At 46.3% G+C, this 72089-nt stretch overlaps 2 protein-coding genes, 1 long non-coding RNA gene and 1 pseudogene across 3 annotated transcripts in view; 2 read left to right on the forward strand and 2 right to left on the reverse strand.

Annotated features, from left to right (window-relative positions):
* Nucleotides 1-332: 332 nt before the first annotated feature.
* LOC119384982 (uncharacterized) lies at nt 333-12977 on the forward strand (annotated as a pseudogene).
* An 8364-nt stretch (nt 12978-21341) lies between these two features.
* LOC119384983 (uncharacterized) lies at nt 21342-47252 on the reverse strand. The gene is made up of 5 exons (XM_037652577.2): nt 47112-47252; nt 36413-36579; nt 32176-32258; nt 26990-27073; nt 21342-21469 (listed from the first exon to the last, which is right to left on the reverse strand). The coding sequence occupies exons 1-5, from the start codon at nt 47244-47246 to the stop codon at nt 21342-21344; spliced, it is 597 nt and encodes a 198-aa protein (XP_037508505.2). The 5' UTR covers nt 47247-47252.
* LOC125757616 (uncharacterized) lies at nt 24466-25614 on the reverse strand. Its single transcript, XR_007415352.1, has 3 exons — nt 25432-25614; nt 24720-24837; nt 24466-24625 (listed from the first exon to the last, which is right to left on the reverse strand). It is a non-coding gene; the product is annotated as an uncharacterized LOC125757616 (long non-coding RNA).
* Nucleotides 47253-57436: 10184 nt separating the features above from the next.
* The window catches only part of LOC119385589 (tetraspanin-33), an 18914-nt gene continuing 4261 nt past the window's right edge, over nt 57437-72089 (forward strand). The window contains exons 1-2 of the mRNA XM_049414027.1: nt 57437-57796; nt 63299-63623. Of these exons, the coding sequence (XP_049269984.1) occupies nt 57437-57796; nt 63299-63623 (685 nt within the window). The remainder of the gene's footprint in view (nt 57797-63298; nt 63624-72089) is intronic.

Consider the following 72089-nt stretch of genomic DNA (forward strand, 5'->3'; position numbering starts at 1 on the left):
AGAAATATGTCTCGAGTTTTCATGGCATCCGAGAGGGCCGGCGCGCGGCGTATATCTTGGAGGCCATGCGACTCTTGCTTTAGATCGAAAGCCTGTAAAATTCGCACGCGTGCGTGCGTGTGTGTGTGTAACAATACACATTAATAAGTATGCACTTAGTGGTTGAAGTGCGCACTAGGGGCCGGATTTCGCTATCGCGTTCAACTCTTAAAGGCGAAGCTTAAGGGTCCCCCAATTTTTTGTTGCCGATTTGGGCATTGAACAAAGTCGTTTAACAAACGGCGTGACGGAGTTAGTGCCTTTTGTGAACTCCGTCGTTTTGCACATTGCACAGCCCGTGTTTTTCACTTGGGAGACAGGATTAGGTAAGAAATATTGAGACTTTACGCCCCAAAACCAGGTAGTTTTGATTAAGGGTGTTCTATATGTTTTCTAGCTGTGTACTCGTGTCTTCGCGCAGTTTAATAACGTTTAGAAGCTGTGAACCAACCAGCCCGCTAGAACATCTTACTAAAGCATGATTAAAGCAGTACTGACACGATTCTGAGGTATTGCAAAAGGGAAATCATTTCCTCGGTAAGCCGCGTTAACATTCTCCACACATCGGAGTCAGACAACGCGTATAAAATATTTTACATTGATTTTAAAGTTTTTGTCACTCAAAATCGGCAAGGCAATTCTTCCCCCCCCCCCCCCCCCCCGAGATATGGACATTGTCACGCCGAGTCAATTCACAGTTCGCTGGGTTTGCATTAGGGGTGGTTGAACCCTCGCCACCCTCCCGTACAAAATTTCTGCCGACGCTACTGACGTCCACCACGTGCAGCTGCTGCTAGTACGCGACTAGTTGCTGTCTCCCCGCCACGTGAGACTGCTTTGGAACGTCACTGTGCAACTAAGCACCCGATATCGAAACCAAAAGTGGTTTTTCAAGGTGGCGGTAATAAGCATATAGTTGATCATTTTCGAACCACCGATATACTCTTCTTTAGGGTTCTCGGCGCCAGTGTTTGCATTTATAGCAACGATACGAAAATATTTAACATTCGTGTCAGTAAGGCTGGTTGAACCAGCCTTTAAGGCTGGTTCAACAAGACTACAATCTTATGAGTGACCCTCTCTCCTTTAAGGGAGAAACGGCGATGTCCCCGATGTTTGTCTTTAAATAGAGGAACCTTCCTCTCTTTTGCAATGAAGAAAAGTTCCTCCCCCGTCAAAATCAAGATGGCTGACACCAGGCTAGTGGAGCGAGCAATACAGTTAGGCCTAGCGAATGCATGGCTTCTCGACTGATAAAGAGTATGCGGCACTGGTAATCAGAAACAATGGTCCCACTGAGCATAATATCGAAACATATCACAATAAAAACAAGCAGACAAACCTGTGGTGATGAAAACCTCGCGAAACGGAACGACGGAACTCGTACTTCTCACTCGGCCAGCGACACCGGCGTTCACTTTAAAACCGACGGATACTGCTAAGGAGCTCTCACCCGGAGACTATACGCTAGGCTTGCTGTCTTTATTTCTTGAAGCATCACACGGTGTAGCGACGTTATTCACGCGTTTACGGGGCAATGGGCCCCAACATGTGCCTCCAAAATGTACAGACAGGTCCTCTGTTAAAACACTTGCGTGCAGGGCCTGTTTGGATTACGCTCTCATGCAAGAACATAGTGGCTTATATTTGCATATAACTACTGGTGGTTGACAGTTCTGCCTCTTTTTGACAGACTCGTGCAGTGCATGAACAGTGTTTCCCTGTCCACTTGCTGTTAAACGGCCAGGGAAATGAAGGGTGCTCATCAGAGTGTTCCCTTTAAAGGGACTGTTTACCGTCCTTCATCGCTTTTCTGTTTTGTACCGCAATAGAAAGCGTATCGTCTGAAGTGTCCAACCTTGTAGCGGTTTCTCTGGAAAGTGGGTAGAAGTTTTTAAAACAGAATTTTTCGTTCTGCGTTCGGTCTTCTTCCATTGGCGTGAAACATGCCCGCAACACTGGTTGGTGGACGCGATGACGATTATAGTGCCGGTAAAAATTAAAACCGAAAGCACATGTGATTTCTGTAGGATTACTTTATTTTCGCTGAACACTATTGTAATGAATGTAACTGTCGTTTTCAGTGCGCTAGCGGTTAAATGAAGCCTTATTATAAGATTACAGAACACTTGTTTTGCTGTAATCGTAGTCTATGCGTTTATTTTAGCACTGCTGCCGCAATCCAAGCTAAGTCGAGTCATCAAAAAGAGACAATAAATGCGCGCCTTCACAGTGCAGCACATGTGAGACATCCTAACAACAATACAGCGACACAGTACGACCAGCGCGGAGAGCCGCATGGCACAGCGCATGAGTTGAAGCAGACGAAATCGAAGACGGCGCCGCAAGCAGCACCACCGGGCGCTTTTTGTATGTGTGAGAAAAAAGAAAGCAAAAGATTACTCTCTGACGCAACCGAAAGGTGCCTCAAGTGCCTAAAATACAATTCCAAGTTATACATGTTTGTTTTTAAGCAAAATGAGTCTACCTGCGAGGATTTCTTGTCATACCTGTAGATTGAGCCACATAACCTTTGGGTGACGCTAGCGGTCATTCTTTCACGATTTTCAACATCAAATTAAAAATATAATTCCTTTTTTATGGGGCAAACGCATGCTCGTTGCCGCCGATGTGACGAACGATCTTCTCATTTTAACCACAATCAGAAAAATTTTTCCGAGCGGTAGACAGTCTTTTTAACAATGGATCGTACTGTACAATCTGTAGCAGCAAAACAATAGCAGAGCGTAGATATATGCTCAACAACATATAAGTAGGTGGAGCTGTGAGAGCGCCACAGCCGTGCAGTAGGTGGTAGCTAGTAGAGGTGTGCACGGGCTCCGGGTAGCCCGAAAGCCCGAGCCCGACCCGGCCCGCGGGCCGGGCTCGGGCGGGGCGACGTATTTTCACCTCGGGCCCGGGGCGGGCTCGGGCTACTTGGAGTTTTATCGGGCCGGGCTCGGACCCGGCGCAAAGCCCGACGCAAGCCCGAAATATAGAGAATGAGCGGGAATTGTTTTCCAACACGCACACAGCGCTTTTTCCGCGACCACCCTTTACCGCTTTTCCTTTTCATTCGCTACTTTAAACAAAAGGGGAGCAGGTAAAGCACTGCCTCTCTTGCACTCCGACAGACAGAGAAGTAACACCACCTGAGCTAGTGACGGCGCCACGCGACTGTTCGCGTTAGATTTAAGGCCAAATCCCATATTAGTGAAAATGCACGCGACAGCGACGAGCGGCCCGACGTAGATCGCCTTCGTGCAAGCTGACGCTTGCATGGGCATACCCCATACACGTGACGGCTTTGGCGAGCGAACTACATTGTTGCCGGGATGCTGCCGTCTACTTGTAATTTGTAATCTGTGTAATAGAGACTGTTCGTCGTGTGTCGTTTGATCATATTTGATATGCTCAATAAAATGCCAAATTACCGGAAAACGATGTTTGGTTTTCGCAGCGAACCTTCAAAAAGCCGGGCCGGGCCCGCGATTGTGTTTTCGTAGGTCGGGCCGGGCCGGACGGGCTCGCAGCCCTTTGCCGTCGGGTTCGGGCGGGCCTTCGACAAAGTCAACGGGCCCGGGCCGGGCTCGGGCTCGGAAATACGGCCCGTGCACAGCTCTAGTACACACACTCACTGAATTCACTACACAGTTCATTCATATGTATACAACCTATAAAATGAACAATTCACTACCGACGCGTACGTACAGACGTGTTTACTCTATGAAGCGCAGGCCCTTATATAGTCACTGAATTACGGCGGACCGTGGTGGCACAAGCGATGCGTCATTCTTCTTTAACTCTTTACCATTTCATGGCTGCATCACAATATACGCAGATATTATTAAATTGTAGCTATGGCTTAGCCAAGCGCACCAGTTAATCGAAAGCCGCATAATAACGAACAATATAGTTACAGAGTTGATTAAGTTAATGTGGAAACGACCACATCGAGAACCGTTCATACCATTCGAACGACAATTTGAAGTAGCGCTATCTTTCGACAGCGGCCACAGATAAAATTTCCCTCTGATTTCTTTATTTTTATAGTTACTGTGGGAGGGCGCAGCATGAAGGTCAGATTCTGTCGTCTTCATCGCGTCGACTTGTTTGCGTGGTTTGGCGTGAACATCTGTTCACATTCTATTTAAGCGTTGACCACAAGTATGACGATGAGCCATCCATTGGTTCAACTGCTAGCCCTTCAATGACAATGCTTCTGATACGGTAACGGCTGTCTCAGTTGTGTATACGCACATTACAACGCGGGTCGTGTGTAGAAACAAGACAAGATGGCCGCGCACTGGACGGTGGTCTTTCGAGAGCGATGTCCGTGCCTCTTGGTGTCGCGGCAGCTCGATTACTTGAGTAGAGAAACTAGCGCTACACCGGGCGAATTATGGAAAATAACGCTACCCACACTACGTATTCTGCAATATTTTAGTACTCCGTACCTACATACTACTCTGCTACAGTTACGTCACGGTATTCGCCTGGCGTGTGAAATTGCGGTCATTGTGCGACAACTGTGTAGTTGTCGTTGTGGCGGTGGTTAGTCTTGCGTTGGATTTGTAATACTCTTTTCACAAAGGTGAGTGAGAGTGTTAGTGATTACCTAATGTGCACAGCTGTCATTAGAAGCGCATTTTGTGTTGAGTTTCGCACGCCAAAGCAAAATCCTGAGAACGAGAGATACATACTGCACGCGTGCCCTTCCTAATTCTCAGTGATGGCATGCGTAGTCCCAAACGCATGTGATTGAGAATTTTGGCTCAATTGACAGTAGTAATTCAGTTATTTTTCAGATATGTGCAATTATCATGAAGTTTAACGTTAAAATGCGGCCACGGTGGTCGCATTTCGATGGAGGCGAAATGCAAAGAACACCCATGTGCTTATGTTCAAGCGCACGTTAAAGAACCCCTAGTTGATCGAAATTAATCCGTAGTCCTGTACTACGGCGTGCCTCATAATCATATGGTGGTTTCGACGCGTAAAATTCCAGCAATTATACATTATCATACTTTCACGCATGCACTGTGCAGTGGTATCACCTTTGCTAAAATTTTGAAAAAATTAACTTGCATGCGTCTTTATATGCTTGTTCTATTCATATGTGTAATAAGTGCTGTGCAAAACTAAAAACGCGTGCGCTTGCCCAGTATGTTAACGCCGAAAAAAATCAGAATATTGGTGTATAGTCTAAGATGTTCATTAAAACAAGACTTTTTTGTGAAGCGGGACTTACTGTATTTATGACAAAAGCAGACCGTGCGAAAACGTATACAAGCAACATGAGACACACGAAATATAAGTTTGCGGAGCAGCGCGCACATGCCGAGCGATAAAAAAAAACAGGGACAGAAAACAGGCGCCACAGACGTTGCTCAACACATGGAACAAAAACGATGAACGTAACTCGTGTATTACTCGCAATCAATCCTAGGTGCAAGTAATCGCACGCGACTGGCCGAGGTTGGGTAGTGCTGGATAGTCTGAGGCTGCAGAGTGAGCGCGAAAGGGCAGCCGCTCTCCGCAGCATGCTCTGCAGCACGGAATCACGACGAAACTCGGCGGGCGCATGCGCGCGCGCGCAAGGCCACGTGGTTGAGGAGAAGTTTCTCCGATGGGCGCTTGTGGCAAGAGGGCGCGACGAGTAAAGCGTCGGCAAAGGAGAAAGTCGCTGCTCCGTAGTAGGAACGCAGCCAGTTGCTCCTTTCTCACACCCCCTTTCCTTAGAGAGTAGCTTCGTTATTTATAACATAGACTTCTCTTTGTTGAAGGTTCAAAGTATAGTCGCACACAAAAAAGGTAAAAACACCAAATCAGCGATAGGCGGGAGAGAAGAGGTTCTTGATGCAAAAAGGAAAATAGAAAGGTGGGGGAGTGACACAGTAACTGTCTCTCAGTCGAGGACACCACAACCGCGTCCCTTTAGGGGAAGGGGGGTAAAAGGGAAGGAGGAGAAGATGGTGGGAGGAAAGGGAAGGTCACAACAGGTAGAGGGCTGGGGGCAGAGGAAGCGGGGACATCCGTCGTCGTCGTTGCTGGTCAGGCGCTAAGCACGGCCTAGAGGCAGTCTGCGAGTTGCGCGGCATCAATGTACTCGAGCACCGCGCGTAAGGCACCGCGAACACGGTCCATGGCTCCGGCCGGGTGCAGCACATCGTTCATGGTCGCGCAGGGTAACCCTTGCCTCCTGAAGGCGCGCGCGAGGTGCTCCCGTTGCGGAGCCAGAGCGGTACAGGAGATGAGGAGATGCTGGAGTGTTTCTTCCTCACCGCAGTCGCCGCATAGGGGTGAGGGAGCACCGCGAAGGCGGTGCCGGCGCTCGACAGGCCAGACAGAGCCGGTCCGCAGTGCGAGCAGAAGGGAGCGCTCCTTTCGGTTTAGCATTCCCTCCGGTAGATAACGCGGGGGGCAGCCGGAGGCTACGCGCGCATCAGGGTGGTTGCGAGCGAGCTCTCGCCGGATGTTCTGGCGTGCTGAATCTGCGGAGTCCGCGTACGTTGTAGACTCACGTCCGCTTGGTTGGTCTGTGGAAGGAAACATGCAAAGGCGAGAAGGAAAAGGGAGTAAACACACACGGTTTCACTTCATCTGGAGGCGGACGCCCAACGTACGTTTGGTCACGGAGGCTCATCAGATTAAATTGTCCATGTCGCACCTGGACTATGCAGCCGAGAAGCAAGTGCTATCCGACGTGCAGCAAGCTTTTTCTTAATTATTACTCAGCGCTGTTGTCAATTACGTCATTCTGGAGCTTTGGCCTCGATGTGCTGTCTTGTCTACAGTGCAGATTCGTAGCCATCTTGGCAAATAACGGAATGTTGAACAGGGAAGAAAAAACAAACACCAGGCCTGCGCTGAAACCGCAGCACAGTCACAGCGAAAGCTGGAAGAGCGGCGTTTCTACAGCCCGTCAACCTCTCTTGGGGCTACAAAACAAGTACACTAGAAAGGTACCCACTACGCCATAAATCACAATTTTTATGAAGTTGGGAATCACCTACTAAGCCATTATTCGTGATTGTTCGGAGAAGCGAGGCACCAGCTACACGTCTGTAAGGCATTATGTGCACTTTGTTGACGCGACGACTGATGACGATGAAGAATTATGGCTCAGCCCTCTGTAATGGGTTGGAATCTCTAAATGGCCCACCAGTTATGTTTTTGCATTGGGTGATGCCCGGTCGCCATTTCCCTCTCCCGTCATGCTGTATAACATACGTTGACGTGGGAGAGATACGGGGGGGGGGAGGGGAAGAACTTTACTGAGACCCCGAGGAAATGGATCATGCGCTTATGGGCACTTCCTTAGCAACCAATACAAGTGCACTTGCAAGGAACCCACTACGCTATAAATCATTGTAATTTTATTGAGACCCCGAGGAAGTGGATCATGCGCTTATGGCTTATTGGTTGCCAAGGATAAGGAAGCCCTCCTTATCCTTGGCAACCAATACAAGTGCACTTGCGAAGAACCCACTACGCTATAAATCATTGTAATTTTTGAGAAGTAGGGCAGCAAGCACTGTGCCATTTTTCGTCATTCTACGGAGAGCGTTGGTACCTGCTAAACGCATATAAGGCATTATGCGCACTTTGTTGATGCTGTTCTTGATGACGATGAAGAATTATGGCAGAGCCCTTTGTAATGGGTTGGAAGCATTCAACAACCTATTCGTTGCGCAATTCGCATTGTGTGACACCTGGTTACAGAATTCGCGTTGTGCGACGCTTGGTGGTTATTTTGCTCTCCTACAACGCTATATTGCATATGCTAATGTGGTTCCTTCCCGACATGAAGCCTGTATAGTACCTTTTTGCAAAGCAGTTTCAAGCACCGGCATGGCTCAGAGGTTGAATACTGGGCTCCCACGCAGAGGACCCAGGTTCGAACCTCGTTCCATCGTGGAATTTTTTTCTTATTTCGTTTTTTTCTTATTTCGAGCGATACTGGTTACGGACACCGGCGGCGGCGGCGGCGGACAACTACGGCACCAAAAACCGCTGGTGAAATGATGTCATAACAGCTTTCGCTGTAAAAAAGAAAGCTACAAGTGCCTGCGCTCGATGAGAAAAATCAAGCTCCGCTATCGGATATCAGCCAGCATCTTGGCCTTAAAACCTATTGTTATCAATGCAGAATTAAATATAGCTTTTTTGGAATAGCAGAAGACCACAGACAATTCTTAGCTGGGGCTTACATGCATTGCAGGGTACCATGGTACCGTTTACCTTGAAGTGTGAAGGAACAGAAAGTTCTAATTTATTTTGACATCTTTCCACAAGCGCATTCCAAACATGGAAGCCTTGTGCGTGGAGCAATATAGCAGGTAACATTCTTGGCCCATGGATTTGATTTCTGTCTTCCCGTGTTTTGTCTATGTGCATTCACTTTTACACAACTGCAAGTGAATTGTATAGCCTTACTATGTACTTATTTCTGAATTGTGAAAAATGACTATTGCGGAGAGAGTATCAGCGCTCTGAGCCACTATTCTCTGAACTGCGTTTATTTTATGGGTTTTATTACCACCTTTTGTGTTGACCCAATCGCAGCCTAAAGAATATCGGAAGTTGAAGAAGATAATGATGTTTTTTGTCGGTTTACGGTTCTAAAAACATATTTGGTGTAATTGAGGCTACGAAGAAAGATTGACTGAATTGCGTTCGCTGAAAAAAGGTGAAATATTTTAAGAATTCTACTAGTGAGCTTGTTTTATCTTTTGTATACTGCGCGTGAAGCTTTCGCATCTCGCGGTTAGTAAAAAAAAAAAAAACTGAACGCAAAAAATCTGCCCAAGGCGTGTACGGACGCACGCACGTGAAAGATAAGCTTCACTTTATATGTCCCTTAGCGTGTACGCCTTTTATGTAACTTTTTTTCAGATATTCTTTCTAGGCTGGCGTCTGCCTAATATGACATCTTTACCAAGAACCGTGATAGACTTTGCACTACAGGCTCTGTGCACAGTGGCCGTATTTTCCCTGTGCGGAACGGAGCTAGTCGAGCGCAAACGATATTTATCGCCCTATCAAGATGCCTGGAAGGTAAGCAAAATACTTTTGAAGGATGCAAATTTTATAAGAGTAGGAAGTCCGCAAATGAAATTTTGAGGCTTATTGAAGGCGTATATGTGACATTGACTTTTTTTGTGTGCTGAATTGAAAGTCGAGAATTAATAACTTCCACTTACAAAACTGGGGAACCAAATATGGCGTGGAGCCGCCGCAAGGAAAAAAAAATGACTGGCTCTCGCGTAATCGAGAACAGATGTAAGCATTATCGAGAGCAGATGTAAGCATTAATGGCTACTGGCAAAGCACATTGGTTGGATATTGTGCTGGCAACCATCTCAATATGCTGCCACGACGCGGCACAGGTCTGAGAGCCTAGTCTGAGAGCGGCACAGGTCTGAGAGCTTTCCTAGGCTTCGATACCTAGTGGCTTCATATGGTTCCTTGAAGAGAAAGGGGCCTTCCGATCCGTTTCAGTGCTTTTGTGCTAAACTTTAGGTGTACGGCGCCGGAGAGACACACTCGCCCAGCACTTTGAAATGCTGTGTTCAATTATTCACGTTGGAGGAATTCTAAATTTTGTTTACGTGAGCGCGTCTTGGCAAAATTGTTCGCGTTGGCCAAGATAGTCGGCAAAACGAAAGGGAGTACGATGTAGCCAAAGATGTGCCACGCATTTAAAACATTTCGGCAAAGTTCCACCGTCCATCCAACGCCTTTCGAAAGTGTGAAAGAAGCTTTCGCTATTTCAAATACAGCAAATATTGCATTCATGCAGACTGAAGCAACGTAGATCGCTCCGACACACGCTACCATATAGTCACGTAAGTAAACGTTCTTCTTATCAGTTCCGGCTCCAGACCTCTGCTTCTCCCTGAGGAATCGCTGGTTGCTGTACTGTGCGCGACCACCGACTATAACATTATGCAGTATTGAACTCTCGTCAGTTTGTTTAGAAAGCCCTAATTCTTTTTTCTTGAAAAGCGTCATTTTATCTGCATCATTACCTGTTCACGCGGCGTTTCTTATATTTTATTCGTTGTTTTTACTGATGAATTATATAGGGCTATTCTTCTGGACATGCTCATCCTATTCGCTTACCTTGTGTAACTTCATTCGTGCAGAGTTTCTGTCGCATGTCCTGATTTTGTTGTAGAATCAGCAAAATTTAACTGACATACTTTTTTGCCAGGTATGCAGTTCCAACTGTGTGTTTCTATAATCAGACCAATGTTGTGTAGCGCCGCTACAGGTGCACTTCTCGCCGCGTTCGACAGGGCGTCTTCATGGCATTATTACTCTTTGCAGGCACTAACAGCGCCAGGAAGGTACTACCTTTATATGAGATCCTATGCGGAAGAGCCATTTTACGGAAAGGGAAGCAAGTGCATTTTTAATGATCTCATTTCTGTAAACAATAAGGAAAACTACACAACAAACATATTTGGATACACGAATCCAAGGGATGGCTCTGTGTGAGTACAGCATTTCTTACCGTAAAGTTCCTCCCTTGTCGCAAGTGTCTATCGGGACTTGGTATATTAACCGTGGTATTGGGAGCAGCCATGTGCCACCCATATAATGTGGATATGTAGACTAAGGCCACTGGAAATTCGGAACAACCCATTTGAGAGGCAGTGGGAGGTCTGGCTTCCGGAATCGGGAGAGCCAAGTTGCTCTGCTCGACCAAGCGTAGCGTCCACACAGGCCAGTGGAGTCCTGGACTATGGAACCAGCCCACACTGGCCCTAATAGCCCAAAGTAAAATGAAGTTTCTACTACTACAACTACTACTGCCGTCTTCGCATCCCGTATAACAAATGACCTACGATCGCAAAAAATACACCAATGAACTTCTGAAACACTAACTTATGAGCCTAGGATGAGCTATGCTTTTCAAGTGAATCTTCTTTCTAGATGTATGAGAAGCGTGCAACACGACCGTTCATGCATTGCACTCTCAACCAAATATTGTCTTCGCGGCCGCAGTCTAGCCCACAACGTCATGTTGAGCGACGCAGCCCTATGACTAATGAGCACATCCGATGTGTCATACTGTGATCAATAAGTATTGAATACTCAGATGGGTCATGGCTAAGAAATGCCGCTAAATATTTAAAGCAGCCCAATGATCGAATGTTCGTAATAATCCGGCCCGAGACTAAGCCGCTACGCGGTTGCGCTTCTGAGCTACTACAGACAAGGCACTGAATACAAGTAAAAAAAAGCACTCTACATTTGTTTGTGTTCTTTCTCGTGATCCCTACAGTAAGTACTAAGTTCCGTTAAATCACCAATATTTACAGCACGATCCATCGCACTTATTTTGATGATATGTTATACGTTGAACAATGTCAGTAAAAAGAAGGTTTACAATGACCATTTTTACAACCATCCTGCATTTCATTGCCGTTCGCATTATAGCGGCTTCATTTTGAAGGAAGAAATAATACAAGCCTCACCAAGTGTTGCCTGATACTGTTCTTAACTTTTTTTTTCAGAAAAAACCGAACTGTGTACGCATGGGCACTTGCTTCGGAAGGCTATGCCACTGCAAACGTGATCGAATCTTCATCGTCATTAGGTTAGTCGCACTCACATGTAAGCCGCTGTTTGCATTCCCGGTGACAATAATTATTGTTGGGTTCTCGCGTGCTAAAACCGCGACATACATATGAGACATGCCATAGTCGAGAACCCCGGATTAATTTCGATAACCGGGGGTTCTTAAACGTATCAAATATAGGTACCCGAGTGTTCCTGATTTCGACTCCGTAGAAATGCCGCCGCCGATAGCCGCGAATCGAACCCGCGTCCTCGCGCTTAGCAGCCCGATAACACATCTGCTAAGATAGTACTCCAAAAATATATATGCAGGGATAAGTTTGGGGCATGTGCTTTTTCCTACCTTTTTTGCAAGCTTCTGCAGAATAGCGGAAAGAAAGGGCTTATGACACACATACAAAAAGGATTATGGCCTAATTTTTATAGCCTTCAATCGACTTATCTAACGGGCAAATGTTTCGACAGCAAAATGGTACATGGTAAAAGCCCCCAACAGGCGAGCGTAGAGTTTAAGCGTGCGTCAGCAGAGGAGCCACCATCTGCGCACTCTACAAAATAAAAAAAGAACAAAGAATGTTATTTTGGCACATTGACATAGCAATTTAATACAGAAAGCAGTAAATATTGTTGCAAGCTTCGCTTGTGCTTGATGAGCAGATCTTTGCTATATGTATCCGCCATGTTACACTGGGTACGCGAGCCGTAGATGATTTCTTCATTTTCATATGCATAATGACTACATGCATTGCGATGGCCGGATTAAGTAACATTGGGTTCTAAGTGTATTTATTAGCTTGTGCATTGTTAAAGAATCTCTTTGTCAGCCTGCGACGCTACAGCATTCCGAGTTTTTTTTCATATTGTTCCGTGGTTCCTGAGGAAAGTTGCCTCAAGAACGACTAATAACGAGCGAATTACCTTAGCCTGGGTTAAAAAGCAAGGTGACATTTTTCGTACCGAGCTACTGGTGGGCGCCTCTAATCACCTTCTGCCTTCGCTCTTTTCTTCCAGAAAAAGATTTTGTCCTGGAGTACGTGGTGGCTTTTTCCGAATACGATAACTGCGACATCCTGAGGCTACCGCACCGTGGAGACGGTAGGTATTGACGCAGCTGGAGTATAAGCAAACCAAAGTGCACAATAGCTGACTGCTAAGACTGAATAGAGTTTTGCAAAGCGCTTGATACTCGTTTTACAGCTCCTTTCCATTTCTTTTTCAGCCTGCGAACTCTGGGCGAAAGCAGGTGAAGTCGAGAAAGTCAGGTCGCTCTGTTTCTTCGTGTTCACTTGTTATGTGGACCAGAAAAGCATACCGTGTACGAGAAAGATTTGTGTGAAAATAAATAGACGCTTACTACTTATTTGCTGCTGCCTACACGCCGAGCTGTGCTTCAGCCGCTGAAATGCCGCATGTCCTGCACCAACATAAAGTTATGCGGAATAATATTTGTCGTGTGGAATATTCCAGCTTTATTTTTCATCACAGCACACAGACGGATAAGTTGCTCGGGAAAAATGAGGCATGTGATGAGCTCGAAAACATGGGCAGGGCCATGGTACGCTACATTGCCTCAAACCATTCGATTCTTCTTTTTTGTTCTTGATTTATTAGTTCTTGTTTATTAAATGTTTGCGAGGCTACTGCAAACTAGCTTCTCCATGAATCGACTAGCCTACTAAAAATAAGCTTCGATGACTAACAGAGGGCAGAAAATGGAGACACATAGAAGATCAGAACGAGAAAAGAAATGAAGAAAAATACATATTGCTGCTATAATTTATGCACGCTCTTTCGTCAACCTCATGACATCTAAGCACAATCCAAAATTGGAAGCGACATCTACCACCCCTGCCGCCACCATCACCGCCCCAAGCATTACAGTCGGAGAGCCGAAAATATGCAGAGGCTTTGAAAGCGGCGGCGGATGCCGCGTGGCCATCAGTACCACCACTGCGCCCTCATAAAGAGCCGATGCAGAATGTCCCGTAATGTACATCATCGGCCACGGATGATTTCCACGACGAAAAGCGACAAGTCCTCGCTGTGTTGAGGTCTCTCATGACCACGATGCGCACTCTCCTCAACGAGATGACAACTCCATCAGCTCAATGCGCACTGCAAGTTCTGGATTGCTTGGAACCAGCCCTTGCAAGCCTTTTTTAACATCACGGATTCCAGTCTACTTTAAGACAACCGCAGAGGAACGGCTCTCCAACATTTCTCGGCTGTCACTGTCTAAGTGTGCGCGGTGAACACTGATACGTGTGTGCGCGTATTACTTGTTCTCTCTTTCCTCCTATATTCTTTTCTCCCCTGCCCCCGTGTAGGGTAGCAAATCGGGTACAACCTCCCTGCCTTGCCTTCACCCCTCTCGCTCTATCTCTCATATCCTGTCCACAAGGCACAAATACTAAATATTGTACACAGAAAAGCCGAAATCACGAAATCTGAAAACAGGATAATGTACGACCGTCTGCCAACACCACTGGCGTCGCTCTGAACATTCCTGCGGAACTCATATGTGCTACAACGTGCGTGCTTGTATTTCACATATATATTGCATTCGACAGCAGCTACCGTGATAATTTGATCACACTCACTGCCGTTCCCTTTCTACGATCTCGCTGCCGTCGAACGTAACCCCTTCACAACGCAAACTAGCAGTCTAGAAGCCTGTGAACCCGGCCGATCTCTCCACGGTTTTGTCACTAACGTTACCCCTTCACCTTATGTATAGTACATATTCAACCAATTAAAGAGGAGCCTAGTTAGGAAGCTAAGGACACTCATAGGCAATACAGAAACCAGGACTCTCGAAGACAGCGTTCTTTTCGCGGACATTCCGAGCGTTTTATTTTCAACTTAGACGGCGGCGGCAACCACAGCGCGGAACACCAAGAGGAACGAGATAAATAAAGAGTGCTATCGGCCCGCACAACGCTCAGAGCGCAGCCTCTACCGGTAAGGCAACTGGGATACATCCTATGGGCAATCCGCTTCCTCACTGCAATTCCGTCGGATGTCGTAGTTTTTTATAATAACGTAAGGTGTCATAAAAAATGAAAAAAAAAACCCGCCGTGTTGTGTCGAAGTGACGTTGGGGAGTCTGCAAACCTTCGCCGTATCGTACTCATCGAATTGTGTCGACTTTTTTTTATTGGCGATAAGCTTGGTGTCTCGAAAATAAACAATATCATCATCATCAGCCTGTCTACGCCCACTGCAGGGCAAAGGCCTCTCCCATGTTCCGCCAGTCAACCCGGTCCTGTGCTTTCTGTTGCCACGTTATACCTACAAACTTCTTAATCTCATCTACCCACCTAATTTTCTGTCTTCCCCTCACGCGTTTGCCCTCTCTTGGAATCCAGTCAGTTACCCTTAATGACCACCGGTTATCCTGCCGACGTGCTACGTGGCCGGCCCATATACATTTCTTCTTCTTAATTTCAACTATGATATCCTTAACCCCCGTTTGTTCCCTGACCCACTCTGCTCTCTTCCTGTCTCTTAAGGTTACACCTATCATTTTCCTTTCCATCGCTCGCTGCGTCGTCCTCAATTTAAGTTGAACCCTCTTTGTAAGTCTCTAGGTTTCTGCTCCGTAGGTAAGTACCGGTAAGATGCAGCTGTTATATACCTTCCTCTTGAGGGATAGTGGCAGATTACCATTCATGATTTGATAATGCTTGCCGAATGAGCCCAATCCCATCCTTATTCTTCTAGTTATTTCACTGTCATGGCTCGGCTCCGCGGTTACTACCTGTCCTAAGTAGACGTACTCCTTTACAACTTCCAGCGTCTCGCCACCTATCGCGAAGCGCTGTTCTCTGCCAAGATTGTTCCACATTACTTTAGTTTTATGCATATTAATTTTTAGACCTACTCTTCTACTTTCCGTATCCAGTTCAGTAATCATGAGCTGTAATTCGTCTCCCTCGTTACTCATCAATGCAATGTCATCAGCGAATCGCAGGTTACTGAGATACTCTCCATTAACTCTTATCCCTAATTCTTCCCAATCTAGGGCCCTGAAAACCTCCTGTAAACACGCGGTGAATAGCATTGGAGAGATCGTGTCTCCCTGTCGTACGCCCTTCTTTATTGGGATTCTGTCGCTTTCTTTATGAAGGACTTAGTGGCTGTGGATGCGCTGTAGATTTCTTCCATTATGTTTATATAGGCTTCGTCGATGCCCTGATTCCGCAGTGCTTGCATGACTGCTGATGTCTCCACCAAATCAAATGCCTTCTCGTAATCTATGAAGGCTATGTATAGGGGTTGGTTGTATTCCGCGCATTTCTCTATCACCTGATTGATAGTATGAATATGGTCTGTTGTTGAGAAGCCTGTACGAAATCCTAGCCTGGTCCCTTGGTTGATTAAACTCTAATGTCGTATTAATTATGTTAGCAATTACTTTTGTGAATAGCTTGTAGACAACAGACAGTAAGCTGATGGGCCTGTAATTTTTCAGGTCCTTGACGTCCCCTTTCTTATGGATCAAGATGATGTTGGCATTCTTCCAAGATTCTGGTATCCTCCCTGTCGAGAGACACTTCGTATACAGGGTGTCCAGTTTCTCTAACATAATGTCTCCAACGCCTTTCAACAGGTCTGATGTTACCTGATCCTAAATAAACAATAAAAGGAAAATAATTGCTGATGAAACCTTAGTTGTTCCGTTAACTCCAAACTCATTCACCGTGACAGCCGTATTCTTCCGGAAATGTGACTATAATAATGGCTATGGTTGCAGTGGTTTAGACTATAGCTACATCCAATGGCATGCAACTACATGGGAGAATATACTATGAACCAAGAGGTATTACTGAAGTGACCACAATTCTAACAAACGAAACAGACATATTGAAATTAAAATATGAAATCAGTTTAGGTAAATCGTATGGAGTACCACGACCAGCATTTACTCGCATCATTTAGGAAAACTGGCGGGTTACTGGGAACGTAGAGCCAATTGTACCTTAGAAGACACCATTAATTCGATTAATTCAGCTGCAACATTAAAATAATTCAGAGGTCTTTGATGATAAAAAAATACTAGTTTTCCACCCTTTCATTGAACATTTTTGCTTTTTTATTTGTACTGCGAGCTGTTTGGTTTCGCATTTTTAGACGTTGTTGTGGCTATGTTTGCTGTCATGTAGTATGCGCAACAACAGCATGACTTGGGCAACTTGGTTCTTTCTAAGTCTGGTGCGTACAGCGCTGGAATATTTAGGAAGGAAACAATACGCACGGAAGAGCGCTGATGTTATTTTTAACTTATCCATGTGGGAGCGGCCCGCGGTGTCACCCTAAGGGGTGGCACTTCTCCGGATCCTCAAATAAAGTTCTTCGTACCGTACCGTATCCGTGAAAAGTCCATGTCTTATACAACAGGATAACGCTGTTTGATTATTAGTTTAGTGTCATCATGCCCTTGTGTGAAAACCTCCAGCAAAACAAAGTGAAAAGGTACAAAAAAACACACCCAGAAAATGAAAGCGACAAAAGACACGCTGCGCGTTGTTAATAACTGTTGGAGTTTTACGTCCCAAAGCCACGGTATGATTATGAGAGACGCCGTAGTGGAGGACTCCGGAAATGTCGCCACCTGGGGTTCTCGAACGTGCGCTCAAATATATGCATGCTGGCATCTAGTCATTGCGCGTGCGCGTTATTTCATACGTCTACTACCTTTCACACAGTATTGATATGATCGCAAGAAGAGACGATGTTATTCTGTTGTTCAGCGCCCCTCCAAAATTTCCAAGGAGTGTGCCCTAAACAAAATGAAAATGACTGGAAAGTTCAAAAGAAATCACGGAAACTAATTTAATAACTGCATGTCACCTATCAGCTGCGGAAAAATTCACATTCTACAGAGAGGCCCATGTTATAATAACTGACCATGCAGCGTGCTTACAATGTGACAAATAAATGCGGACATGTCGCCCAGTTATTGTCACAACTACTCCTGCGCATGTGTCGCATTCTTCTTCTGTCTGGATTATGACAGCTCGCCTTTTCACGGACAAATTCACATAGAAGTCAAGGTTATCCCGTGCATTTTGTTTTCTTCCAGATTATATTCGTGCATTCCACTTATCACATGTACTTTTTGATTGTTGTAATAAATATCGTAAATAAAGGAAGAGTTCAACGGTAAATCATCGGTACAAATCGCGGTGGTGGGGGTTGTGAGGACAAATTTTATTACAGCGAAAGCTGTTATGACATCTCAAGAGCCAATTTTGGCACCGTGGATCCGCCGCCGCCGGTGTCCGTAACCACTACCGCGCGAAATAAGAAAAAAATAAAATAAGAAAATAATATTCAGGATCGGATGGGATTTGAACCCGGGCCCTGTGCGTGACAGTCGAGTTTTCGACCACAGAGCCACTCCGGTTTTTTTTTCTTTATTACCGCTTTCCAGAAGGAGTTTCAAGCACCGGCGTGGCTCTGCTCTGTGGTAGAGCCAGGCCGGTGCTTGAAACTCTTTCGCAAAAAAACCCTATACAGGGTGTCAAGTCGGGCAAGCGTTTCAAGCACCGGCATGGCTCTGCTCTTCCACCCCGCATAATATCCCTCATACTGGCCCTACTGTGGAGCGAAGCCCGTCAGTGTATCACTGAACCTGGGAATGTCCACACCTACGAGGCTACCGCCCTATTCCTTCACCCTCACATTACTCCGGAGAGACTGCGCTGACCAGTTCAGAGCCGCAGGAGCAGCGTCGGCTGACACAGCGGGCACGTGAAGTGGCGCGAGCCAATCGGGCCTTGAACTAAGAGCTCCTCCTTGCGAGGAAGATTGCTTGTAATTGTACAAATAAAAAAGTTCCGTCTCTCTCTCTCTCCCCCCAGTTTTCGCTGTGACTGGGCTGCGTGTTCGGCGCAGGCCTGGCGATATTTTTATTTACTCTTAGGCAATGTGCGCCGCTTTAGATGACGAAATGGCGTCGCCAATGTTCCCCCTGTATGCTATCGACGAGGACAACGGTCCTCGTCAATGTAACCAGAGTCCGTCAATGCTTTTCTGGTCCCGAAACTCCGCCCGCAGTTTCATACAGCGGCAGAGGCGGCCGCTAGGGTCGCCGCGGTCAGCGCGGGGGCATTCGTGCGCGCGCGCTGCGCTCGGCTGAATGCTGTGTCGATTTGAGGCAATCGTTTAACCTGCACCAAACCGCAATCTTTCAACTATCACTCATCCTTCACCTGACATACGATGTGTTAGTCGCATACGCGTGTAAAAAACTTACTTTGGCGTTTTGTTTTTAATATACAGGCTGCGATGGATACAGCCGTGCCGACGCAGCAATATTAGCTTTATATGTTGTTCCAGCGAAGTTCCTTACCTCAGGCAGTGGAGCACGAGAGTATTCAGTCACGGGATATTTACCTAGACTTGTGACACTACACAAGCCTTACAAACCCCCCAACTCGCAATCTGAAGTCTCGTAGCGAGAGTTGAGCCCGCGCCGATCGCGCTATTTACAATCAGACCGTCTACGCCGCGGGAGTTCAACATGGCCGCATTACAAAAAAGAAAGGCTTTACATTCCTGTGTTTACAGTTTCTAAAAGCTAACTTCACTACGCTGCAGCCTACCTCACAGAGCTTCGCCAACACTTGAGATCGGGAGTGACGAAGCTTTCGCACGGTATAACGTCCGTGTGCCTGCGTGAACACGGACCTAACCTAGCCTTCACTCCAGATTGTAACCACGTTTTGTCCATTTTCTACGAGTAACTTTGACAATTTCATGTTACGTGGACATTGCGCGAGCGAAACTGTGTCGCACTTTACATTGTGCAGCAGTCGCAAGGCCACTCGGGTATCTCCAATCTTCGCGCTCGTGGCACCTTCACAAATCACAACGTGCGTTACTGTGACTGCTTAGATGGACTACGTCTGCACCGCGTGATGCAATGATTTCCTTAACGAAGACTGCACAGGGGAGACTTGATTAACTGAAACGAAACCACGTTTCGCTAAGCTAGAGAAAATAAGCACATGTGTTCGCGAGCTGTTGCGCTTTCGAGTTATTCAGAACGCGGAAAACGTAACACGGGGCAAAATAACCAAAAGCGTGTCAATAGTGAGGAAACACGAACGCCCTTTGCGTCCATACTTCACTATAAGTGCTTATTTCAATGCACATGTTTGAGAACATCACACTGTCGAGCCACTAACTTACAGCAAACAAAGCGAGAATGCTACGATTGAAAGAGAAAGATAGAAAAACTTCTATTGGAAAAATAGCTAGGAAAACAGAAAGCTACCAGCGACAGTTTTCTAGCGTAGGAAACTGTCTGCACGGCCAGTACATGGAGGGAGCAAGCTAATGCAAAAAAAAACAAGGAAAACGCTGAAGTATAACATAAAAATTAAAAAAAAATAGCTTGGTTTACATTCAGTCAATAAAAATTGAAAACGAATACGCTTTGTTTTAAAAACGACAAAAAAGGAAACAATGCAAAGCATTTATAATCTGGAAAGAACCTAAAAAAACTATTCTAAAAAGACAGGGCGCGCAAACACGGACACTAGAAAGAAGTCACGACACCACAAACGCCACCACAAACGGCGTAGGTGTGGTCGTGATTTCTTTCTTGTGTCCGTGTTTGCAGGCCGTGTCTTTTTAGAAACGAATACTTACCAAGTATCTCAGCTCTCTGTTATTCTAAAAAAAACTAGCAAGCAGCGAAAGAAACAGCGCCGGCCCGCAACTATGCCTTCTCGCGCTGCAAAGACACATTTTTTCCATTCACTATGAAGTCGTCCGTTCGAATAACGTCGGTGGCGTCAAAATGTTTCTCGCACGCTCTAACGTGTTCAGAATCGAAGGTAAATCCGCCAGCTTCCTGTCGCGGTATTGCACGTTTCTATTAATCCCTCTCATCGCCGTCCCTCGGCAAACTAAACAACGGCACCTTTCCGCTCGTACTTCTGTAGCCTGAGCAACAACCCGATACACAGCAAGTCTTCGGCATCGTCACTCACGTACACCATCCGTGTCCTCGCACGCATTTCTCCCACCCGTCAGTCACATAAATTAAGAAACAACGAGGAAAACTGAACGCCGATGCCGCCGGATTCCTCGGACCCCCAGCTATCGCTACGCAGCGAAGCTCTCCTCAATGCCCCCCGCTAGGGAGCCCTACATTTACATCTGCTGCAGATTGCTTTTATTACAATTCCACGAAATTCAACGAAGCCTTCATAGAGAGTGGTGTCGTGCTACATTTGTTTCTTGCACCGCGGGTACAATGCATTGATGTAGATCACATATGTTGATGTTTTCCAAGCATGAATGCGTAACCTAGTGGTTAAGAAACTCGCTCTCACAGCGTGAGCGCTCTGTTTCAAACGCAAGCACTGCACGGAAAACGTATTTTAGTTTATTCATTCATTTCTTAATGGCGGCGATTGTCTTATGTGACACACGGACGGACAGATTTCTCGTTGAGACGCCAGAGAAATGCTTACGCATTTAAAATCATCGTATGACTTGGGAAAGTGACTTTGGACAATGTTTCAAGACTTCCTAAAGAACGTCAGACCTCTGATGAGCCCAGGCAAATAACTTACCTGTTTCGATCAAGCAAAATGCGGTACTACGCATGGATACAAAACCTCACGCGGCCTAAAAATTTCGATTACTGGCGCGATTTGCCGCGTAAACTGCACCGAATGAGTAGATGGTGTTTATTTCTTTTCGCACAAATCTTGGTCGTACACGATGTGCTTTTCTGGCCCGCAGAGCAAGTGGTACACGAAGAAGCAGAGCGACGAAAGCTCGTCCACCTTGCCTGCTTTCGCCCAGAGTTCGCAGCCTGGAAAAAAAAACAAAAAATCACAGCATATCCACGGGGTGAATGATGATGAGTGGGGCGAAGCTACGGAGGGAATCATCTGTAAACCGTGAAACTCTTCCGTGAAATGCGCCCAGTACATAATATAAAGAGTGTGAAACATCGTGTGTATATTAAACATCAAACTTTTATTGTACTGTTGGTTTACGTGGTCCCTTCATTATCACTTGTGATCGGTGAAATGCAAGGAAGAAGTCCGCTCCCGAGCGAAAGAGCGCCAAGAGCGACCGCATTCCCCGCTCGCCCTGTGCGAATTAAAGGCAAGGCTAGAGGGAAGACAGGACGCGCGTTCCACGACGCGAGGTCGGTAGCATGCCCAACGAAAGCCAACGGAACGCGATCGTGCAAGCACAGAATACTTATACTACCATTTACAGAAGGGAAACTGTACCTTTGACAGTGCAACGGAAATAAGGGTAGCGGTGGCGTTGTGAACTAAAGTATCCGACCAAGGGATGGCGCTGCGAAAACTATCATCATCATTGCGTTGAGGCAATATGGCTGCCGCATTGCTGGCGGGTGCGGGTGGTCGCGGTGCGCGCCCGCTGGTTCTGGGCGTTTATTCACTCCTGTCCGGGGGTTGTATTCGCGCGCACGGCAGCCTATCGTTACTACTAATATTTCCGTTACGTCGCCAGGTGACCGAAAGGCCTCAACTGGCAAAAAACACGCCAAGCAAGTAAGCTTACATTGTTTATTGGCAATCGTGAATGTAGCAGTATACATGTAAACAAGCAGCACTGTCAGTTACAGAGTTGAACAATACATACAAGAAATAGAAATATCCATCTGCTTAATAAAATTGCCAGCTGAAACTGAGCAACTCTATGTCTCTTGGCTCGTTCAGCATACCTCTTATAGTACGCAGAACGAAGCGTCAGACGATACTATTTACGATGGGTGACCCTTGCACAGTACTTGCGTACAGTGCTGCCCGTCCTCTTTCTCACTTACACATGCGCGTTTGACGATTTGAGCGGTAATAAACAAACAGCATCAAAGCTCGCAAAAGATGCAGTGCCAGTAAGATTAGCCTCAGCCCGACGTACTATTTTGACAACACATTGGCGAGACCCACTCGGCGCTGAAAAAAAAAAAGTGAACCACACTGTTGTGCTAGCTATTCCTGTACATAACGTGTTCTCGTTATTGTGCTCAATATCCTTGTGTTCGTGCCTGCGCGCCGATCTTTTTACGATGAATTCCGACCATTTAGCTCAACTTTCAGTTCAGCTAAGCTCGTGTGTTCTGGGAAAACACCATTTACGGTATCACGTTGAAAAGGAAACTTGGTTCATGTTTCAAAAGAGGTTGCAGTGACAAACACTTCAGTTGAGTAACTGTTGGCGAATAAGGAAAGCCTTAGCCTGAATCCAACATTTCAGCAAGTGAACATTCCTGTAAAGGTTGTCATGGAAGACAAGTTTCGAGAAGTGAGCTACCCTTGCTCGCCCACTGTTTATCAACTGACGTATGTGATAGCGGATGCCTGCGCGTGTTCCTGAAAGCACTCATTTATAAATAAAAAAGAATGATGTACCAGTGGACAGCACCGACAATAGACTGCACATGATGTGTGCGCGCACAATAGAGACATTTGGAACAGTAGTATACTAGACAGCTAGGAAGTGCTGGAAGTAATAGTAGCAATGTTGGAAAAATGGGCAGTGAGTAATCATTTCTGTCAAATGTGTATAATTAGCTTCTTTGTGTAATTGCTATGTTTCGCACTGAAAAATAAATTAGTCCATTTTTTCTGGTGCCAATGGTGCATAGTCGTGAAAGACACTGCTTAAACGATGGACGATTGCAGAAGCTGAATTTACATTTTCATTCTTCACTACCTCCTAACTGTCTGCCTCACTCTTAACACGGGTGTCACACAAAACTAATAAGGCGGCAATAGGGGCTAGATGGCATGTCTTCGTGCTTGTGATGCGCTGCAGGTAGACACGGACCAGAAAAAACGAGAACAACACAGGGTGATGCGCAACACCTTGTGCTGTTCTCGTTTTTTCTGGTCCGTGTCTACCTGCAGCGCATCACAAGCATGAACACAAAACTAGCCTTTTTTGGATATATAGCTCACGCCAATATCAAAGAAATAGCCGTTATTACACATTCAAATCTTCAACATGCACAAACACTGGCCAACTCTATTGAACTCTGATTGTATCTATTGAGTGCACTCATTTATTTTTCTGTTAAAAATAAACATACTTTTAAAAACTCCGTGTCATGTGTCAGGTCTGTTATCTAGAACAAATATTATTTGCTACTTGTCTGTGGTTCCACTTCACATACAAAACAAATTGCTTGCACAAATGCAACGGTGCTGTACCCTCTTTTCTGGATGCGTCTGTTTACATATCATCCCATTAATGTATTGGCGAAGTTCATTGAATAAAACTAAAGACTAAATTTTCAAATGCTTTACAAATTCAACAGCCTGTTTCATAGAACACTGCCCAAAATGTCCTTATGCACATTCTTCTATTCTCCTACTCCCATCATCAAACGTTATTTATTCCAGAGTAGCGACCCGGAAACTATTCTCCAGGTGACCACTACACGAAATGCCTTGTTTAATGAAGGCACGAGTGTTTGCACACAGTTTTCTATTTTAGAACCTTCACAATGTCCCTACAAGCAATCGGTGCACGTACATAACTCTTTGTTTCAGCACTACTGTAGCTTTCCCTGCCATTGCTTTGCAACAGCCTCCACAATTGCAGCAAACTATATTCACTGGGAAAAAACAAGTGCTGCTAAATATGCACTACTACTGGCCCACTTGCTACCAAGTTACATGTGATACTCTATGCAAAGTTTCACACGTAGATTAAAGTGCAGTATGTGCACCCCATCACATGCACTATCCAAGAAATTTGAAGCCAGCACATTTCCTCTAAACTGAGTAATTCATGAAGCAAGAAGCAATCATTTGTGGACCCAATTTCGTACTGCTTCAACATGCCGTACACTATCACTGCTTTTCAGTATAAGGCTTGCATTTGTCCGCCTGGTAAACTTTGGTGGTGGATAGGCGACTCTTGAGCTTCTTACGACTTGGTGTGGGTAGCTTGGAAACCAATGATCTCTCTTTTGTCCAGTTTCCTGAGAAGAAAAAAATTGAGTCATGAGAAAAAGCAAGAAAGAAATGATGAAAGAAAAAAAATTGGTTCAATAAGTAAAGTGTCCACAACCATACCTTGTGAGGATTTGGGACGACGAATTTACTTTCTGTAGTGGAACATCCTCTGCTGACTTGAGGTAGGTTCAGAGATAAAGCATCCGAGCGGGTGCTGATATGAGCAGTTTCTTGGAGGCTGTGGTTGGGTTGGAAGAGGAAAAAATAATGATTACTGTGGTAGAAGCGTGAGTGGACTTGTGATTCATGTCTGAGAAGAATGTATATGAGAGCACTGCATGAGAAAAATAGTGTGCACATAACATTGCTTTGTTGTGAATTTGTTTTAGTGGTGACCTTCAGTGGACCGTGTCTGACCAAGCCTCAATTAGAGGATACTAAGTTAGTTAATTTCCCAACTCTATAAACTACATGGTATGTGCAAATGTAATATGTATGATTGTAAACTTACGAAAATGTATAAATGCATATACATACTATAAGTTCACTTGGCTCTACCATGCATTGGACTTATGAGCATTTATCTCAGAAGACTAATTTGTGCAGAAATAGGTAAAACTTATGCTGTGATCTGTGTTACAAAGTTTAGCAGTAAAGATATTTTTTGCAAAAGTGAGAACGAAGTAAATAATCTTAGAAAATGTCATTGTAATCCACAAGCGGTGCATCCGATCAGCTGGACGAGTCGTAAAACCTTTTGAAATGACAAAAACCGTAGCGCATGCAAAAAAAAAAGCTATGTTCAAATGCAAAGCAGTGCATTTTCACTCACCGGTGCGCACACCCACATGGTGCATGGTTATTCCGTTTTCGTAGGTAGTCTCCAAGCTCCTTGCTGGCATTGAATTTTCACGCTGGCAGCCGGTGAAGCGCCGCAGCTGACGTGATTCACAGGCTTTAGACACGTTCGCTTTGTGGCAGCAGCATGTAAAATTTGGCGCACAAACTCGCATTGCTATATGAAAACTGATTTAAAACGGAGCTGCGTAACGCCGATCAAAGAAAACGACCGCGGTACAATTTGAATGAAATAACCGACCGAAGCGCAATCGATGCCAATGGGCTGCTGCTTTTCGAGCGTCAATGTAATCTCAATACTTGTCCTCAAACAATCAAGCTCTTGTATTAACTCTAGAAGTAACACAAAAACTGGTCCCTACTAGCTGTATGCAAAATGACACGGTAACTAAGATTTTAACAATCTTCTGATACATTCTGAAATAAAATTTTTGGCTGCGTTGAGCGCCCCTAACACGGAAAATGCGAACTAACTTATCCGACCGCTAAAAGAGGAGTTAGTAGCTCCACTCTCCGCGCATATCGATGGAACTCGCCGCGGTTGATTTTTTCGCCCTCTGCGGCGATCACTGGAACTTGAGACTTTCCGGGGCCTGGTGCAAGTGCTCCGGCTTCGCATCGCCTCATGGTTCCATTTAGCGTCCCAAAACCAAACATATTGCTCAAGGTGTGCCTTTCGTTTTTCGTAGAAATAATTTCTTTATCATGTACATTAAGACGAAAAGTTGAAAGCTCACTAGAGTGTATCGCCCGCAAAGTATGTCTTTTAGTGTGATTTAACTCTCGTACGGCAGGGTCCTCGCGCCGTTGCCGGTCCACCTCGCCCGTTGACGATCGGGCGAGGTGGCTAAATACAACTACTACTACTACACTTTAAGAAAAACATCTGGCGTTCTTTCGTTCTGCTTTTACAAAACATCTGGCGTCTTTCGTTGGTTTATTTCATCAATCAACGGCGTTTTGAACAAAATTTTTATTGTTTAATCACGCACAGGAGAAATCTCACCAGGCACTACCTTGGAGGTAAACAATGGCTGCTAATGGCAATGAGAGACAGAAGAAGTCGGCTTTTAGCTAACACTTACACTTCTACTTCTACTAACGTTTCCTACTGGAACATGCCAATGGCTGCTAATGGGGAATGAGAGACAGAAGAATTCGGCTTTTAGTTAACGCGCACGCTGCGAATTTTTTATTGTTCAACAACGCACAGGAGAAATCTCCCACCGGCACCACCTTGGAGGTGAAAGCGTAAGACTTGTTACTCACTACTACGATCACGACGACTACGAGGGACGAACGGGTGCCGCCTTAAGGAGCTTCGCCCCTAAAACACAAAGCAACATATGAGCGAATAGCTCTCAGAGCGCCTCTAATATTTTCGCCTCCGCCGAAAATGCGGCCGCCGCGGCTGGGATTCGACCTAGCGACCTGCGGGTAAGCAGTCTAGCGCTGTCAGAACGCTGTTTACCGGTTACAGTCAGAGATCGTGCATTCGTATTTGTTCATGCCTCATTTGCGGCAACACTTACCGTTTTTACGGTGCGGGAGCCGAAAGATTTCACAGTTATCGTATTCAGAAAAGATGAGGCCGTAATCCAGGACGAAATCTTTTTCTAAAGGAAATCAGAAACACAACAGATCGTTAATGACGCTCACATTAAAGTGTAAAAAAAGTAATCTTTACGAAAACTCTATTTCTTCACGAACTAATTGACTCATAACTATAGCGGTATTGCACTAAAATTCATTGTTGAGTGCTAGGGGAGCTGCAGCCGTGCTTTTGCTCATATACGCATGAATCACGGCCTTTTTGTTCACAATTCAAGGTTAGTATTTGAACATCCGCTGACTGATTATTCGCAATACTTGTGGCATCGCGACACCCTAACAAACCCTCTACCCGATTCATTATGGGTTTTTTGTCTGTAGTAATAGTTCTTGGGCCCTTATCTTCTACGAGAAGCGGTTCGAAGAAACGCGGTTCTAAGAGTAGCGACTTGGTGCAATCTTTTAAACATAATAACTTCATGCGGGCTCATACGTAGGAACTTGCATCGATATTTTCTCTATTATTTTGGTGCAGCTACAAATACTTTACGCAGAGCATTTGCAGTGAGGCGCCTTAGTGTCCGCCGCGTGTGAGGCAACATTGTTTTATCATTATTGTAGAAACTGGCGCTGCCTGTACTCGAAGCAGTGGAACAACATTCCACTGTTGCTAACATTGTACTTTGACTATGTGTACAATAAAGCAACATATGCTTTTCTTATGAGTTATTTATTTTCATAACCAGTGCCTTTCTTTTTTCTACCTCTCGTATTTCTTTCGTTCATTTACATTTCATAATCGCAGCCGTGCCACGGGACAACACAGTCGTGTAAGCAGCTGCAAGGCATCGTTCATTATGCAGCGTTTGTTAGACAAAGATAGTCATAGAATCACAGCGAGGGTGCATTCCAGCACTTGATAATTCCATGCAGTTTCAGGGTAGAATACGGCGAACGCAGTGAGTGCAACAGAGAAAAATACAGGGCCCTTCTGGCCGACCTATAAACGTATTCAGAGGCAGTTCTCATCGTAGTAGCTATGTGTGATTCCTTTCGCCCTTAACAAGTTACTATTACGCACCTAAATAAAACTGAGTATTCTCGAGCCGTGTCCGTAAAACACTTAATTTCTTACGATAAAGTCGTAATTCGCAATAATTTATATGTTTTTTAGCGCGCAGACCGACTTCGTAAATCCCAGTCAATGCCTGGGCGAACGCTCTCCTCGGGCCGTCGAGCGTGCGCTCCGCCTCGCTCGACGCTGCCGCGGGGTGGCGCTGTGCGAGTAGACTATGGGAAGCTGGCGCTGAATGGCCGCGCGTATTACGAAGCTCACAAATTCATGTTTGCACCTGGGTTTTATTGCATTCGTGCTTCTCGCAGGCTTTCACAGGTACAGGGGGGATGTTTTCATCACGCTCTGACCGCGGTGGCAATAAAAACAATACTAGATGGCGTTTGATTGTAACATTGTCTTTTAATCACTCGTCCAGGCTATAACCACTTGAAGATAAATGCGAAACAGCAAAGAATGTAGATGCCACAGGTTCGCGTTTCTTTATAACCACTGTACATATTCTGCAGGCAGTCTGTCAGGCCGTCCTGCCGGTTCAATACTTGCATTCGAGTTTGATGGTATACGCGTTTTACTTTCTATTTCAGACTATTGCAACCACGCCAATGCCTTAGTATGTCATACTGTTGTGTTCCACTCTGCAAAGGGAGCGGAAAGAAATCACGATTGTATTTTTTCTTATTTCTCTTTATTGATAAAGAAAAAGAAACTCACAGGGTCCCTTATGCATTCACGTAAGACGACTGAAACACGAAAGCCATCTTCTTCTTTTTCCCAGTCAATGTATTGAACACGCTCTGCCTCCCTCCGAGATATTTCTGCCCCTGACGTGGTTTTCTTACAGCCTCAACAATCGGAGGCACTGCAAGCTTTCTGCACCTCAGCTGATTAAGCACTGCCTCCGTGATCGGCCCATTTTGATGAAGCGAAGATGTAATATCACGACAGTGACGTCACGATGATGTCAGAAAATTTTGTGATATGTCACGTCATATGATGACGTCATCAGGTATTCACGATTTCTTGCATCACTCGTATTGACGCCGCCGACGTTCAATTTTCGCGTTTGATGGGGCATCTAAGGCTTTCGCATTAATACACTGTTCGGCTGTTGTTCCATGAAATTACAGCTGTCGCTGGTGTTCGGGAAAGGTGGCTTGAAGTAATGAGGCGGGATAATTGGTCTCTTAATACTTCTTCAAACTACACTATAATATGTAGCGACCATTTACGACCACAAGATTTCATACACTATAAGAAGCGAAGACTGAAGAAGGATGCAGTAGCGCCAGTCTTTGCAGGCTACCCTTTACATTTGCAGCCCAAGGTAACAGCTGAACGAAGCATGGCAAGTATTCCTAAACGTCACCGTGCTGCGTCCTAACAGTGAACGAATGCATGTTCTCGCGGCCGCCGCCATGTGCAGCGCTGAAATTAGGTGCCGAAGCGGAAGAATTGGAGTCCATGGACACCACATGCGCTACCGGCGAAACAACCAACAGTCACCATGTGCAGTGTCAGAATGAAGGCGTGCACAAGGCTGAGCAGGCTACCCCATGCGACAAAAGCGTCCAGGTCAACAGCCGTTCGGCCTCTACTTTGGTCACTGCCGAAAAGGCCGAATGGAAGAGAAAAGAAACAGTGCTGACGAGACAGATACTCAGGCTACAACAGTCCATCGACGAAAACAAAGACGAGCTCAAGCAAGTTACAACAGGCCGCCTTTTTCACGACTCTTTGGCTGAAGTTGAGAGTCGGCACTACGACTTTAGACTTGAATGACAATGTCTGTTCACACACATCGGCAAGTGTTGCAGGAAGCGCGCGGCACATGCAGCTGTTCTTGTTTTTTTTTTTTTTCGTACCACCACGATATAAGTGGTTTATGCTTTCAAATGGTGGAATCACTTGGCATAGTTCCTCATTTTCTGGCACGAGCTGTTGCTTTCTCTCGGTGGCAGCGAATGTAGTTCTCAAAAGCTTTACGAAGGGAACGGGTGATCACGTATATCCCTAGAAGCATTCTAGTGACATTTCGTGCTTTTTAGCGCATGAACTCCAGGCTTGCGTGTAGTGTGCTACGCCAGCAGACGGGAGCACGCATCGGGGAAGTTTAAGCGCCCAAGCTTTCAGTATTAGCTCCTGCCAAATGCTGCTTTCAAAAATCGACTTTCAGACAGTAAAAACCGATGCTCATAAAGCGAACGCAATGGTGACAAACAAATGTTCCCCTCGTCATTGGCATACGCTCTTTGGTATCGGCCTAGCAGACGACGCGCGAATGTCTCGATCAAATAGCCGCGAAAGACACATGCCTTAGAAACGGGTTGGCTTCCAAGAACGGCAAGCGCTTCACGATTCCCGTTTAGAAGTTTTCATTGTACATTAAACAGCGCGAATGCAACCGAAAACTGAACTATGCAACAACTTCGAATGCAGCCACAGCATTACTTTGCGCGAGCGACGACGCGACGGCGGGTCTACTCCGGTGGCGGGGCCTGGCGGCTAAAAGCCGCACTAACGCCGACAGCCGGCTCGCACAGCGCTCCTCTCCTTTGCCCACGCAAAAAAAAAAAAAAAAAGATAGAGAAGGCGCTAACTTGACTTTATTTGTATTCATTTATTCAACTTGTATTTATTTAGTCAATACTGCGGACCATGAGTCCGCAGTATTGAATATATAAATGAATAATTTTAACAACACAGTGATTACGTGCCGAATAACTATCATTTTGTTGAGGCAGTTATTTTCCAGTACTCAGGTGGCGTCAATCCCATCGCATTCATGCGAGTTAATAGGTACCGTTCATGTTATTTGAAAGCAAACGAAGTTGAAACAATGCCTTTATTGGGTAACGAGAGAAAAGAACGCCAGGCCTGCGCGGAAAGCGCAGCACAGTCACAGCAAAAGCTGGAAGAGCGGCATTTCTAGAGCCCGTTATAAACTCTCTTGTGGCTACTAATACAAGTAGATTAGCAACGTACCCACTACGCCATAAATCATAATTTTTGGGAAGTTGGGAAGCACCCACCACGACATTATTCGTTATTCTGCGGAGAAGCGAGGTACCATCTGTAAGGCATTATGTGCATTTTGTTGATGGGGCGGTTGATGACGATGAAGAATTATGGCTGAGCCCATGGTAATGGGTTGGAAGCTTTGCATGACCCACTAGTTACGTAATTCACACTGTGTGACGGCCGGTCGTTATTTAACTGTGCCACCACGCTTTATAACATACGTTAACCGCAGACACGGAGAGAGAGAGAGAGAGAGAATTAACTTGATTGACATTCTGAGGAAATGAATAATGGGAGCCTTATGGGCTTCTTTGGCATCCAAGAGAAGTGCACTTGCGAGGAACCCCCTACGCTATAAATCATCATAATTTTTGAGAAATAGGGAAGCAGCCACTATGCAACTTTTTGTCATTCTGCGGAGAACCGTGGTATTCACTAAACACGTGTAAGGCATTACGTGCACTTTGTTGATGCTGTGGCTCATGACGATGAAGAATTATGGCAGTGGCCTTTGTAATGGGTTGGAACCAATCAACAAGCCACTCGTTGCGCAATTCGCATTGTGTGGCGCCCGGTTACAGAATTCGCGTTGTGTGGCGCCTGGTTGTTATTTTACTCTTCTACCACGCTATATTGCATATGTTAATGTAGTTCCTTCCCGACATGAAGCCCGTATAGGGTCTTTTTGGAGCACAGTTTCAAGCACCGGCATGGCTCTGAGGTAGAATACTGGGCTCCCACGCAGAGGGCCCAGGTTCGAACCTCGTTCCTTCCCGGATGTGTTTTCTTATTTAGTGTTTTTCTTATTTCACGCGATAATGGTTACCGACACCGGCGGCGGCGGCGGCGGACAACTACGGTGCCAAAAACAGCCCTTGTTGTGATGTCATAACAGCTTTCGCTGTAAAATGCAAAGAAATTGTGGCGTGACCGTTTTCGTATATATTGCGCTTCCTTTCGATATTGATCATATTAGTTCATCGACTCGAGGGCGAAAAATGCGCACATATGCACTGCTCTTCGCACATTTTAAGAGGTAGATCAGCCGTACACACGCGAGTGTGGCCTTACCGAGCGACGAGGAGGCTTCTATGACGTTTGGAACAGTGTAGCCCTCGGATGCACGAGCCCATGAGTACGCAGTTGTGTTCTTCCTGAAAATGGCAAAATATGAGCTGTTTAAGAACACTGTGCTCAGTTTTCGCTATTTTCAGTAAGCTGGCTTTCATTCGGTTGCGGCAATGCGAGCGGGAGTGAAATGGAGAAGGGAAATAAAGATAGCCACTGTGGTATTTTGTAAGGCTTCTTGGTTTTGTAGTTCTTATTGAGCTCCACTACTTGATTACAAAGAATTATACAGTTCTTTAAATGCGAAGCACTTCTTAGCGAACTTCTGCAACTTTGACCGCATCTATCTATCTATCTATCTATCTATCTATCTATCTATCTATCTATCTATCTATCTATCTATCTATCTATCTATCTATCTATCTATCTATCTATCTATCTATCTATCTATCTATCTATCTATCTATCTATCTATCTATCTATCTATCTATCTATCTATCTATCTATCTATCTATCTATCTATCTATCTATCTATCTATCTATCTATCTATCTATCTATCTATCTATCTATCTATCTATCTATCTATCTATCTATCTATCTATCTATCTATCTATCTATCTATCTATCTATCCGCCTACGGCTTTGTACTCTCTTGGCTCTTTCGTTAATGGGATGTGTACGAAACTTGGCATGACATAAGATGACTCTATGACGAAGTAAATGGCAGGTAATAGCATGAAAATCCGTAATATGCATCTCATGAACGGCATCGATTTACATGTCATGGTCTGGTGCTTTTGCGGCCGCTTTGTTAACTTGATATACACCACAATTGGTATGGCGTGCAAATCATGACACGCATGTGATTACAGCATGATTTATATGAAATGGACAAGCGGAGCTGCCGGCGGTTTAATTAAACAAATATACACAAAATTGGTACGACAAGGCATTTTTGTATTGTGAACGTAAGTGACAGGTGATAACATGAAAATCATGACATGCATGTCACGTATAGAATGATTTACATGCCGCGGCCGGTTCGCTAGCAGGATATACATCAAGACTGGTATTGCGCGACGTGACTGCATAAAGAACATAAGTGACACGTGGTAACACGTAAAATCATGACATGCATGTTATGTACGGCATAACTTACATGCCACGGTCATGGTGCATTCGCGGCCGTTTCCCTAGTTTGATATACATCAAGATCGGTATAGTGCGACGTGGTTGTACGACGAACATGCATGGCAGGTGGCAACATAAAAATCATGAGATGCATGTCATGTACGGTATCATTTACATGCCACGCTCATGGTACGATCGCGGCAGGTTCGCCAGCTTGATATGCACCAATATTGACAATGCGCGACGTGACTGTATGAGGAATATAAATAACAGGTGGTGACATGAAAATCATGACATCCATGTCATGTACGGCATCATTTACGCGCCATGCTCAAGGCCGTTGGAAAGCTGGATATACTCAACATTCGCACTGAGCGACATGTCTGTATGACGAACATCAGTGAAAGGTGATAGCAAAAATCATGATATGGATGTCATGTACGGCATGATTTACATGCCACGCACATGGCGTGCTCGTGGCCGTTTTGCAGGATTGGCACACACCAACCTTGGCATTGGTCGACGTGACTGTATAGGAACATAAATGATAGGCGGTAACATGAAAATAATGACATGCATGTCATGTAAGGCATGATTTACATGCCACGCTCATGGTGGACTCGCGGCCGTTTTGCCAGCTTGATATAGACCAACAATGGTATAGCACGACGTGAATGTATGAGGAACATAAGTGACAGGTGGTAACATAAAAGTCATGATATGCATGTCATGTACGGCATGATGTACATGCCCCTCTCATGGTGCGCTCGCGGCCGTTTCGCTGGCTTCATATACACCAAAATTGGCTTTGCTCGACGTGAATATATGACGAACATAGGTGACAGGTGGTAACATAAAAATCAGAACATTAATATTATGTACGGCACGATTTACATGCCATGCTCATGGTGCGCTCGCGGCCGTTCGCGAGCTTGATATACACCACATTGGTATTTCGTGATGTGAATGCATGAGGAACATAAGTTACAGGTGTTAACGTAAATATCATGACATGCATGTCATGTGCGGCATGATTTAGGTGCCACGCTCATAGTGCGCTCGCGGCCGTTTCGCAAGTTTGATATACACCAACATTGCTATCCTTCGACGTGACTCTATGACGAATATAAATGACAGGCGGTAACATGAAAATCATGACATGCACGTCATGTATGACATGATTTACATGGCACGCTCACAGCGCGCTCGCGGCCGGTTCGCTGACTTGCTATACGACAAAACTGGTATGGCGCGACATGAGTGAGCGAAGAACATAAATTAGAGGTCATGCACTGTGTATAACATAATATACGTTTCATTAGCTTGGTATATTCCAGGTTTTACATGCATTCAGGCATGACAAACATGCGATATATAGGGAACTAAATGTCATCGCATGAATGACTTCACATGCCTCTAAGACAAACAATGCGATGTGTGCAGCTCTATGTTGGCTGCTTCGCATTAAAATGATTCCCACAGAGCGTGGGATCTGCACTAATTTTGATGAACTACGAACTTTATTTGCCCTGCTTCAACATTAGTTTCACAGAATACTTTTGTGTCATATGCGAACGTTCATTTCAAATTGCTGCATAATCGTCATCCTATTCACTTTAGAAGGGCTTGGAATTCACTAGGCGCAGCCATTTATTACCGTTTTATTTTGTCTAAGATGCCCTGAAACTCATTTGTTGATCGCAGACATCATTCGCTTCCACCATGAAATTGTGAAACACTGTCAAACTATGTGACAGAAATGTTTGCTCACAGCTCGCTTTAAGCAGAACAATCCGCTAGCTTCTATTCCTCGGTCTATAGCGCAGCATTTGGATGCGTGTCAGGCCAGCATTCGTATTTTTTCATATATTTGGGTAGGTACGAGTTGTTTGTCTGACGGAATTGATTATTGCACCTCCGTGTACTTGGTTCTGGGCCTCAGACTCACCAGCCTGAAATTTCCCTCATATATACGGTTCTTAGAAATTAGCAGCATCCTTTGGAGGTCTCGAGCAGAAGCATAATAACCCTTTCAGCCCTGGATTTTTTATTTTGGCTGGAGACATTTTTTGTGCGTGTTTTCTTAATAGTTAGGACCTCAGAAGACCAAAAACGAAAAATTGAGCCAGTGTTGCAAGTATTTATGGATTAATTAGCATGGAATCAAATTTGGTCATCAGGGCTCAGTGGTTGTGAAATTAGGAAAATGGCTTCTTTATTTCTGCTACTCACTAGAGTACACAAAATGTGAACCACGTCTCATTTTTCAGTGTGATACTCCTTGAAACAGCTTCTGTACGACGTCCCAAAAACGGCGCTCAGCCGCCTCGCCAGCTGACCCGCCTCGGCGTCACCCACGACTTCCGTCAAGCTTTTTCTTCTTTGTGGCTCCCAGCTCCGCAAATATGTCGCAACATTAGTGTCAATCACAGTGGGGATCATTGAAGAAGTATTTCTCCAAGAATGAGCAGCTTTGGTTTCATTTCCAAGGTGCTAGGGGAACTTTTGTGCAGTGTCGTCAATTCACGACGCCGGGGCCGAAAGGGATAACGCGCATTTTGATAAGGCGACAGTATCAGTTAGATGCTTCATAAAACGCGTAAAGTAACCGTTACGGTCAACAGGAAAGATGCAAGAAATTATAATCACGTGATGACGTCACCGCATGACGCCACAATGACATCACTCGTAACCATAGTTTGTGAAGTCATCAGGACGTGACTGTGTCTTAGCGTGACGTCGCGTGATGCCGTAATCGCATGACATCCCCGCTCTGCTAAAGGTGGGCCGATTTCAGAGGCACTGCAAAATCACGTGAGTTGCAAAAGGCTTCCAATGCCTTCAATCCAGGAGGCACTGCAAAACCACTTTGGGTGCAGAAAGCTTTCGGGTGGGGGAAGTTCAATACAGTCGACTGAAAAAAAGAAACAAAATGACTGTCGCTTCGAGTATTCTTAGACAAATTCATAAGGAACCGTGTGAGTTTTTTTGTTCTTTCTTTTTTTGCGGCCCTGCAGAGAACAATCACGTAACACTGGAGTGGACCTAACATATTGATGTGGCGATTCCTAGAAGTAAACAAAGATTTAAGCTCGAAATAATACTCACACTGAGCCATCTTTGGGATCCGTTGACCCAAAAACGCTTGTCGTGTAGTGTTCCTTTTCGTTAACAGAGATTAGATCGGTGAAGACGCACTTCCGGTTGAATCCGTAAAATGGCTCATCCGCATAGGATCTCATGTAAAGATAAAACTTTCCCGGCAAAGTCAGTGCCTGCAACCGGAATAAAATTAAATCAAAATGCCTTACACTGTAAAAACTGGTAAGGGTATCGCAAGAGTAAGAAAGCCGAGTAACTCTTCAGAACGTTGTTTTACTCTCGCAAAGCATCGAATAGAGTGAAATGTACGTCCAATCTGTACGAAAGGAGAGAGTGAAATGTGCTTATACTCCACCTTTCTGCGAGAGAGTGGAATGTACATATACTCTTCTGGCGGGAGAGAATAAAACGCAGTTATACTCCAGCTCCTTATATATAGGTCGATGTGCCGGCATACCACGAGCGACGAGCATTCATTATTAAGCGCACGTATATACAGTAGCGAGCACTGCATTCGTCGCGGAGCTAGAGACGACTACTAAGAGAAAGCAGCGTTATCAGCACCTCCCACTGCTTTTCAGTGTACTGGAAGGCACTGCGATAAGGCCTAATATCCGCGCTCTTAGCTTTCGATGTGCGTAGTTAAATAAGCGAATATCACCTCATGGAGTCGGTCACGGTCGACACTACATTGGAACGGTTATTAAATTCGTCTTATTTCAATATCCACGTTTTCCCCTTCGAACGTCGCGCACGGAGTACACTGCTCTAAGCTAAATGGTCCGTACGGCTATAGTGGGCTATTACGGTTGTGATCTCGGAATGTGAACAATAATGACCGAAATATGTCCCAGGGGATGATGAAAACTGAAGTGTTCAGTGTGCAGTTCAGAAGTACAACGTTTTCTACATAGAAATAACTAACCGCTTAGCGAGTCAATGCGAATGCCTTGCATATCATCGGTTACGACAATCTTGTTCACTCAGAAACTGTGCCGCATTGACGTTCTGATGCCGGGAAGCACAAAACAAACAAATGTACTACCTTCTGTTTGATTGTCGCATGTACGGAGACACTCAAACCAGCGTTTCTAAACATGAAAATGAGGACAGGTCACTAACGTGATCACTGACAACATGAACGAAAAACACAGCGCATGTAGACTTCCAGTATGGCGTTGCGGTAGCGTGTCGGACTCGCAATCTGAGTTGCATGAAGATGTCTTTGGTTCGAACCTCGCTCGCGATCTTTTTTTCGAACGTCTTTTTTTGTCGTAGTGCTCTTTATTATGTCATCATTACGATCTACGCATGAACAAATTGTCAAAAGTAATTTGAAGGCCCAATGTTGGCCCGAGTTGTGCTATTTTTTTCTTGAGGTGTACTACTACTCCTTGCGAAGGGGTCCAGCTATTATGTTTGGGCAAGAGTAATGTTACTCTGTTGAGGTGGAATACTATAACCCTTTCTAGAGTAATTCCGGGCCTCAAAAAGAGGTGATTTACTCTGTAAAAGAGAGTAATATATGGGAGAAGAATATACTCTCCCAAAGAGAGTGTCCGGCACTCTCTTAGGTCAATCCCACGCTTTACTCTCTTAGGTTTTACAGTGTACCTATAGTAGACAAGAACAGCCAATACCGTACTGAATTAAGTTTGTACACCCTTCGCGGTCGAAATATAGATGGAATAGATGGAAGAAACGAGAAAGAATTGATACGTTTACGTTCCTTAGCAAAGGTTATAGCTTCAATAATACCAACGACAGATCATTTTGCTAAGGTTCACGAAATGGGAGCAGCGTTTTCTTTCAAATGGTTCGAATAACGAAAGAGAGAGAGAGAACAAAACCTTTTAATGAAAACCAATGGTTTCCTCGATTGTGGGAGGCGACGACGGCTAGTCGGCCAGGAGCCCCTGCTCCTTGGCGGCTGCCTCTGCCCGCCCCGTGATCCAGACCTGCACGGCAGGGTCGGAGCTGAGCAGTGCGGCCTCCCACTGCTGCGTAGTGGTAATTTGCAAGCCCTGTGGGCCACGATGCACAGGTTTACTGGGACAGCCCCAAAGCATGTGAAATAGGTCGGCCCGGGGGGCCCGGCACAGCTTGCACTCAGGTGTAAATATAGTAGGAGAAATATATGAGTAGAGAATTGGCGTCGGAAACGAGCCCGTCTGGAGTTGCCTCCATAGAAGCTCCTGTCGTTTGGTTAGTGATTCGTTCCCTGGGGGATACTGAAGTCTGGCCAATCGATAATACTGTGTAATTTCGTGATACGTCACCATACGGTCGCGTGTCGACCACCCAATTTCCTCTATCTCATTCCCCGTTCCGACCTGGGTTGAGCCATGGGCTCGGGAGGCGAAAGCTCGAGCCTGTCGGTGGGCGGCCTCATTACCAGGGAGTGAGGAGTGGGCTGGGGCCCATATAATTTGGACAGTGCGATGTTTAGTGTTCTGGTTCAAAATTTTGTTAGCTATTGCGGAAATGCGCCCTTTGGTATAATTGCGAATAGCTGATTTCGAATCGCTGATTATTTATGTTGCAGCAGTGTTGGCTATGGCCAAGGCGATGGCCGCCTCCTCTGCCTCGTCTGGATTAGTCGTTTTGATTGATCCTCCCGATATGACTTGCCCCGCATAGTTCACCACGGCGACCGAAAAACCCTGGTGTCCAGTGAGCTCGGCCGCGTCAACATACGCCGTTTTCGTATTTGTCTCAAAGCGGCTGTGCAGGGCCTTGGCCCGTTCGATCCGCCGTTCAATGTGATAGGTGGGGTTCATATTTCGAGGTATGGGGAGAATTTTGAGATGTGCTCTCTGATCGGAGGATATATTGACTTTAGGGGATGAAGCAGGTGTGAAACGGATGCCAGCTTCTGCGAGAGTATAGCGACCGGCTGGGGTTCGCGATAACCTCTCGTACTGCGCGGTGAGGTGGGCCTCCACCATCTCCTCTAACGTATTGTTGAGGCCCAGGGCGAAAAACTTCTCCGTGGAAGTGCGTATCGGTAGGCCGAGTGCTACCTTGTACACCTTCCATAAGAGTGTGTCGACCTTGGACTTGTCAGTTGTCGTTAAGCGCAGATACGGCAAACTGTATGTAATTCTGCTCAGCACAAAGGCCTGAACGAGCCGGAGAGTGTTGGACTCCTTCAAACCCGCGTGCTTATTAGTGATTCTAGTTATTAGCCTGAGCGTTTGTAGTGTTGCATTTTGCAATCTACTCAGCGTTTCAGTATTGCGCCCTGTGTTTTGGATAAAAAGTCCGAGGATCCTGATTGTTGGGACTTCCGGTATTGGTTGCTCTCCCGCGAAGATTGTGATCTTGGGTGGGGGGCTGCTTGAACCCCGTCTCCCGCGCTGCTCCCGAACGACGAGCAATTCGGATTTCTGCGTCGAGCATTCCAGCCCTCGAGGTCGGACATAGGCTTCAATTGTTCGTACCGCCTGCTGTAAGGTTTCTTCGATGTGTGCGTCGTTTCCTCGGGTGACCCAAAGGGTGACGTCATCAGCATAGATGCTATGTTTGAGATCTGGGATTCGGGACAATAGAGGTGGCAATCCTCTCATTGCCAAATTGAAAAGAAAAGGGGATAAAACTGATCCCTGAGGAGTGCCTCGACTGCCTAAAAGAAGCGTTTTCGAGCTGAGATCACCAATGCTGAGCTCCGCTGTCCCATTGTTTAAAAAATCTCGGACATAAGAGTAAATGCGCGGGCCCACGCCTAGTTGATGTAGTGATTGAAGAATAGCAGAATGGGCGATGTTGTCGAAGGCTTTTGTCAAGTCCAGTCCCAATATTGCCTTAGTGCCCGCCGCAGAGGTACTATCTAGCACGTCGTGCTGAATGCGCAGCATGGCGTCCTGGGTCGACAGTCCAGGGCGGAAACCGATCATTGTGGGAGGAAGCAGGTTGTTATCCTCCACATAGCTGCTAAGTCGATTAAGTACGACATGTTCCATTAATTTACCTAGACAGGAGGTAAGCGAGATGGGGCGGAGGTTTTCTAAACGTAGTGGTTTGCCTGATTTGGGTATAAAAATAACCCTCGCATGTTTCCATTGTTGTGGAAGCACACCCTTCTCCCAGCATGAGTTCATGTATTCCGTGATAGCCTTAATGGAAGTGTCATCTAAATTGCGAAGAGATTTGTTGGTGACTTTATCTGCTCCTGGAGCGGATTTTACCTTCAACTGAAGCGTAGCTGCCCTTACTTCCGCTTCCAGGATGGGAGCATCCATGGTGGGTGCATCGGGACCAGTGTAGTCTGGATGAGCTTGGGGTGGGTGGGAAGCTATGTATGTTTCCTGGAGGGTTTGGAGCAACTCATCATGACTGCCCTGAAACTGGTGAACTAAGCAAAGGAGCCTTTCTCGTTGGGCCGATTTACATCTGGCCGGTTCAAGAAGATAGCGTAGGACCTGCCATGTACGAGCGACGCTAAGCTGTCCTTCCATACTATCGCAAATTTGATTCCACTTCTGGGAGGTCAGCTTGTCGGCATATGCAGCGATTTGTGCGTCCAACTGTGCGATCCTAAGTCTAAGTTTCTTATTGAGTCGCTGATTGCGCCATCTGTTCTGAATACTGCTGCGAGCCTGCCATAAATGGAGGAGATGGGAGTCCACCTCCTCAATTCCGGCGGATTCGGGAACCTCCTTCGTGACAGCTGAGACATCTCCATTCAGTGTCGCAGTCCATTCCTCGAGATTTTCTATACAAGTAGGTGCGGTTTGTTCTCTGTATGCGCGGAATTTGTCCCAGTCCGTGAGAAAAGATTTTCTACCTGTGGGTTTAGCAGGGCCTGATTGTATAAGTGATTGGATTATGCAATGGTCACTACCTAGGGTTTCGTTTAACTTTTTCCATTTCCATTGTGGAATGTTTCGAACAAAGGTAAGGTCGGGGGTAGTGTCCCTCGCTGTACTTGTGCCAATACGAGTGGGATAGCTGTGATCTGTAGTTAAAGTAAGGCGGTGTTGTTGCGCCTGATTCCATAGGTCTTTGCCTTTGGGTGTAGATGTTAGGTATCCCCAGCATATGTGGGCAGCATTAAAGTCACCCACAATTATAAAGCTGTTGTGCTGCACTAATTGCAGTGCCTTGGCAAACAGTGTGCCAAAGCGATGAGCTCGACATTTTGGGGGGCTGTATAAATTTAATATGAAAAGACTGTGCCCTCCTCGTTTTCGTGGGATGAGTTCTAAGAAAACATGTGCTATACCCATGTCCTCATCAAAGTGGTGCTGCAGAACTGGGAGGTTGCGGCGTACTAATATGGATATACTAGGGTTTGCAGGGCTATAGTGAAAACATGTGAATTTCGATAGTGAAAACATGTGAATGCAGGGCTATAAGATTTGTAGCCGGCTAGCTTCGCCTGTCCCATTACTTCTTGCAGGGCAATTATATCGGGTGCATCCCTGGTGTCAACGAATTGCTGGAGGTTCCCCCGTTTACGGCGGAACCCCCGACAATTCCATTGCCAAATCGTATAGTTATTGCGCTCCATCATGAGCGGGGGGTCCGTATAGCGGCGCTGGGTAAGGGAGCGCAGATTGGGACGGTGCCTGTGTAGGGCGAGGTATTGAGGTAGTCGACCGCCGGTCGTATGGTTTACTAGGCTTGGTAGCTTTAAAAGGCTGTGCCGAGTCACCCTGACGTGAAACTTCGTCGATTTGCGCAGTCATGCTATCAAGCCGCGCGTTCGTCGTATTGATTAGTGTTTGTACAGTATCCACTAGTTGCGCTAAGCTTGTTTGAAAACTGTCAAATTTGGTTTCCAAATTAGTGACTCTCGTTTCGAACTGAGTCGTGCGGTCCACTTTCGGAGCCTTACGCTTAGGCGGAGGCGAGTTATCATCCAGGTTATTATCTTCTTTGGCCGCTGAGGGCTCATTAGGATTAGCTAAAACCTGGGTGGTCGGCTGGTCAGACCGCTGTAATTGTTTAAGCTGCGCTATTTCTTTCTCTTGTCTTGAAATTATTTCACTTAACTGTGCTATTTGCGCCTCCAGGGCTTGCAATTTCTTATCATCGACAGCAGCCTGCAAGGGAGGCCCACTAGCCCAGCCCACCTGATTATTCCTGGGTCGGGATTGGGACCTCGGCTTGGTCGGCAGCGGCGGGAAGGAGAGGAAGCGGCTCCTGCTCCGAGCAGCCCCCGGCTCTTGTCGCTTTCGTTCCTTGGAACGGCTAGGTCTCTGGGGGTGTCCTCCTTGGTGCGGGGTTGGCTCTTGAGGGGACTGTGACACTCGTTGTTCGAGCCGTCGCCTCCGGATAATAGGTGGCGTCGCGAAACGTTTCCTACAGTCTTTCGAACGCGCCATGTGCGGGCCTCCACACACCACGCACTTCGGTTCACACTCGTGTTCCTGCAGAGGATTGTCCTGACCACATTTCTGGCACCGTTTAACAGCAGGTGTTGGGCAGATGTCCTGGCGATGCCCTATGGCACGACATATGCTGCAGACTTCAATTTTCTTCTTATACAGTAAGCAGCGCATAAGAGTGCCCCTGTACTTCATGTAGTGAGGGACCATTGGTCCCTCGAAGACTATGATGACATAGTTAGTGGTACCGAGACGCCGAGCTTGCAGTACCCTGGGTGTATTGTTCTGGAAGCTGGCCATGATATCCGCTTGCGTGTCATATCCGGGGATGCCATGTAGAATCCCTTTCGCAGAATCATCCGGAGCAGTGACGTAGGGGCTCACCTTGTAGGATTTGCCATGGAGCAGAATCTCTGACAAGCTACTGTAGGTCTTTGCTCGTCCTTCGTCCGGTGTAGAAATCAGCACCAAGTTCTGCGCACGATTTACCTGCACCACATCTGTGATGGTCGTGGTGTCTGGGAAACGTAGAGTTTTCCTGATGCAGTCAGCGATTTCAGCTTCACTACAGACGCTGAGGTTCAGTCCGTCGCGGGGCCGAACGACGATTTTGTAGTCATTAGCAGGCATCTGCGGCGGAGGTGCACGCCGACGCGGCCTGCGCGGCTCACCTGGTTTAGACGCTCCGCTCTTTTCAACGATGGATTTTTGCGACGCTGTTTGCGACGCCGTTTGCGACCCGTCGGTTTGTTTAGATGTTGCGCTAGCGTCCACGAAAGCTCCGGCGGCAGCCTTCTTGGTAGTTCTTCCACGCCCAAGGGCCTTGTGGGCTTCCATCCAACCGGGTTGGTCAAGTTCTTCGGGGGACACGTCGGTCCCATCCACTACCACCTCCATGTCTGCAGGGTGGTGGGCGATGTTGGCGACGCCGGCGACGCCGGCGCTAGGCCTAGCGCGGCCACCAGTGAGCCAGACTTCAAAGGCAGTGCGTTACGAAATATGGGTGGACTTGCCGAAAGAACGGTTTCAGAGGGTGCTGGACGACTTCCCGTGCTGATGGTGAAGGTTTGTTTCCCGACACTTTGCAACTGCCGGTCGCTGGAGATCGAAAAACGTAGAGCTCATGCGAAGCGCGTCCGCTTGGCGTGGCTCCCTAGCGGCCGTCCAATAACGAAAGAGTGCATTTTAGAGCGCAGCTCTTCGGCCCCCGTTCCGGCGTTGAGCGGCGTCGCCGTCACCGTCGCCGTCGGTGGCGTAACCGATAACATAAAAAACTAAATAAAAAAAAAATACCCAGGGCCGAATGGGACTTCAACCCGGGCCCTCTGCGTCGCAGTCGAGTATTTTACCACAGAGCCAAGCTGGCTTTTTCTTCACTGAACCGGGCCACGCTAGTGCTTGAAACTCATTTGCAAAAAAAAAAAAAAACCCTACACAGGTGTCATGTCCAGCAAGGGATCGCGTTAACCTATGTATTATGTAATATGAGGGGAGGGGACTTGCGCGCGCATTTGGCACTGATGCCCATTCGTACAGTTTATTTTCTTAAAGGGCCCCTCACCAGGTGACCTAACGAATTTTAGTTACACATTGCAAGTTGTTGCGAGCCCAATAAAGAGCATTATGCCACAAGAATTTTTCTAATCGGTAGGTTAGAAGCTGAGAAAAACAATAATTTGTAGCGGCGCGAAACCATGATGCGAGGAGGCGAGCTGCAAACCCTCGCCGCTCGCCCCGCGTAGCCTTCGCAAGCCAAATCCCTTCCCTGCCCTCTTCGACACGCGAGCGGAAGGATCACATAACGCATACGCATGAACACGTCATACGCACAGAATGTCACGAGCGCATGACGCGCCCGAACCAGCCCGAGCCCCCGAGACGCGAGCGGTGTTGTGGCGGCGTTCTTTGCGCTTCATCTCTGCAAGTTATGCCGAATGCGCCCTCGCCGATCACTTGGCTTTCAACCTATTACTGAGCTCGAAAGCTGCAACATTTGTACGGACGCGAGACTAGCGTTGTGCCGCATGAACATCTAGTTAGACGCGGGAGGATAAATGAGCCTAATGAGCGCTGGAACGCAGTAGAAAATTAGTTTCGTTGTAAAGGGTGGCGTCTGCACGATGCGCAAAGCGCGAGAACACGAACGCGTGCGAAACGGAGGTAGATTAGTCTCGAATCTCGCTGCGATTCGCAGTAAAAATTAAAAGAAGAAAACGCACACATTCCGTTTGTGTGTTTTATTATTGCTCTCAAGTTTTATTCATCCATTCAAGCAACAAAGTACAAAAACTACGCGTCGTGTGAAATAATTATCGCAGTGTCACAAGCTACTGTTGGCGACGTCAGAGCACACTCGTCTACGTAGAGGAGCGACGTCACAGCACTACCATCTACGTAGGGCCATTCTCTCATGCACGTCATCCCCTCATTCTCTGGGCGCGTGGACGCGAGAAGAAGGGCAAGCAGCGTTCAGCTTGAAATTTGACCCATTTACGCGGCGCGTAGCGTTGCAAATTTTGGCAGACGTAATGGTGAACGCCTAGTGCATGGATTGCGCTCGTCAGCTCAAAATTGTCAAACCTGGTGAGGGGCCCTTTAAGCGAAGCTTCTATGAGTTACACATTTCAGAGGCGGCGGCATAGTTCCCGAAAAAGTCGGCACAGGAGTGTGTGTACAGAAATGAGGGTGTACACAAATTCGGCCCTCCAAGGTACGCCGGTGCAGATGTATTTGTGTCCGCTTTTTTCCAAAAAATGATGATCTCTCGATCGTGAGCTTCTCGGCAATTAGCCGTTGCTGATGCGGTTATCAGATCTTTTATCGAGGTCACTTGAGATTTCACATTGCCGCATTTCAATGCTGCCGTTCGCTGTTGGATTTGAATATTTCACGTATGAGAGTGATTGATGCCTGTAGCAACTGAAGTGGTGCCATACTAAGCACATGTGTGCTTTTGCCGGCATTGGGAGAGAAAAGAGCTGAGAGAGAGCGTTGCGCAATGCGAAAGAAAGAAAGAAAGAAAGAGAAAGAAGGAAAGAAAGAAAAAGAAAGAAAGAAAGAAAGAAAGAAAGAAAGAAAGAAAGAAAGAAAGAAAGAAAGAAAGAAGAAAGAAAGAAGGAAGAAAGAAAGGAAGGAAGAAAGAAAGAAAAATAAAAGTAGAAGGTCGGGCACGTGCACGTCAAGATTCGCTTGCTCCCATTTCCCCATAGGGGAAGGGAGCCATTTTTTATGTAGACACTGCGGTTAGGTAATAAAGATAAGTTTAATAGACAGAATCATATGGCATCTATCTTCCTTTCCCTTTCCCCCTCCCCTTAGTGTAGGGTAGCAAACCGGATGCTACAAGTCTGGTTAACCTCCCTGCCTTTCTCTCGTTTTCTTATTTGTCTCTCTCTCTCTCTTCTGTGTAGATCTGGCGATGTGGCCTATTGCACGGTCTGCAGCCAGGACCACGGCTCGGGTTTAACGCTGACTCGGTGAAGATGCAGCGTAAACTTGAACAGCTTCTACATACGACGCCAGGGGGGTCTACAAAGATGCGCTACAGGCGATCACTTTGAGTTAGAACCTTATGGTGTTTCCTAAGGATAGCTGGTAGCTTTGACGCCGACAATGTTTCGATTCGTCCTTGGTTTATAAAAGCCACCTTGCTTGAACATAGGCTTTCCGTTGGTAGTCATTCATCTTGTAGTAGCTTTTGTTTGATCCTGGTATCAGTTCGGTGCTAATGGGAATCAGTCTTGGGCGCAGCGCCGAAAGCCATGATGAGTGATTAGTAATAATTTCTAGGGTTTGGCAAGCATAAACCACGACATGGTTATGAGGCACACCGTAGGTGGGCGCTCCAGAGTAATTTTGACGCCCTGGGGTTTTTTAACTTGTACACAAATCTTAGTACACGGGATTTATTCTATATCGCTGCCAACGGAATGAAGCCGCCGTCGCCACGAATTGAAACCACGTCTTGAGCTTACCAGCGCGACACCTCAGCCTGTTAAGCTACGACGGTGTGTAAGGCCATGTCGAGGGTTTTAGCCTTTTGTGCGCGTCCAGTATTTGTACAGCAGCTGCTGAATACAAATCCGGACTTGTTGTCCCCCCATCCACAATTTGTGGAACAAAAATAGCTCCCGATTGTAAACGCAATACGAACGCCCGATATTAACCTCGTGTCGTTATCTGTGCTTGATCCCTACCAAGTTGCATCACCTAGTACAAGTATCGGTAAATAAAAATATTTGACCTTTTATTTCATTCCAAAATTAGCATGTTTTTGAAAAACAAAATACGCTGGCATATGTTAAAAGAAATCATATAGAATTTCTACAGAACGCGCAGCACGTGCGCTTAAAATTTCAACATCCTTAGCTTACCTTCCAGGCATCTTGAAAAGGGGACAAATATGGTTTCCGTTCGGGGAGGTCGTCCGTTCGGGTTAGAAGAAATTTTGCAGATATGAATAGAGCGATCAATGAAATGCTTAGAGGGTTTCCTTGTAGGGTTGTCATGATACCAACAGGGTCTGCGTTCAATGAATATCTGAAAATAATAAAAAGAGAATCAGACGGTTAGCACAAGTAAGACTGTTAGAAGAAAATTCGTACAAGTTAGATGGAGTTTCCTGGGCGTTCCACGGTATAAAAAATGCCGTTGTATGGCAATATTGTTACGAAGCGAAGCAAACATTATTTAGTGCTGTCGTTTCCGAAGTGATGAAGATAACGGGTGTACGTGAAAACGCTTGAGCTTGAGGAAGTCGCTGCATAGGCCTCTCGCGTTTGTCACAATATTTCAAAAGCCTCACATGAGAATTTTCAGTAAAGTTGAATGATTGCTCGGTCTGACCTACAAAATATTTTTTTTTTTGCTTTCAATTTTAGGGCGGAAAAAAGAGCAATAATATTGCGAAAAAAGCTATGTTCGTGGTGGTCTTTGTGGTGTGTCTGGTGTGTGTCTGAGACGTTGTGCGCGTCAGATTTTCTCTGCCGTTGTGGTGGTTACGGCGCTCGACTAGTGACTTGAAACAGGTGGGCCCGATCGCGGCCGCGTTTCGATGGAGGCGAAATGCTGGAGGCTCGCGTACTGTGCGATGGGTGTGCAGGCTTGAGAACCCCAGGCAGCGTCACTGAATCCCATCAGTACGAGACGTGACGTGCATCTTTTTGTGACCGGCGTCAAATTTTGTGTGCTTGGTGTCATGGAGCCACCAACTGTGCCGCCCGCAACGGTCGGCGGCAGCGATCGCCAAGGCTCTGACGACGTTACTGTAGCCCGAATACAAACAAATCTGCTGGTCCCCAAGCGTAACACGACGCAGAACATAACTGAAGATTTTTCAGTCTGTTGTAATCCAAGTAGACTTCATTTTAATGTATTAACAACTTGTTAGGACTATTTTGCCGTCCCCGCCAGGTCCCCAAAATTGGTCGGCGACTGTACTGCGGAGCGAACGGTAGCTGTAAATTTCCCCAGTGCAGCGCACCAGAACTATTAATTTCGGTCGTAATCGCATGGCTGGAGTCCCTCAAGTTTGAATCTACACGGACATAAAGTTTTTCTGGCGCTTTGCGGCGCCAGAAAGCGACGGTCTCTCGGATGCCGAAAAGTGGCGAAAAGATCGCGGGCTGACTTACGCCATAGCAATCCATGGGGTGCGCTGAGTGATTGGCCATGTGATTGTGTTATTCAGAGTGCTTTTGTTTTCACCTGAATAGAGTCTTGCTTCACTGAATACACTGTGTTCTGACTTCATCGAAGTGGTAGCGCCATTAAAGCTCGACTGCTTTAGCTATACAGGAGTGGTCGCTTATATCGAAATACCGCTTATAAAGAAAATTTTCGCCATCCCGCTGTCTTAGTTATATCGAGGAATTACTGTTGTTTACTGACAAACGCTTTAACACGTTTTCCAGTAACATAAGCTTGTTTATAGCGCATGGTATGTTTTATTCTAAAATAAATTGCAAAGTGTCGTGTAGTTCAGAAAGAGTTCCGATCACGCAGAAATCTATAGAGACATTTAGAAAGCAGAATACACCCGGTTTTAGTAAAGACCTAGTTTCTGACATGTACTTTATAAAAGCTGGAACTTGCCGTATAGGACGAATGCGCGTTTAAACAGGGAAGCGTAATTTTCATCTGTACCTTGAACTAAGGCTTATAATTTACAAGAAATGAAAAAAATGTACCACTTGACATCCGCCGCATTAATGTATGTTCATGTTTAGGTACCGTTCAGTATTATTCTTTTTTTTCGCTGCATAACTTCGTGATATGGAGTAGCCGAGGCAATATGGACCTCAACCTCTCCACAGCAAAACAGTTAGAACAGAACAGAACAGAACGTATGGTACCTTTCTCTATCATTCATGCACCATTATAGTGCCATTCGTTTTTGACACATATTGAACAAAAGTGGCATCATTTATTGAGTAAATATGCTTTATTGGGGGGTGTTCTCTATAGAAGAAATACACTTGTTTTCTAGGCCACGCAGCGCCATAGAGATCCCACACTTTTCTACCGAATTCTGCGCTATGTGGCAAAGCCACCTTTCTAGATTTAGCTATGCCTGTGATCTCTGCTTTAAAAGTTACAGTGAAGTCAAGACAACGATCACACCGCTCTCAGCCTAGAGCACAGCAATCTAGCGCTAACAGTAATCAATCAATCAATCAATCAATCAATCAATCAATCAATCAATCAATCAATCAATCAATCAATCAATCAATCAATCAATCAATCAATCAATCAATCAATCAAAAGTAAGGCTGTTGTACTTGTTTCGAATCAAATGCACAAGACCACTTTTTTGATGTGTGTTACAACGTAGTGTCTCCTGTTTGACCAGATAATAGATGTAACGAAAGAAAATATCCTCGACAGTCTCTCAGAACATTTCAGTCCATCCCGCGAAGCTCGACCTGCGAGGCGCCCTTATTCGCTGCGACACAACTTCATCTTGTAGATTATCAATTCGCTGGTGCCACAAACACGTGCAGCATTTCCAAGGGTGAAGTGTTGATATAACAATTTAGTGATAACCCTTGCTGCGAGGACCAGTGCATTTTACGTCACATGGCATCGGCACTATCGGATTTAAAATCATGATAAGTTAAGTACATCATAAATAAATGACCCTCTGCCGCATACGTGCGACACTATGACGCCATGCATGCCTTATTCATAGGTCGGCAGACATTATGGTTCATAGGTCGGGAGACATCAGTGAGCACTTGTAACTTCTGTGTACAATTTCAGGACAAACAAACAGTATCCGTTTCGTGTTTCCTCAATGCTAGCTTACTTGTTTTACGCTTCTAAGAGCCTTTGCAGAACTGTGCAGGGGCCTCGACGTTTAATTGCATTCATTACTGCACCCATGTTGACTTTTATTCGTCCGCTTTCTCTCTGTGTACAATTTTAATATAAAACACAGTGAAATCTACTGTGTTGTAATCAAAACATGTTGACGGAAATCGGGTGTATCTTGAAAATAAGGCGCAGTACCCAAGCTGCCAACTCTTACTAAAATAAAAATAAAGAAACGTAAGCTTACGAAGTGAAAAAAAAAAGCCAAAACTAAGAATAAACATAAGCATACTGAAAATAGCCAGTGGGGTTATAACGTTAATGGTACTGTATGCATCGTGTGCGAAACGCACTATAGATTCGAGGACATTCTGTGGTGGGCATAATCGTGAGAGAGGTGTTTTGTATTGAGCCAACAGGGATAGTCTCGAGATAAAAGAGAACTCACCGAGTTTGCAACATTTGAATTTCGAATAGTGCGTCCATGGCCTACCAGATTTACTCAAGAATTCTTTTTCTCTTCACTCACCGATATCAGTGAAGCTCCGGGTCACCGCTGCGAATGCGAGTGTTTTCTCGAGAGGAGCCGTCCGAATGAAGGGGCTCGCGCTGAGTCTTTTTTCTTATATACGAAGTTAACAGGTGAATTGAAAACAAGCCATGCAAAAGAAAAGAAGAAATGGCGCTGAGATGTAGAAATGGCCGCTGACGTTCAGAAATAGGTTTACACAGTTCTTGTCGCAGTGCGACGCTGTATGTTCGCGCAGTGTGGTAAAACAAGCGACCCAGCATGAGTTATGTGACTACGCTTTCATTCGGTGCAAACGAAACACATTAGCGAGCCTACCGCATCTTTCCTTATTTTTCAGTATTTCAAGGGCGCTAGTAACGCAGCAATCTATTTCCCGCCTACGTATGCCAAGGCAGTTGTGATAAAATTTTCCTGGCTACGTGTAACCTCCACGCGAAAAGGAGCGCCCTTTTTAAGATGATATTTGAAGGAGCGGTAACTCCTCTCTGTGAGCTACACTTCATTAATTCTCGTTTTTTTGTGCTGCTGTCACTACACTGGTATCGTGTGGCTAAGTATGCGGATGCAGGCTTGAACGCGGGCTTCGTTATTTATTGGTGCTGCTAAGTGCTGCCTGCAACACCGCATCCGATTAGGATGTCTTGATCGTCCACACTTGTGCGCAATGGCTACTGGCGACCTCGATATCACGCAATTCATTATTTCTTTCGGAATGTCCCGATTGCAAAATGTTGGTGTATAAGTTGGTACGGCTTTTTTACGTTCTCTTTTGAAACGAACTCTCTACAGCGCTATTGCGTTCTATTAAAGCAAATTATAACATGTATAAAAAATGACAAGGTAAACTATAACACTCTCCTGAAGACAAAATAGTCTATATATTTGCAGTCTCTTAATAGGACACTTTATTCAGCTATGTCAGTTTATTTTAGAAATCGTACTCAAGAGAAATGCAAACGCCACAAAAGTAATTTCAACGGCGCGGCGTACACCACACACCCGAATGTATGCGTAACGCTTTTAGAGGTTCATTTTTCATCGCACATTAAATCAGTGCGTAAATATTTCGACTGAAAAGCATTCCCTGTACAAATTCTTCTTCTTACCTCCAGATTGGCTTCAGGTGCCTTCAATTATTTGGAATTTGCGAAACGCGGCTGTCCGGAATCGTCAAAATTTCGGCGCCTGTCGTTAGATTTGTAATGGACATCGGGGTACCGGTTCTCGCACATATCGTGAATAAATTAGTTGCCGCGAACCCACCCGACAAGGACGAAAATCGCCAAGGTGCTGCCACTTTACAAATAAAAGGACAGGTGTAGGACCGAAAAGTACCTTCGAATTTCAATCTTACCGTTCCTCAGTGAAATCATTGAAAACACATTCGCGAGGTGCCTTAATGACTCTTTGTACAAGCACCGCATTCTTTCTCTGCACCAATTTGATTTCAGAAATTAACCTTCGACAGAATCTTGCTATGTCGAGATATACAGGCATAACTAGACGATCAATAGGCAGTGGTTATGTATACAGTGCCCGGATTCTTTATAGACCTCACAGCCTTCAAAGCTTCTCATTTTTTAGGCCATTGCATATTGAAGGTTAACTTGCTTTCGCTAGCCTGAGTTTGAGTATTTTTAATTAATTAATTAAATAATTATTAATTATTATTAATAATAAATGAAGTTGTTTATTTATTACGAATACTTTCACTTGCGGAAAGCAGTGTAGAAAGGAGTGGATAAAAATGAGTATTGCATGCAGTTAAAAAAAAAGAAAAAAAAGAGAGGTACAAGGCACTAGTCTGCAAAGCGATCTTGATGTCTTGGTCATTCCGTTCTTGGCGATGTGTAACGAGGTGGATGATACAGGGCGTCCTTGAAATAGTTATTATAATAGGAATGCTGTTATAATTGGCGCAACAGAGAATCAAGGGAAGTTTAAAGGGACTCTCTACCGTCCCTCAATTGCTTTTCTGTTTTGTACCGCAACAGAAAGCATGCCGTCTGAAGTGTCCAAACTTGCAGCGGTTTCTCTGGAAAGTGAGTTAGAAATTTTTAAAAGAGAATTTTTCTATCTGCGTCCGGTCCTCTTCCATTGGCGTGAAACATGCCCGCAACACTGGTTGGTGGACGCGATGACGCTTGTAGTGCCGGTAAAAATTAAAACCGAAAGGACATGTGATTTCTGTAGGATTACTCTATTTTCGGTGAACACTATTGTAATGAATGCAACAGTCGTTTTCAGCGCGCGAGCGGTTAAATGCAGCCTTACTATACGATTAGAGAACACTTGTTTTGCTGTTATCGTAGTCTATGCGTTTATTTTAGCACTGCTGCCACAATCCAAGCCAAGTAGATTCATCAAAAAGAGAGAATATATGCGCGCCTTCACAGCGCAGCACATGTGAGACATCCTAACAAGAATACAGCGGCTCAGTACGACCAGCGCGGAGAACCGCATGGCATAGCGCATGAGTTGAAGCAGAAGAAATCGAAGACCGCGCCACAAGCAGCGCCACCGGGGGTCTTTATGAATGCGTGAGAAAGCAAAAGGCAAAAAATTACTCTCTGACGCAACGGAAAGGTGCCTCAAGTGCGTAAAATACAATTTCAAGTAATACATGTTTGTTTTCAAGCAAAATGAGTCTACCTGCGAGGACTTCTTGTCCTACCAGTGGATCGAACCAGACCGCCGTTGGTTGACGCTAGCGGTCATTCTTTCACGATTTTCAACATCAAATTAAAAATTTAATTACTTTTTTTATGTGGCAAAAGCATGCCCGTTGCCGCCGATGCGACGAACGATCTTCTCATTTTCACCACAATAAAAAATTTTTCCGAGCGGTAGACAGTCCCTTTAATGTGTTCTTCGTGGACGTGGCGCTGGAATGACGCGAATAATTCAATGTGAAACGTGCTGCGCGATTCTCAATAACTTCGAAAGCTTGAATGAGAGTGGTATGAACACGACTCCATACGGCGCATACGTACGCTAATTTAGAACGTGTCAAGACTTTGTAGAGTGTCAACCTCAGGGACGATGGGGCAGTGGAAGAATTTCGACGTAGAAAACACAGCATGCGGTTCGCGTCATTAGTTACATATTCAACATCCATATTCCTAAGGCACGTTGCAGCGGCAAGTTCGTTGGGATTCATAATTCGTATGGCGTAGCGCACCACGACAGGCACAGAGTAGAGGAACGCACACACACAGGAGACGTATACATAGGCCAGAATAGTGGTAAGTTGGGCGAGTTGGTAATGATCCATTATGTAACTGCCATTAACATAGGCCAGACTAGAGGGTGTGTGAACGAAACGCTTAGGGAGCACCTGTACAATGTGGAAAAAGCTGTATGTGGTCATTTGGGAATTCACTGTCAGAGGTGTGGTTGCGCCCCAATGTTTCCAAATACCCGTATTTTGGATAGGGCCCACGGCAGAACCACGCGGGAAATAATTGAAGCCCTCGAATTTGGCAAAAGGAAAGAAAAATGTGTGAGTGTGCCTTCTTTAGCATTGTCAGCTAAAGAAAAGATGTATCTGGAATCATCGCTTTGACGTTGGCGGGTGCAGAATGTTGTGATTAGTGATGACACGTGCAGGCTTTGCGCTGTATTTTCACATGTTGTTCTCTCGGTTTTATCGATCCACTGTTATTGTATAAAAGGCCTGTGTGATCGCTAATAAAACCATTTGTTGCAAGTTAGCGCTGTGTGTGCGCGTCCCTCTTTCTGTCGCAGTCGTGGTGCGCTACGCCATACGAATTATCAATTCATATTCCGCGGAATATTAGAAGAAATGTGATCACCAAGGTACTATAGTTATCAATAGATCGTAATGGATTGTAACTGAGGGAATAAGCACGCATAGAATGGCCGACAGTGTAGCCTGAAACTCACATGGTTGGTTGGTTGGTTTGCGAAACTTGATTAGTAGTCTTGAGAGACACGACTAGCGCGCAGTGGGCTCCTCCCACGTTGGGACGGGCCGGCTAATGCTGAACGTCGCATCGTGGGCTCTCTGTACGGCCCATAGCTGATCCCCGTTATTGGGGCTCCTGATCGCGGAGCGCCACTTGGCTCTTAGATTTATTTGTAATAAGTCTTATTGTGTTAGATTTATTTGTAATAAGTGTAAATGATTGGAACACGCGAATACTCTGTCGGGATTCTGTTGAAGGTTGAGATAATGAGCATGGGCAGTAAAGTAAATTGTCATCTACAAATAGAAAGACAGATGAAGAAGAAACGCAAGCAGGAAGATCATACGCGTGAATAAAGAAAAGCAGAGAGCCTAAAGTAGGCCTTTGTGGGGCATCAGACGTTGCAGTGGAATTAGGTAAAAAAGACCGCCAGGCATGCGCGGAAAGCGCACCACAGCCACAGCGAAAGCTGGAAGAGCGGCGTTTCAAAAGCCCGTTATAAACTCTCTTGGCACTACTAATACAAGTACACTAGCAGCGTACCCACTACTCCACAAATCTTAATTTTTGTGAAGTGGGGAAGCACCTCTACGCCATTATTCGTCAGTCTGCGGAGAAGCGAGGTACCATCTGTAAGGCATTATGTGCACTTTGTCGATGCGGCGGCTTATGACGATTAAGAATTATGGCTGAGCCCTTCGTAACGGATTGGAAGCTTGAAACGACCCACTAGTTACGTAATTCGCATTGTGTGACGCCCGGTCGTTATTGCGCTCTCCCGCCACGCTATATCAAATACGTTAAAGTAAGAAAGAGAGAGAGAGGGATATAACTTCATTGAGATCCTGAGGATATGGATCATGGGGGCGTCATGGTTTTCCTTGGCAACCAATAGAAGTGGACTTGCGAGGAATCTACTACGCTTTAAATCATCATCATTATTGTGAAGTAGGGAAGCAGCCACTAGCCCCTTTTCGTCATTCTGCGGAGAACTGTGGTACCCGATAAACACCCGTAAGGCATTATGTGCACTTTGTTGATGCTCTGACTGATGACGATGAATAATTATGGCAGATCATTTGTAATGGGTTGGAAGCATTCAACAAACCACTCGATGCGCAGTTCGCATTGTGTGACGCCGGGTTACAGAATTCGCATTGTGTGACGCCTGGTTGTTATTTTACTCTTCTACCACACTACATTACATATGTTAATGTGGTTCCTTCCCGACATAAATCCTCTATAGGGCCTTTTTGCAAAGCCAGTTTCAAGCACCGTCATGGCTGTGAGGTAGAATACTGGACTCCGATGCAGAGGGCCCAGGTTCGAACTCCGTTCCTTCCTGGATATATTTTCTTATTTCATTGTTTTTCTTATTTCGCGCGATTGTTTTTCTATTTCGCGCGATATTTCTTATTTCGCTCGACACCGGCAGCGGCGGCTGTGGCGGCGGACAACTGCGGCGCCACAAACGGCCCTTGTAGTGATCTCATAACAGCTGTCGCTGTAAAAAGTCGGTAGCGGTCAGATGGTGGCTATGGCAGGGATAAATTCCCTAATCCAGGCAAGTACACGGCGATCTATGTTGAGGTGACGAAATCTGAAGATAAGTAGATCGTCTGAGATGATGTGAAATACTTTAGCAAACTCTAAACATATTCAGTCAGTGTGAAATTCATGATCGCTGTTAGTGAATAAGCCAGCAATAAAACAATTCCGTTTCGCACGAAACTGATTTACGGAATCGGTGCTGATAAATACCGAAGAAGGGATTAGATTCACAGAATAGAATCACACAACGGTCGAAGGGGTTCCATTCCTTAGTAGGAGAAACAAAAGACCTAAAAAACTCTGAAAGCAGTGTTATCTCTGTATTTTCTTCACGAAGACTCTCAGCAGCGCGTTCATATAGGAGGGTCGGTACGTTCCGTCATACTGTAGAATATTGTAAAGCGCGAACACAACACGCCGGAAACAGCCCGAAGGCAACAAAGTAGAGTAGAGTAGACCCTGGAAGTTGTGGCTCATACCCACACTGGGGGATTGGCCAAGAACCGGTTAGTTTTTAAAGGAAAAATTGAAATTGAAGTTCATACTTTGTTTAATTAATACGAAACAAGTATAAATGATTTAGAGTTAGAATTCTACTACTAATAATAATATAGAATAGAATTGAATCTATAAAACCGATAATTTGGGGGAAAAATAGAAATAAAATTTTGGAAAGGTAAATTTTACAATCTAAATCTTTTTGAACCTTTATTAAACTCCTGCAATGCATCAGCAATCTTCCCGTCACTGTGGTCAAGAGAAAAAGCCCCGAAAGACAGTACATTTTGTTCATTTAATTCTAATCTAAGCAGACGGAAAACGACACCTAAGGTATTTTTGCGCAGGGTAGAGTACCTCTTGCAGGAAATGAGAAAGTGCTTCGTTGTCTCACGTATTCCGCAACAGTGCCGTGGCTCCTTTCTTCGTGTTCTCTTTTTATTTTTGATAAACTGTTGTTGGAGGCAATGGGACGTTTGTGACAGTGCTTCAGTATTAAAGCAAAAATGTAAGCGTCGTTCTTGAATGTTTGTCGAATTTTTATTACACTTCTTTCTACAACTTAGATAACGTGTTCAATATAGTCAGAACTCCGTTTTTTTTTCTTTTTTTTACATAGCAAGTAATGCCATTGGAGCTACGAGTGATAGTATTGCAGTACTGCTGCTGGTTTTTCCGCACTGAAGCTATTGTTAGGGCTAATAAATAATTAATACTATTAATAAGACGAGATACGCCGCTGTACACGTCTCGATGTTGCAGAATTAACTAGAGCCTAGGAGGAGCAAGAATAGAAAGAAGCAGAAGAAGAAGAGGATCGCATTTACGAGGCTTACCACGAGAGCGAAGGCTTTCAAGCGCATCGTCGGCGCTGAATATGAAAAAGGACGATGCGCACCGGGAAGAGGCCGATCTCTCAGCTGAAGGTCAAGGAGAGCGCCACAGCCGTGGCCAACGGGCAAAACGCGGCCGCAAAGCATCGTCCACGGGCGGTCAGACAACGCTGAACGGTGATCAGCCCGCCTCGCCAAGCAGCGACGGTGATCCTGCGCCCACCGGCGCTGAAATTGGGCAGATGAGGGGTGCACCCGTGCATCAGGATGGCGAACCCGAGCTGAGCGACGAGCAAGGCAGCGGAGGCCTTTCACCCGCGCAACCGAAGAAGCCGGGCGAGCCTCCACACGTAGACACACAAGAAGCCACTGAGGACACCATCCTGCTCGACGTCAATCCCATGGTGGGTCAGTGCGTTACACTGCATAATCATCGCATATAAATCTGTTGATCGACTCTATGTACATGACTTTGCTGTTAACAATGAAGTGTAGCTTAAATATCTTGAAATGTAGCCAAGGATAAGTTCGGCGATTGGATCAAATATAGCCGTGCTCCTGGAAGAAACGTGCTGCCACGCCACTAACCGCATTCCGTTTGTGTCCGCAAAGTATATGAAGTACTTGAGATGAATGGTGACTTTTCTCGGGAGCCAGGATGCGACTTAAACGTTGCCATTATTTCAGTGTTACGCGGCTGCATATTGGCGTGTTGAGCGTGCATAACCTTGTGAGTCAGTCTAGACAGGAAATACCTTATTCATAAGAAGTTAATTGTTCTCAAGAATGCTATCGTATAATTATAGGCACACCGGCCTCTACTTCAGCCCCACCCCCACCTCCGTTTTCGCGGTTGCCCTTTCTTCCCATTTTGTTTGGGTTGGAGGAGAATGTACGAAGCCTATACATATACATACACGTGCTCAGAAAATCAGTTGCAGCCTCGAAGACAAGTCCGCTTTTCGAAACGTCAGCTGTAGGGACACCCCGTGTTCCTGCATTTTCATATCGTACTTCAATGCTTCAGTCGCTTTATAATACATGCTCTGCGTAGTAGTCTCTTCATATTTAATTCCACGTGCATAATGCGCCTCGTCGTGTCGAGCTCTAAGGGCCCCACGGCCTCAGTTCCCATAGTTCCCAATCCTCAGTTCTCGTAGGAAGCCCGTATGGGCACCAAATCGTGTATATGAGTGTATTAAACGCAATTTATGATGTCCGGATGAAGTGGCGCCATGCTTTCTGTATACTAATTATTCCTAGTTAATGAAAACCTAACTAAACATATAGATCAAAGGCGCACCGATAGGGTGGAAGTGCTACACCACATGAGGTGTAGAAAGCTTCGGGGGAGGAGCCTAGCAACGACACACTCTACTGAGAACGTCACGGTAAACTTATGCGTGCCGCTCACACTGTGTCTCATTATGCCTTGCACGAAGTCGGGTCCCCGATTGTATTACTGAATGCATTACGGAATCTACAGCAGGCTTAGCCTTCAAGTTTTAGAGACTGGCACGAGGCCAACATTTTGTAAGCGCGGCTTGCCATGCAGCGGTCAGCCTGGCTCCAAAACGACAGCAAAGCCAAGAAGACGCACTGCCATGTTCCGCTGAATTAGTATTTGCAGTGGATAAAGAGATGCGTAGGACGTAGGGCTGATCTCAGGGTCGCTCCAAGGTAAATGTAAATGGTAGCGAAGCTTCGATAGAAGCCCATACGTTCAGAAATTGGCGGCTCATCAGCTGCTCATGGGGCTTAGCGCCATCTGTGTGAGGAGGGAACACTTCCGGCGGAACAAGAAATAAAGCGGATGTGATGCAATATCCGGTAAAAAAAGTGACGTCATTTTGTTGTCACTAGCGCGAGATTTGACCTCAAAATATTTTTCTTGGGACCCTGATCGCTAAGGACTCGCGCTACGGCGAGCCGGCAACCCCTTGGCGAGTGCGCTTGAAGCCAACGCTAGCTAAACTAATATCGACCCGTGACTAAACAGCTGTGTTTAAGTGTACCGCCGTTCAGTTCGCCTTGGTTTTACTAGGAAACCTTATTCTTGGAGCTTTTATTCTGCGTTTTTGTCATCTTCCATAGAGTGAATAAAGTAGGCAGCAGCGTACGTCTCATGTTTGCAACGTTGCTGATTTGCTTCGCACATGCGCAGGGGACTTAAAGAGCGCATTGCATGTGTGCTTCAGTTCTATTAAGGAGAAATGACGCATGGTCACGCCAAAATAATGATATTTCAGCTTTATTCAATGGTCACAATAACGTAATTTTATCACACCATACACAATGCGCAACAAATGTCGTAATAAGTACAAAAAGTGCGTACACTACATGCACTATGTTTTGCCTTATGTTCCGATAAATTAACCTTACGTGTAACGTATCAAGACATGCGAATTGTAGCACGACAGATAACTTAGCGATCTGCTCACCGATAGCAGGAAATAAAGTAGGCACTGCGTGTTCACGAAGGAAACCGGGCAGCAGTAATACTGATCCATGAAAATCCAGCAAGCACACTTCTCCAAACCGTTGCCCCGGTGTTTTACCTAGAAGAGAGGGCTCGCCAGGCATACGCGTGTTGCTATTGCATCCTTGGAACACCACATCGTTTCCGTGAGTACCGAGGAAAGCGTTCGGCATGAAATGTTAGCCGCGTCGTGCCGTTGCCCGCTAAATACCGCAGCCAACACGTTCACCAACGATGAAACGCACCTCGCAACTTCGCGAACACCAAAATCAAATTCTCACCACAATAATTCACAGAACGCATGCAAGTGCGAAACAACAGAACACGTGATGGGGCGTGTCGTTGCAGACGAGTTTACGAGCGCGCCTTTCGATGCACCGCAAGGGCTGCACTGAATAACAATGACGTGCACCTATCTTCAGGGGGCGCTAAGAAAACGATGTTTCGTAATAATTAAACACTATCCTACATTCTTGGCACATTGCACCTACGTAATATTGTTCAGGAAATAAATGTAATTTGTGAAACATAAAGATTGCTTCGCTCTTGAATAAAACTTGGTTTTTCGGTATTAGTGTTTGTTCCCTCCAAACATAGTCTCTCTTCAATCGCAGCACCCATAATTCCCCTTGCTGGTGTCGTTGGCAATAGATTCTGAACCGCTTTTCGTCCGAAGCTTCGCGATCTATTTGGATCGACCTTGGTCGCTCTGCGCACGCGCACAAACGTTGCCGATGTGCGTTTGTGAGTAAATTGCGAGAATAAGCAGACCTAAACTCTGAAAGATCTAATATTTTGCGACAGCGGAGCTGCAAATGACACACCTCGTTGATTTCGCGCCGTTCATCGGTGACTACCAGAAACTGCTAGGGCCAACTAGTGAGCAGGGCGCATTTTTAAGCATAAAAGTGGAACTCCTGGTGCCCTCTGTGGAGTGCCAGAAGAGACTAGTGCAATAAAACATGACCAGGTTGCGGAGGCGCGTGGGTGTTGCTTCTAATAAAAGAAAAATAAACAGGGAAGAAAGCAATAAGACGACATAAGTTTTCTTAGGTGTGGGTTTGAAGCAGGGCCTCCACGCTTCCAAAGCGAGTATCTGAACCATAGGAACGCACGGGATTACCTCCATAAAGTTAACGTATAAATTGACACGTATAATACATATAACAAATAACTAATAAATAAATAAACAAATAAATAAATAAATAAATAAAAAAAATAAATATCTGGGCCTGTATTCACAAAAAGCACATACGCCTACAATCTTTCTTGAGAGAAAATTTCAGCCAATCGTGATTCCTGACGTATCAGTAGCGAAGGCGGATGGCCACTGACGGGTAGCACTTACGAAAGAAAGTATTGTGAATTGGGCCCCTAAAGCACATATGAATGCGTGGTACCTGCGGTGCAAAGGACAAGTAAAGACAGAACACTTGCTTTGAAGTCTTCGTGGATTTTCATGGCGGCGGAACAAAAGCGCTCTGGAGCACAACATATAGACCGACAAGGAAAATCGTGCCAGTCAGGAATAATTCGGCTTGCCGAAAATTTCGTGCTAAACATGCGTTCCGAGATGCGCCTTATAGTGAACCGCTCAAAATGCTGATGAAGGCTAGTAGAAAGACGTTATGCCGAGGCCGCCTGAAAACAGCGTTCTGGTAAAGGCCTCAGCTTGCAATAAAACTCCACGCTTGCGCATTTCATAGACAAACTCCCCAAGGAAGTTTTGCCAGCGTCAGGTCAGCTGGTCACTCGCCTTGACAGAGTGGAATGGATCCAACTTTTCTCCTGTGTTTATGAGAGGTGGAACAGGGCGTAGTGCCCTAGCGCTACTTCGTCCACTATGTGACTGTGTTGGTCACATGTCTCCTAGTGAGCTCGTTACGACAGTAGTTACCAATGCGTATAATCGTTTCCAAGACTACCGGTACTATCCGAGCGCACGCTCTCTCTCTCTCCTACGCTTCTCGCGAGTCAGACGCCTTGTCAGACATCGCCTGGTGTTCGCTACTATGTATTCGCTACCATTCTTCGGTTAGGACGACGTAGGAGAAAGCCAGTGTGCACCAGATTCTCGCGGAGCTTGGCCATACTTTAGTTCAATAGTTGCGCACTTTTGTGTGCCGTAGGTACCACGGCAGCCGCAGGGCTCTGCCTCGTGGAGGTGGTCTGAAACGCTCAAGGCGATTACGCGTGTTCACGTAATTACCTGCTACCTTGTCATCGTTATTGTGCAGCTTTCAGCGCGTTCTTCCGTACGAGAGACAAGGAAAATAAAAGAAAAAAAAATATGTCGACGTCATATAGCAGGTATGAGAGAACTTCTCCGTGCCATTTGACAAACGAACCTACTTCAGGACAAACCTACATTTTAAGATTCTACAGAGTACTGTGTGAGAGCAGTGTCTTCTGCAGACGGCCAGCAACAATTTTTGCTAAACCTGCATGCAGCCTGCTTTAGCTTCGTCCCATTTTATTCAGACGTCCTCCACGTTTCATTAGATAACCGTTCCTCTTCTTCTTTTTTTTGATTTCCCACACGCTATAGCCGGCCATACCTGCCGACGCTGGCCCGCATCGGCGGGCATGGTCGGCTGTAGAGAGCGGGATCTGCATCATTGGTGAGGCTATAGCATCCCGGCAGTGCTACAGCCTCACCACTGCTATAAGCTACACGTGCCTTAGATTGAAAAGGTCCCTGACGAATATCATTATAATTGAGGTGCGGTGTACACGTCGAGCACTGAGTAACTGGCGATTTTTCTTGCGCCTTCGCTTTCTAGCTCCTCGTTATCTTAAAGCGACGCTAAATCGCAAGACGATTTTTCTCATGTTAGTAAAGTACTCTTTCACGATACCAATAACCCCACTCTTTCTGCCAGAAGGCACTTAGTAAGCGAGAAAACGAGCAAAAACAAAATGTGGGTGGCGACGCCACCTAGAAGTTTCCGCACAATTCGCCGTGACGTCGCATGTTTTGATGGCGCCTACTAGAGACTGTGTAGTTCCTAATCGATAAAAATGAAGTACATTGTTTTCTGAGGGAGCCATAGACTTAATATACCAAGTATGGGGTATTTTGTTGAGCCAATGGCGCCAAAATACCATAAGTACACTTTGAAATTCGCGACGTCACCGGGGAGATTTCGGCGGGAAATTTAAAAATGATACTCTCAACTTCATTTTCTCCTCTATCAATAAACCTATGATGGCAAAATTAATGACATTAGAGTTCTCAGAGCACACTTTATCGATCTAAACCAATTGATTGTTTCTCTTTAGTGTCCCTTTAAGCACAGAACGATTTGTTGACTCACTTTTAGTGATTACCGTCAAAAGCAGCATAGACAATGAGCGACCAGTACATGACCGAATGGGCTGAGAACTGGCGCTAATGACCAATCAGACCAGGGTTTCACCCTTGCAGGTGCGTTACCCATTGCTGCTGTTCAACCTATTCCTGTGGCTCGTGGGAGCGATGCTGATCTGCGTGTCCTCGTTCCTCTACGTGACTGCTGTAAACACGGCCGACGACTCAGCCATTCTCATGCGCCTGGATCTGGTCGGAGTGCTCATCCGGCGCCTGGAGACCGTGGTGTTCCTGGCGGGCATGTCACTTTTCATCGTTTCATTCTGCGGCTGCGTGGGTGCGCTGCGGGAGAACAGCTTCTTGCTCAAGCTCTACTCTCTCGCCCTCACCGTGCTCATCATAATCAACATGCTGCTCGGCCTCGTGGTATTATTTATGCCTGGTACGTGATTCGAATTTTATAGGTGACTGAAAACTAATATTCACAGCAGCCGCCTTTATTAGTGCAAAGGAAAGCTTATCGGTCAGGGTGTCTAGACAAATAATGGTACGCCAGAAATGTGGAACACTTTGCAAGAATGTTCCTGTTGGTGTTAGGAAGAGGACGTACGATAGGAATATTCCAAACACGGTGAAAAGTTATTGCGATAGCATTCGGCTTTAGAAGAAAGTGGTAGGATGTGCAAACAGTGCAATTAGTGTGCTCGCACGCACTTGTAAGTCGAACGAGGCTATGGCCTCTTGAATTCCGCAAGGCTACTACAGAGCTCTGCGTGCTCACTGGCGCGCTCGTGCACTTAGAAATTCACTCATTTTGCGGTGTTGCTATTGCAGGATGCGACAGATTCTCCCATGCTTTGCCTTCTACATGTTGCATCAGCACTTCTTAGCGCTCAATTTTTTACGATGTATCCCGCATCACATTATGAAGGCTAAATACCTATGTAACATAACGTACGGCGATCGCACGCCTTATTGCATTCAATAAGGAAACAACTCGCACATTCACATCCTACAATTAAGCTAGTTTGGCCGCCCTCAATGTTTCATTGCATGTACCTTGTTCAACGACACAATTATTGTTTTGATGGGCAAAATTATCTCTGGTTTACTGATCTAGCCAGTAATCTTGGGGAGATTCTCAATAACAATTTAGTTGCTACGACCTCTGTAGGCGGTTTCTGTCTTAGTATGCACCATTTGTACGCCTAATCAGTGATCACCACGATTGGATTTGCACACACGGTGTGCTTCTACAATCCCCGATACGAGACTAAACTATATCACCGCTAGCTGGTACTCAGTGCTCTACACACGAGGTTTGTTTCCTAAGCGAGAATATACGACGCCGCTTGCAAAGTTTCATTGCAAAATCCACATTTTTTTTATTAGACATGCAATAATCTCCATAACTATTGAGCGGCATAAGAATCGTTGCTGGTTTTGTTCGAAAAAGATTCTTATGCTGCTTGTTCGGACATTAATTATTCAAATAATAACGTCCAGACTTAGGCTTTGATTACGTTGACTTAAGAAAACGGTGAACGGTTTGCAAAAAAAATTGCACCATTTCCCGCTAAAGGGGACCATGAGGCGATGCGAAGCCGGAGCACTTGTACGATCGCGTTCCGTTGGCGTTCGTTGGGCATGCTACCCACCTGGCGTCGTGGAACGCGAAGAGGAACGCTGCGCGCTTCTTGTCTTCCCTCTAGCCTGGCCGTTAATTCTCACAGGATGAGCGGGGAACGCGGTCGACAGGCGGGCGAGAGGGGGGCAGCGTAAGAGAGGAGATAGAGGGGGAGGGGATGCGCATGCGCTGGTGCCCATCGCGGCGTTGCGCAGGAAAGAATTTCGGCATGTCTAGCACGCGTTTCAGAGGAAGAGTGGAAAGGGGGAGGGGAGAGGAGAAGTGGAGAGGGGGTGTGGAGATGGTGAGGAGAGAGGCGAAGTGGAGAGAGGGAATGATGAGGGGGAGTGGAGGGGTGTGTGGGGAGGGTATGCGCATGCGCAGTAAGGGTGGTCACGCCGCACACCACCACCACCACCGCATTGAACTCCGCCACAAGATACTTCGCATCTAATATAGAACACCTCGTGGAAGCTCTACTGCCGGCACTTGATTTCAACAGCATGCCTTTACTGATAGTGGAGCATTGAGTTAGATATTTACATTTCGTGGCAAAGAATTCGTGCATTTGTCCAAGGAAGCCTTTTCTTTTGCATCACTACCTGCCTATTTTATGTCCACTTGAGGACGAAGGTCGCTTCACTAATCCTCTATTGACGCTATCCAGCATCTTGCTTACTATTTTTGTGCGTTTGTGGCACGCATCGCAAGAAAGAAAGCAGTCAGGCTGCGGTAACCTTAATGTGGACTCCCTTGACGTGAAATGGCACGCCGTGTAGCGGTTGATTGCGGGCTAATAGAGTTTTAGAATTGTGTATGCAGACGTTGCGTTGGCTGGGCACGTACGCTATACTGTATCGGAAAGTAACGTGCTTACCAGCGTCTATTCTTTGACAGACGCGCAGGGGCACCAAAACATGAAATTGTGCACACGAAGCTCTGGGTACCGAATTCTAACACTGCACAGTTTTAACCACTTAGGATTTTCTTAACGTTACTCGATTACATCGCAAAAGAGCGTTTTAGGAGCTTGCACCTTATGCTCGGGGCTTGTCCATCGCCACAGTAGCCGCTCGTTTTCATTGCTCGCGCTAGCTTGGCTCAGCGCACAGTGGCGCGAAAGAGGTCTTCTTCCTCTTGTTCTTCGAACGCCTTGACGATGATATTAACGCAGGCAAAACCGCATATAGCATAGCCAACTGTAGCATGCGGCGCTCGCTCCACTCCGGGGCGTGCTCTAGTTTGATAGAAGATCGCTAGAGGGCTGCAACTGCGCGCTTCGTCTCTCTTTCAACAGTCGTCACTCAGTGCACTTCGATACTTAATAACATGAACGAAGAAGACAAGGCGGCAGAGCGGAGGGCTCGCAAGGCAGCAGCAGCGCAGGCTCGCCGCATATGACCCTGCGGTGAGAGCTCGCGAGGCCGCAGAGAGACCTCAGCGTCTTGCGGACCCTGAGATACAAGCCCGCGAAGCCTAAGCAGCGCGGAAGCGGCGGCAAGAGAACCTCGAAGAGGTACAGGCGCGGGGTGCAGCGGCCAAGCGCCGGAAGCGGTCACTACCTGAAGTTCGTGGCGCCGACGCGCGCTTGAAGGGTGATTTCCTCGATCACACGTCGGCCACAGCTGCAAGGTCTGCGACCACTTGTGGCTCGACAACAACCTGACCACAATCGGTGCTGTAACAGCGTGTCATGTCTTCACATGACAGTAGAGGAACTGTACGGAGCATTCACGGTTTACCCAGTTATCTCCGAGCAAGCTCCTCTAACATTATTCACTTCGTGAATAGGGTGGGGGTTTTTTTCGCTCTGTTCTCCCTTTATGGTTACCTAGATTAACCATCAACAGCAACTTGGAAACTATAGGCATGCAGTGTGACTAGACATGCGTATAAAAACTTGCATCCTTGTTTTTTTAAGTAACGGCGGTTAAAACATGGACGCATGGCGTTCCTCATAAATGTATCGTTCAGCGGAATCATTTTGGTTGAGAATGACTTGACGGACCATATCAGCTTCATAGTTCAACAGTACCTGCTGTGTCTAGCATGTGTAAGCATGCCAGAAACAGCTACTGCTCACGTGTAAAAGTAAGTATTCATTGTAAAAATTACATGAGCGCTAAAAGCAATGCTCGGCGCTGAGGGAAACGATTACGCGCCATCCGATGTTTCTTCGGACAAATATGTTCTGGTGCTTGTCGAATGCCTTTGATCTCTTAAATGTCTTCAGCAGCTTCCCGCTGGCAAATAACCTGGGAAACAACTGTGTATGTCGCATTGTACACTGCCCAAGACGAAGTATTGAGCATACCCAGTTGGGTATGGGAGGGCCTTAATATATAATCAAGTGAGGGGAGTAGGCAGAAACTTTTTTCGGGGTGGGGGGGGGGGCTGGCAGGCAGACGTGGTGAAGTGTGATTTTGTGCGCTTTATGCCATGGCAAAAAATTTTGGGTAGGGGGGGGGGGGCAAGGGACCGGTGTGCGACCCCCTGGCTAGGCCACTGTGTCAAGTACAAAATAAGGGCTTTCTCTAGAACTGTGCCAACCGAGAGTTTCAACTTCTCTTGTACTTCATCGCAGTAGAACGCCTTGTTTTCGAAGAAGACGTTATTTGGTACTCCCTGCTTGTTGTACTCCCTCTAATTTCTGGGGTCAGGCGTTGGGCGGGCTGCTGGCGTATCATCTTGAAGAGAACAAAAAACGAAAGTAAGAGGGCACAATCGGCCTTATGTTCTTAGATCACCTGCTGGTTTCGCCCATAACACAAAAGCTTTTCCCTGTTAAACGGTTGTTCTCAATTTGTTATACACCTTGTCGAATTTTGTGTAAATAGACAGCGTCACAGAAGTTAAAAAGTTACACGTCATCTCCTCTTACGGGCAACCATGGTGGGATGTGAAAGCATCGCGGGGGGGTGCGCATCGAGTTTCCGTTTCCCTTATGTGACTTATGACACGGTGGTTGTCGAGGCGTTTGAATTACCGCTTGCCAACTCTGACATTTACGTTCGGCTTCCCGAGCCTTCCTCTCCTCCGCGGCGGTGGCGCTGTCGCTGCAACTAGTGCCGACGCTGACGTTGTTCATGGCGTTTCGCACGCCGTTGCACAGAGAGATAATGACGGAAGCACAGCGAACGCGCGCTCTCGCAGCCTCGCAGCTTCGAGATCCGCTTGCCGGCGCTGCCGTTTACGTTCAGCTTCGCGAGCGTCCATATCGCCGTTGCGAAGGAGAGTGCAACGCTTGCCGGCGTTGCCGTTTAAGTTCAGCTTCGCAAGCGTCCATAGCGCCGTTGCGAAGGATAGTGCAAGGGGAGCGAGCGCGCACAGCATTATATATGAGCGCATAGGTGCGGCGGAGAGAGAGAAACGGGAGAGGAGAAACGCAGCGGAGGCAGCGCTCACGCCACCTCCTCCCACCTCCTCGCGCTCACGCTAGGAGAGGGGGAGAGTTGGCGCATGCGCAGATGGGTGCGGACGCCGCAGAACGGACACTGCCCCAAAAATAAGATGCTTGCGCATCTAAAATTTAGAGGTGTTTTCAGAAGCTGCTTTACGAAGCGTTCTAATAGTGTTTTAACCATAAGCTTACCACAGTTATGAAAGATATCTTAGCGTGATTTTCTTAGAAATACTCATCGATCTCTTCGAAATACATGCAGACATTGCCTATCTGACCGAGTATGACTTTGACTTTGTTGAGCTTCTCCATGAAACATCCAGTTTGTCTTAGAAGTGGAGCTCTGATTCGAACGTCCGCTGCAAGTGAAAACCCCAGCACAATCGCAATTTGATGAGACTAGCGTACAAGTAAAGCAGTTTTACAACATAATCACGATGCATGCCTTAAGTAAATAAAATGGCAGGAAAACTTGGTTTGAACGTCGGTTTAAAAACTTCACGTCTTTTTTTAAACGGGACGTCTCCATATCAAGAAACCTTTCTTTTTGCAGCTTTCGCGGAGTTTGAGTGCACAATAGCACAGTATTGCAAACGAATGCTCTCCAATACGAGGTGAATGCTGGCCACGGCGAATGTTTGAATGATAGCAACCAATGCATCATTAAGAATGAATTCGATGCGGCGCTTCAATAATCGGCTGCAGCGGCGATATTTCGATGCGAGCGAAACGAAAAAAAAAACACGAAAAATTGGGGGTCGCTTAAGCTTCGCCTTTATGAGTTGAACTCGATAGCGATATCCAGCCCCCAGTGCGTACTTCGACCCCTTAATGCATACTTCTTATTATATGTTGTTACTCGATAAGTTCAGATGGTGCATTACTGCAATATAATTCACACAGTACAAAGTGGTCGCACAGCGGCAGGACGCCGAGCTTTGGTGTCTGCCTTCTCTGACTCCCTCTTGCGTGGCCGCCCTTGTTGTCGTGCGCCACTTGACACTGATGGCCCACCAAAACTCGCCGATCAGGAAGACACCGCATTGTATAACGCTGTGGCATCACATGGAAAAATAGATTACAGAACAAAAATACCATAAACTAGCTAAAGTCTAAGCTGTATATGACGCATCAATTTTACCTTCATAGGGAGCTGCAGTTTGCACAGGCACCGTAGCTGGTGCATGACGCACTGATGTACTTGCCCAAGCTTGATTTGGCACTGCATAATACCAATGGGCAAATGGGACCAGAAACCATGGAAATCAGTGAAGGGGCACAGTAAATACGCACGTGTATTCACGAGCATGAATGGGGCTGGCTTTAAAGATTACTAGAAATTAGGCAGCAGAACTCGTTTTAAAGACTGTCGCTATTCAGAAAGTAAAATTGCGTAGTTTTGCGTCCTAAAAACAACACATGCCACTAGTATCTATGAGCGCCCGGTCCAATGAAACGGTACTAACGTCTTCGGTACTCGGAAGTACAGTTTTATTAGATGCGAATCAGCTTAAGCCGGGGGCTTTGTCCATCTCTCCCGCGGCGTCCACACCCCCACTGCGCATGGGCGTCCCCTCCCCCTCTCTCTGCTCTCCTACGCTCCCCCCTCTCGCGCGCCTCTTTCTCTCCTGCGTAACGCCGCGATGAGCGCCAGTGCGTGCGCGTCCCCTTCCCCTCTCTTTCCTCTTCTACGCTCGCCCTCTCGCGCGCCTCATTCTCTCGTCGCCTCGCGACGTGTAGGCAGCAGCGACGCCTCCGGCGTCTTGACGTGGCACAAGCGGCCTATGGCCGCCTCTGCTTCTGTGGCTCTAGACGCGGGGCGCCCGTGCTCTCCTTCCCTCGCTGAAGAATCCCACGATGACGCCAATGGCATGGACTGCAAAGAGGCAGATGCGCATGTTCTTGCGACTTTGCGGGAGTCGAATACCTCGGTGGCCGGCAGTTCCACGCAGCGGAAGCTGGATGGAGACTGGAAGATAGTGCTGATTCTACGCCAGAGGAAGGCACAGGCTCGTGAACGCAAGAGCAAAAATTACACCATTTCCCGCTCAAGCGAACCATCTCCCCGTTGCTTCTCATCCACACATGGTTCCCTTTAGCGGGAGATGGTGTAATTTCTTTAGATGCGAAGCAGCTTTTGCTCGGGGCTGTGTCCGTTCATTGGCGACCGTCCGCTTTCAACCAACAAGCATAGCCATCTGTAACATACTGAGCGCGCGCTCGCGCCAAGGAAGAGTCTTCCTCTTGTTCTTCGACCGCCTTGATGATAACACGTGAGAGCATTTTAGGGGCCCGGGCTGCCTATGCTGTCCCAGCTTGGCGTAACGCTGGCAAAGCCATGTGTGCTGGCACGCGCTAGCGCGTTCGGGCCTGTGTAAGGGCATGGCCGCTACCATATGCAGCGGCCGTGGTAAGGGCACGGCCGCTACATAAAAACACAGGTGCGGCCTGCTGCGTCGCGTCACCGTCATTGGACGAGTGCGGGTCGGCTGAGTTGACAGTTGCGGCAGCTGTTTTGGGTGAGGGCGCCACTAGTACGGTACTCAAGGCAGACGCCGGTTCGTGTTACTATGTGGTCGCCTCAGGATTTATGCGTGTCCGTGTGCTTTTTCGTGTGCTTTCTCGTGTCTTTCTTGTGTGTGACTGCGCGTGCGGGCAGCTTGCCTCATGTTTCCTGCGCCTGAGTACGGTTTTTTGGTGCGCTCGTGTGTGGCAGACGGTTTTATCTAGCGGTGTGATGCCGAGAAACTTTTGTATGCCGCTGCGCAACTTGAACGCGTGAAATAATGCTACTGTGAAGTTCCATGTATTCCCATGCGATCTACAGTGTTGGGAAGCGTAATATTCGTAACAGAGCACTTATATTTGTCCCAAACAAGCGCTAAAACAGGCGCGCGCCGCCACATCCTGATGACAGCATCAAGTCACCGCCCGATTGTTCCCTCCAACGGGCGCGCGCAACGAAAAAAAAAAACAAGCATCAAAAGGTGGCCAGGGCGTGCCCTACACCCTCTCCAGACGCCGTCGAAGACGCCGTCGCGACAGCCTAACGCCCGCACAGATCGGGAGAATTCAAGAAATGAAAGTGGAACCGACCTTTTCCGCAGACAATCTGGCGAGGCGAATCCCTTCCCATAGCTGTCGCTGTGCTGCGTGCTACGCGCCGAGTATTTACTTGGAATCTTCGTGAAAACGGGAAGGATCCAAATGAGACACGGCGGAGAGTAGGACAGGATGGTGAAGTCGGCGAAGAGTTATATTGTTCGAGTGAGTCGTGTAGCGCGGTCAGTTGATGATGGAGAATCGAGTGATGACGCCGTGGGAGCACTGTTTTGAAGAGTGTCGCCGAATGACGGTGATCGAGCTGGAGTTCGAGTGTTTCCTGGAAGAAAAATATTCGAGAAACGTTCGAGGAATTGTGGGCTGCACACGTTTGGTGAATATTCAAGCCTTTACGTGTTCTTGGATAGTTTCGAATGGATGAGAATGCATTTGTAGCACGGTAGGTTTGTTCCCGTTGTTTTAAACACCATCTAAGTGATGTGAGTTGTAATTGATACCTGCCGAGTGTTCAAGTTTGTGTGATGCTTGTACTGCCTTAACTGAGAATACATTTTTTTTCTGTTATCAACTCTTGGCTCTATCTCGGTCTTCGGACCACAACTGGCGTTTGTTGGCGCACTAAAATGACTTACATTTAAACTGTGCGAGCTTAACGTGGTGCGTTTTCGTGGGCCGATACGTCAGCCCTTGGAATCTGACCGACGACCGCCTGCCGATTAAAGGGATCAGTGATTCAGTGACACTTTTCATTTCAGGTGAGTCAAACGGGCAGCATTCATGGAGAGTATTGAGGGCCACTCTACGAAACATTGCTATTC

Source organism: Rhipicephalus sanguineus, chromosome 3, assembly GCF_013339695.2.
Source record: "Rhipicephalus sanguineus isolate Rsan-2018 chromosome 3, BIME_Rsan_1.4, whole genome shotgun sequence".
In the NCBI taxonomy this organism is placed as follows: domain Eukaryota; kingdom Metazoa; phylum Arthropoda; class Arachnida; order Ixodida; family Ixodidae; genus Rhipicephalus; species Rhipicephalus sanguineus.

Bases quoted from the DNA above. Each gene is read 5' to 3' on its own strand.
- LOC119384983 (XM_037652577.2), bottom strand. From the start codon at position 47,246: ATGACAACCCTACAAGGAAACCCTCTAAGCATTTCATTGATCGCTCTA. The intron at 27,074-32,175 runs GTAAGGCCACAC...GATTTCCTTTAG, and splicing joins AGAAGCCTCCTCGTCGCTCG to AAAAAGATTTCGTCCTGGAT. The intron at 21,470-26,989 runs GTAAGTGTTGCC...TTTTTTTTCCAG, and splicing joins GCTCCCGCACCGTAAAAACG to GCTGCGAACTCTGGGCGAAA.